The 72,089-nt window shown below is 43.7% G+C and overlaps 2 long non-coding RNA genes across 2 annotated transcripts; both read right to left on the bottom strand.

The window, feature by feature from the left end:
* Positions 1-41,286: 41,286 nt before the first annotated feature.
* On the bottom strand, positions 41,287-42,974 carry LOC119295922. The gene is made up of 2 exons (XR_005144502.1): positions 42,546-42,974; positions 41,287-41,728 (listed from the first exon to the last, which is right to left on the bottom strand). It is a non-coding gene; the product is annotated as an uncharacterized LOC119295922 (long non-coding RNA).
* Positions 42,975-66,437: 23,463 nt separating this feature from the next.
* On the bottom strand, positions 66,438-68,236 carry LOC119295921. The gene is made up of 2 exons (XR_005144501.1): positions 67,768-68,236; positions 66,438-66,941 (listed from the first exon to the last, which is right to left on the bottom strand). It is a non-coding gene; the product is annotated as an uncharacterized LOC119295921 (long non-coding RNA).
* Between the last annotated feature and the right edge of the window lie 3,853 nt (positions 68,237-72,089).

Genomic DNA, 72,089 nt, shown 5'->3' with positions numbered 1-72,089 from the left:
TTTTACCACAATTTCTTAGGAAACTGAGTGCAATAATTGAGTAGTTTTGCAAACTACCAGTACTACACCTGAAACGGTTCAAAACATATACTCCCTTGCCAGCGCGCGCTTCCCGCATGAAACGGTCAGCGTCGCCCTGGTGCGTCAGTGCCGCATTAATGCCCGACCAGAGTGGAGGCGACCTCTCACTGGCGTCGACTTTGAAGTGGCGCGACGGCCGAGAGAGCGCCGCTTCCCGGTGCACGCGACTACTCCGCGTCGAGACTGGCCATATGCCCTGTTTGGATCCATGGGTTAGAGTTAGTTTGAGCTAGTTGGAGCTCAAATAGCCCTAAAGTATCCAAGCATGAGGGTTTAAATTGGAGCAAGTTGCACCGAACCCACAAAAAAAACTATCCCACCCAAGAGGTGCTAACTGGAGATAGTTCTCATTGGGACCACTGAAAAATCAATTTTCTCTCTCTATCAAGTGCATTTATTGTCAATCTAACCCTGTCACCCAAAAACCTCTTTGGCTACAGTTAGTTCAGGGTTAGTCATGAGTTAGTCTAACCTCTAGCTAAGTTAGAGTATCAAACAGGAGCAGTATAGGACATGCAAGTTGCTCAAAGCATACAGTCAAATTCGTACGTGAAAGGATTTTTTCTTTTTGAAAACAGAACGTGAAAGGAATTTTTTTAGAATGCTCTTGGCATGTCGCTAATATGTGATGAGTTAACCGACCTCAATAGACGGCAAAAACGCCAGCCCACCGCACTTTGATAGAGACGAGGAGGGAGAAGCGATACAAGCTACTAGATTACTAGACATAGGTATCGCACGAAAGCCAAGAAATATGGTGATAGCGTGGGTTAGCCATGTACTAGTATGATGTAACTACACTGGGCTGCCGTGTTTCGTACTCTTCCAGTCCACTGTGGAGATGATTGGTTTATTTTATATCGCTGAATAATATTAAATATTATGAGTGCAGCGCGTCACCACGAGGTTCCTTGCTCCTTCTCGGTCGTCGGGAATCTATGTTCTTCCACTCTATTTTTTTATGTGAGCTTTGTTTATCCTTTTGCCAACACGCGAGACATCTAGCATCAAGGTGCACGTGTTATGCAAGGATCGTTCCATCTATATGAAGAACACGTGGGAATGAAACTACGAGACGGACATGTACCTAGGAGTGGACGTACGAACCTGAGTTATGTAGCGCAGTAAGTGAAGTAGAAAGGCACAGATGGTATGAACATGCGTGGCATATAGGGTGTGTTTGGTTGCGGTCTCATCTCAGCATAGTTTTTCCCTCTTCATGCATGCTTCTAGTGTATTTGTGCTAAACAAGTTTGGACTCATGCACCCTCCATACACTCTACCAAACACCCAAAAGTAGGTCGAGAAGGGAACTCTTGGGCGGCATTTGTCTCTTACTACGTACTGCCACTAAATGTTGTACGTGCAATGCACGGTGATGTTATGGAGTACGTGCCTAAGTACTCTACTGCTACTATATTAGTTGGAGGTACATATTAAATTTTATATTTGTTTACGTGTATGCCCCGAGACCTTCCAACTAGACGTGTCTTTCTCTCCAGGTCGCACTTTGTATCGTTCATACCACTAAGTACTACTACGTGTGGTCCCCGACCCAGAACTGGAAGAAGTGGAGAAGCTCTACCATGCTGTTTTTTTACGCTGGGCTCTACCACGATGTTCATGTCCCACTCCTTTCGCTGACGTGTGGGACATCCAGCACGTGCCATGTTTGACACTCTTTGTCATAAGAGTTGAAATGCTAGCATTCATCAGAAATAAAAAATAATTATAAATCAGCAGTGATACTATTTTTTTGAGAACCAATCAGCAGTGATACTATACCACGTGGTTTCCTTGCTCCTCGATATCGGAAAGAATACTTCCGTTTGCCAACATGTGGGACGTCGACCATCCTGGTCCACTTGCCATGCACGCAAAACTCCAAGGGAGAGTCACCCCGGTCATCACGTCGCAGTAACAATGACTAATGAGCCGTAAAATCACATGCCCACTTCCCACTTTGAAGTTGCTCGAATGAAGGAACCATCATGACTTCATTGAATTCCGCTTCTTGAAGAAAACTACTGTACCAGCAGTACTGCTAGCTACAATAGTTACTCCAACAGAGGCCTCCTTTTGTTCATAGGATAGGAATTTATAGGAATATGAAAATCATAGGAAGTGAGATGACATGCATCTCAATTCCTATAGAGAAAGAGATGCCATTTGATGCATAGGTTAGGAATTTTTTCCATTTAGTCTAGGCTAATGTACTGGTAATTTGCTTTAAAAACTACAGCAGTAACTAGTAGTACTGGTACATGCTCGTACTCAGACACAGACACACACACTAACTACTAGTACTACTACTTCTCACATGCTGGCCAGACGTCGTCGTTCTCCTTCCCGGCTTTCTCGGTGACACCCCACCATGCTTGGATCTTCGCCGACCTCTCTGCAGCAGCGCGTGCGACCTTTTCTTTCTTGCGACGGCGGGCCTCTCTTTTCTTGAGTGCTTTCTGACTTTTCTGCTCCCTCTGTGCGGCTTTGGCCGCCTCTTGTTCTACCACCCATTCGGCCTTGGCATATTCAAATTCCTCCCACATAGTTGTGAGGTCGCGAGCGGCGATGAACTCGGCACGGCGGGATGCCATCGCTTCCCTACCATTTTGTGTGCGGTCGTGGGCGGTGAGGAACTCGGCGTGGCGGGATGCCATCGCTGCCTTACCGATTAGTGTGCGGTGCGGTGGCATGAACGACGCTTGGTGAGAGCTCTGGGGTGGAGTGGCCGGACAATCGTATAGTGCATTGGTTTGTCAAGAGCTCAAGGACAGAAGACAAAGGAAATTTGGATTCCCCTTCAATCCTGGTCATTTATTACCGAGTAAAATGCATTGGTGGTTATCGAACTTGTCTTGATAGCTCACTTTGATCATTGTATACGAGATATGGTGATTATACGGTCACTGGCTCAGCGTATAGCTCCGTATTTGTCTGGTTGACCAGTCAAACATTCCGCATGCGCCTCATCAGCTCGTGTTCTTTATCTATCTACGTGGGCCTACCTGTCAATGGAGAAAGAAATACTATAAAAACCAAAATTATGCGTATGTGGGGAATCAAACCACGGACTCGTCGCTGCAACGCACCCTCGTCAGCCAAATGAAAATGAAATACTTCACGTCAGACACTCACCTCATGCTGTCAAAGCATGCTAATGCATGCACGTCGCCCTCTAAATCAAAGTCCTGCTCATGGCGCAACGCAAATGGCGAGCCCATCACCTGCGCGCCCCGGCGGTGCCTGACATTACCGTTTAGACGTTTGATGGAGGCCTACGCGAACGCCGAGCATGTATTCACCTGGCTCAACACCAACGGTCATACTCGGAGCGCCTTGCTCATGTATATCGTCCATCACAACGACAATCTATAAAACAGCCTAGCTAGAGAGGGTACTATGGTAGTATGGTACGGAGTATGTACTATCGTGAGCGACCAATGTTAGTGCCACTGCACACTGAAACCCCTTCCATCGCTAGCGCGTGCTTCCCACCTGAAACTGTCACCGTCTCTCCAGAACGTCAATGCCGCATTCGTCGGGCTTAACTGCAGTTGCAATTGGTGTGTCACTGACATGCGGGCCAGATGCCCGTTGGGCCCACATGTCAGTAACCCAATGCATCTGCAGTTAATTCACTGAAGCACTGTTCGCATTCACGCCCGACGAACCTACTCCGGCGCCAGTTGTCCATCTGTCTGCCGCAGCTCATTGCCATTCGCTCGCTATAATAAGTTGAGCCCCAGCTCCCAGCCATAGCCAAAGACCCACACGTATTCTCTTCCGGTCCCTTCCTTCCGTCGGCACCACTCCAACCATGGCCTCCTGGCGCTCCGAAGCTCTCTTGGACGTACTATCGCAGGAGCAGATGAGGGACATCGGTGGCTCTGCTCCGGGCGCGCTCCAAAGCTCTCTTCGACGTACTGTCGCAGGAGCAAACGAAGGAGATCACCGACACCCCCCCAGCCACCCTCCGCCGCCACGACAACGAAGCCGGCGCACGTGCACGGGTGCAGCCGGCGGCGAGGAAGATTAGTACACGGTAGGTCGCCGCCGCTCTGGTCCCAGGAAGGCCACAACTACTACATTCAATCAAGGCCAAGCTTCGTGGGGTAAACATTGGCGACCGATTAGGCACTTGACGGCGACATGGAGGCGGAAATCTTCAGAACCTTGTGCTCCGGAGAGGAGGTTATCGAGGCGGATAAAGGGGGAGGCAAAGGCAATGGCCGGCTTTCTCGGGTTCATGGCCAGACATGGTGGTCGGGCACCGGTGATCGTTTAGATTAGGTTTACAGTAGGTTTTAGTACAGTTTGTACGAAATATGTAATGAATTTCATCCATTTTGTAGGAAAAGTTTTCAAAATGTAATTAATTTCATCCGGTTAATTTGAAATTTGCTTTGTTTGCACGAATTTCGTCCGGTTAGTTCATATAGTTGTCGAAAGGTATGCGGGCAGCATCAGATGTCATCCATCAGTGTCCTCGGACAGATGTCGGTGTAAATTTGTGGGCCAGCACTGGAGATGCCCTAACTATCATGCTATAATCGCTAACAGTCCTCCATTATTTGTCAGGGAACAGTTATCCCTCGATCAAAATCAGATCCGTGGTGTTTCGCACTCCTCCCGCGTAAGAGTGTAAACTCTTGCTTACATAAAAATGGAGCAAGTGGACGGCACTGTAGCACGTCATATCACTGGAATTAGCCCGCCTAATGAGCGGGAAAGCACTGCCCTCGTCATTTTGTTCTGGATTTCTATCGATCGATCGCGCGAAAATGTTATGCCTCGCAAGTTCTAAAGGAAAAGGCGTCACACTTACGACTCGTACGTGTCGCACCCCCGACAGTCCGGCTCGCACGCTGCTCACCAGAGGGGACACGCTTTGTCTTGCAATTTCACTGACATGTGGGACTATTATTGAATAAACTGTCGATAGCCAAAATCTAATCGCTCGGCGGGCGTCGGCTGAGAAGAGAGAAACAGGGGAGGGAGAAGAGATCGCCCGCCCGCCGCACACGAACTCCAAGAAATATATGGTGATAATGTGAGGTGGGCCATGCTGGAGTCCGGACCGCTTCCGGAGCCCGCTCTGACCGCCCTGGCCCCTCAAGATGCCAGCTGCCCGCCGCATGCATGCATAGCAAGTACTAAAAAACTAGGCTATAAGGCCTTGTACAATGGGAGACGCTTAGGGAAGATGCTTAGAGAAATAAACCAGGCTTTTGTTAAGCATTGGTGCTTACTTGTACAAGATAGACGCTTAACTAAGCATCTATCCTGTAGAAATAGGCACCGGTGCTTAAGAGAAGCCTGGTTTATTTTTCTAAACATCTCCCATTGTACAAGGCCTAAGCCAGCTTATGTGGAGGAGAGAGAGGCATTAACAAAGTCAAGGAGTGGGCTCTGCAAGAGCCCGTCTCTACACGTGCTCCTAGGTATAAAAAATAATTCTAAAAAAGGCATAAAAAATTGTGTCTAAAAAAACAAAGGTAAAAAACATTTGAGAGGAAATAGATAGAGAGAAAGTGAGAAAAAGTTGTAACCATATAGCCAACCTTATAGTCAACAGTATGGTAGACTTACATGAGGAAGCAGGGAGTGGTGCACATGCCAAGTTCACTGGGCTGCCGTGTTTCACACTCCTCCGTCGTAACAGTGGAGACAATAGTTTTCATCAAAAATAAACAATGAATACTCATTGCTCTTCCTCTATATCGGAAACAATACTTTCATTCGCCGACATATGGGACGTCGACCATCCTGGTCCACCTGCCATGCACAAAATTATCCTGGTCTACCCCGGTCTTATCGCAGGCCCAACCTTTCCCACTGTAAGTTGTTCGGATGAAGGAACCATCATGATTTCGTTGAATTCTGCTTCTTCAAGAAAACTTACTATACCCGCAATACTGCTACCACACGCGAAGACTATAAGGCACTGTACCACGTCATATCACTGAAACCCACTAGGCCAAACTAGCCCGCCTAGGTCATCTATTTTGGAACAGAGGGAGTACGACTCTGCACTATGATTTTGTGTTGTACGTCTCTGTACTTTTGCTACGATTTTCCTACCCTATAAACCAAATGAGGCCTGAATGTATTCGTGTCGACTATTGTCTGATCGATCGCTAAGCCTACAATTTTAGGAGCTAGGGCTATTGGTCAACCGATAACGGATAAGTATAAGCATACCACGATCTCATCAGCCCCAACGTTTCTCTTCGGTGAGTGTTTTGCAAGTACTATAGCTCGCACAGTAGCTAGCCTACTAACACCAAGAATCATCAAACAAGCCCTGCTGATATGATAAATAGTTCAAACTTAAATCTAAGCATGCCATATATTACATCAAAATTTGGTGAGGATACATCTGTTTCCATAACTCGGAGAGGGTTCGCATGATTCACTATCAAACAAAAGTAGCAAGTACCGCCCACACAAGATAGTGCACTAGCCCTAAGATGGTTTGATAACACGCATCATTCTGGTTATTAAACACAGGGCAATGCAAACTACCCTGAAGGATTAGCGCGACCAACTAATTCTTGTCATCGATCTCTCGGGCAATGACCACAGCACGAACAGTGGCATGGGAATCGATCTCTGGGGCGATGTCCACGGGACTGACCGCGACATCGGAATCGATCTCTGGGGCGATGTCCACTGGATGGACAGTGGCATCGGAATCGATCTCCGGGGCGATCCCAACAGGACGGGCCGCGACATCGGAATCATCAAGGACGTCCACCGGCACCTGCACAACCCTAACATATTAGAAAGCACATTGCAAATAATCAAAAACCACAACTATGGTAATAAGCCATTATTTTTTACCTTGTGCAGCTCACCGGGGGATCTCATCCCTCCGGGGGCCATCTCCTCGTCCTCGATGGGGGCCATCACCTTGCCAGGGGAATACTGCTTCTCAACGGCGACTATCTCCTCAAACTCGGCCGTGAGCCTCGCATAGGTGGCCATCAGAGTTCCTGGGGTAGGCACGGTGGGGCCCTTGCTGTTCTTCCAACTTTCTTTGAGGAGTTCGTCCGCCAACGTCGTCAACTCTTTGGCCAATGCTTGTTTCTTGGAGTTCTTCGTCTCCATGGGTTGGCCCTCCAACATGGTCAACTCGTTGGTCAGTGCTCGCTTCCTGGAGATCGCTATCTCCAGGGGGTTGCCCACCGGCAACTCTTTGCCTAGTGCTCCAGGATCCATCAATGAACTGACAAACAAAAAGCAATCGAAAGGAAACCACAATCGCAATGAAAACGGGAAAAGAACAGGATGTGAGAATTGGTCGGTGCTTCGCAAAAATAAGATTCTTGGAATGAAAATATAGCAGCATAACTGATTTGCCCACCTTTCCTTTGTCGGTACAGAAGAAAAATGGCATAAGTGAGTAGCCTGGAGCGAGGTTTTCTTCAAGAAAGGGAAGAAAGGGCTTCAACGAGCGTTCCAGTGAAATGATCGTTGCTTCGTCCAGTACAACTTGGAGGCCACCTTACCACTACTGGTAAAGGTGTGGGTTTTGTGATATGACGGGTCATGATGGCCACACCGGGGTGACAGGTGAGTCTCAACTGTAGCACCTCGCTGTCATTTGGTGGATGGCACGCAGGCCCGGATGCTTTGAAATGTATTGCATGTAGATAGAGCGGCTAGTCATATAGGAGTGCTCAATATTGTGCACCACGACCAAGGCGGAGAGGAAAACGAGAGAACTACGTAATTAATGCATGAGTTTAATTAGGGTAGTTTTGTAAAGTACGAGATACATTCCTCCAATCGCAAAATGCCGTGGTTCATGAGATTTGAGATTTGAGCCCTATAAACCGGAAGGGAGGGAGTACTGCACGCGGTGTAGTCTAGTCACTTGTTGAAATCTCTAGAAAGGCAAATACTCCTTTCCAGTTTACAGGGCTATACTACTCCCTCCGTCTAGGTGTGTAAGTCATTTTACGAAAACGAAATAGTCCCAAAACACTTAGGCGCGGTGCATTAACTTCTACCTTGTTTCTTGTTTCTTGACATATCAACCAATAAGATTTGAGAGGTGTGCATGCTTTTAATGACTTCCAGTGGCTAGTTCATTGCATGCAATGCTATTAATTAGAAAATAAACATTGGTGACCCCAGGAGGAAACAGTGCTAAGCGCGTGGACCTATGCAGAATGAGTATCAACCAATGGATGATGGAGTTTAATTGTTAAACAATTCAATGAAGGAAGCTTAGCTACAAATTCAACGACTTACTCACCTAGACGGAGAGAGTAGCAAGTACTAGTACTACAATAGTGGGCTCAAATAGCAATTTTGCCTCATGCAAGAGCCTGGCTACTACTCATATATGCGAGCTCCAAGGCGCCGCACCACACGAGCGTTCGCAACTACCACGTTCGGGTTGCGCTTGGCTCTTTGCCTCTTCGAGAAGACGAACAATGATGTTACTCCTACTTCTACAGTATCGAATCCACTGTTGCATGTCCGTCCACCTCGTGCGGGAGGGAGAGCGTGTAGCGAAAGCTTCTACTTACTGCTCCTGTCTTTGCGTCTATGACAGGTGGGCCCAACAGGTGGTTGGCCCTCCTGTCATGCAGCCAAAGGCAGGTGCAGTTAAGGCACCGGAGCTCAGTCCGCGAGGGAGAGGGCGTTGTAATAATCAAATTTCTCGGTCTTGTACGAGTTGACGCGACACTTCAAAGCACTGCACTCGATATAAGTCTTTTTACACAATTCAAATGGACTACAACATACGGATGTATGTAGACATATTCTGCTTCGTATGTAGTCACTTGTTGCAATCTCTAAAAAGATTTATATTTGGAAACGGAGGGAGTACAACGCATGCATGCATGCCATGACTTTCCTTTTGATACTTGCATGTGTTGATTTGATGCACCTTGCCAAATTTTGACTATAAATTTAACTAACCAAATTTTCATGCATGTCACAAAAAATTACGGGGCTGTTTGGATTGTGACTATGTTTGTCTTATGTTGCCACATTATTTTTCCCACACTTGCCACACTTGCCTAACTTGAGTTGCTCAAATTGTTAGACACACTTTGGCTTGCCTAAGGGAATCTTGCCACAATTTTTGTGTCTATGACATGTGGGGTTTACTACTAATAAAAAAATTATCGTCTTAGGTGTGGCTAATAAAAAAGACTTATATTTAGGAATGGAGGGAGTAGAAAATATAAATAATAATGCATGTTGGGGCAACCCACGTTTCCGCTAATTTTAGCCGCGGGCTTGTTCACAATTTTTACGAGGGGGTGGTTGTTCATTTAATGGAGGGACTTGTAGTACCAGACTTGAACGATACAAAGTGCGACCTGGCACACCGTAACACCACTTGGAACAAGCGGGTAGCTATCTCAAAAAACAATCAACAAATAAAAAACCGCGACCTGGCATGTAGTAGTACACAATTTTAAACGATTGTTTTGATGGAGTGAAAAATGAAAACTACCCCACTATGTATATATAGGCCGGAGCCTCCGCGCTTGCTTGCTAGGGTTGCTCTATTCACACACTCTCATCCTCTCCGGATCTAAACAAGATAGGGGTAGTAACACTGTCTTTATCCCTTCAAAAAACACTGTCTTTCTATCCTCACCGCTGGTTACAGATCCGGACGTATCCCCCTCCGCCAGTGAAGGGGAGGAGGGGCAACATTTAGGCCATCGTCGACAGCGAGGGAGGAGACCCACTGCCGGCCGCACCATTATCTCTGGCCGAGTGCCAGTGTGGGGGGTCCTCGTATCCCTTCGTCGTTGCCTGTGGGCGGATCCGGCCTCCCGCCGCCCACCTATCCACATCCCGACGACCTTCAGGTATATCTTCATTCAAAACCGCCTTAGCTCTACTTCCCCAACTCGCTATGTCGCTGCATGTGCATCATTTTCTACCTCTTAGCCCCTCTCGGTCGGATGGTCCAACGTCACCTATTTTTTTTCTAGTGTTAGAGGTAAAGCTACTTCATGGAGTCGAATCTTGTACTCCCTCCGTCCGAAAATACTTGTCATTGAAATGGATGTATCTAGATGTATTTTAGTTCTAGACACAGCCATTTTGATGACAAGTAATTCCGGACGGAGGGAGTACTTGGTTCAAACAATAAATAAAGTGGGGGTGGCGGAATTTAGTATGTACATCGGACTTGGTACAAACAGGAAGGAAAGGGGGTGAAAGTAGTACAGACTAGTCATCCAACCGGTCTCTTGGTCGAAAAGGGAAATATAGGGGTAACGCTGTACATAGTGGTATGACCAGGACTAGATTGGCTATCCACACATAGGAGTAGGTGGCTAGAATGAACAAAAATGGGACCAACCCAGATATGTTTCTTGGATGTTTGTTTCTCGGGGCAACAAACTATGAATCACCACTTTATGCCCCTGTTTATGTACATGGTGCTGGACTGCTGGTGCACCCACTTTCCCATGCCCTTATACCAAATATTTAGTTGTTCTTAATCAAATGTCCCTAGTAAAAATGAAGCCATGCCACTGTTATAAGCAATGACAAGTTTAGCCAAATGTTTTTGCCTGTAATTGTTTGAGACTCTGACTATTTCCTCTGTACCTTTTTGTGCAAACAGGGATATCCAATTCACCTGGGTGCTGTTGTGACCTTTTGGTGCACTGCACAAAACTCTTCTTAAAAGAAGTGACTTTTGTGCTGTTTAACTGGAATGTCAGAATGGAATAGTTGGTTCATTTCGGTGGAACTGCACAAAGGGAGATCTGTGTTCCAATCCTCATCATCCATATTGGCGCCATAACCTTCCTTTAGGTAAGAATGATATTTAATGCATGTGTTCATCTCTATTTTCCGACTGCCATGAGAAAATATTGCAATTTTTTACTAGTACTCCCTCACTGACAAAACCAATTTTGAATTAGAAGGCCAATCATGTACTTGGTTTCACCAACTGGTGAGGAGAAAGAGAAACAGAGCATGAAGAGGAGGAAGAAGAAGAATAAACAGTGCCAAGCCGATCTTGCTGAAGCCAAAGGCCTCAGTCGAGGCCATTCAAGGGCTCCGACAACGACTACCTTACATGTGAGACGATCCTCCAGGGAGCCCTTCCACTTCTATTGTCTCACTTAATTAATTAGGAGTACTTAAGTACCACTAATTTATTGCTGCCTAATTTTCTATCGGAGTTAAACAAATCTTTAGTAGGACCCTATGCTAAATCATGTACATGTGTATGTTTGTCTATGGAGGTGAATCATGTGGTGGAGCAGGGAGGGAATATTATTAGTGTCATGACATAATAGTGCTATTATTTTGCATGTCAATTTATTACCATTGGTTCAATGAGGCAATGTTTTGCATATTGTCCATCATGAATTCGATGCTACTGTTTGAGTAATATGCTAATGTCTTCCTATCCTTTCTCACTAAGCTAATGAAGGTTTGACCATGTTCCTACTTGTGCAAACAGGGATCATGTTGTGCCAATCATACATTTTAGTGGAACTACACAGGACAATAAAATGAACTGTATCCCAGCCAGTGCTTTAACTCTGCTGGAAGTTCTTGATAATCTTTCGATATAATCTCAGCACTGATAAACAAGAGTGATTTCAACCATACATTTGAAGTGCACAAAAATATATACTATTTTGTGATTCCAGTATGTGCTTTGTCATCTCTTATGGGACTACATGAATAAGATTTTTTTCTCAGGTTGGTACGGGCCTAAGGCCTTCATCCATATTAGTTTGTTTTCATCTCTATTTGTATTGTGCTACTATCATGAGAAACTCCTTTATCTTTGCACGTTAAAGTTTTTCAACCTATTATAAATGGCAATGCTTTGAGTGTTGAGCTAATTGGCACTGATTAAATAAACTAATACCTCTCTTTAAGCAAGACTACTATGTTGCTAACTATACCAATTAAGATAATGAGGGTGCTTCTATTTGTTATTGTATGTTTCATCAACTAGTCCCACTATTACAGTAATCTCAGTCTCTCAATATATGTGCCAATAGGGATGCTCGATTTTGGTAGAACTGCACAAAAACTTTGGGTGCTTCATTGCCTCGACAACTTCCATCCTTTCCTGTCAGTCGCTAATCTCGGCTTGCTTTCTTCCTTCGCTGTCAGTCGCTTCGCTTATCTCGGCTTCCAGTCAAAGGAAATAATAATTGATATGCTACCTCACACAGGTTGGTACTGGTCTTTATCCTGATTATTGTGCTTGTCATGTATTGGTAATTTGGTATTGTGCTACTGTTTGCCGATTTTATAAAGGAGTAACTTGGAGCTTGAACTCGCAGGCAAATCATTGCATTGGGTGATTTCAGTAGAACTGCACAAAATGATCAGATGGCAGATACTTACGTTGCTGCCATGTACTCCAAAGTTCACTCAGACAAGCATCGATGTTGACAAGACGTGCCTATATTCATTCGAGTATCAACCGGTGTCAACCAGTTGTCAAACTCCCAAGTATTAGCAGAGTGAACGCCAAAAATATTGCTTGGCGCATAGCTCAGAAGAACATAGTCCAGTCTTTGGTCCCAACTTGTGCCTTTTGGTTATCGGTAGATATGGTAGCGAACTGTATGGCATGGAGTCTAAAGATTCCAGACAAGTTGGTTGACGCGTATATTCATCTGGCACTTAATCAGTCTGCACGCCAGGGATGCTCCATTTCAGTTGAACTGCACAAAAAATTTGGGTGGTTCTTTTTCTCAACCGCCTCCTTTCTCGTCTGCAATGTAGAATTTTGGTGAGCTACATGACCAAGATGAGCCAGTAAACTAGTTGGATGAAAATAGTGGCCAAGTTGCTCAAACCTCGCTCGGCACGAGGCCACTATTTGAGGATAAACCTACAAGGAAAGTTCAGATTGTTTGTGCTGCCTCTTATGTACTCAAAAGTTTACTCGTACAAGAACTAATTTTAGCAAGAAGTACCTCCGACTGAACACCATTTACCAGTCTATACCCTAGGTAACTAAAGTTCGTCCATGGATCATATTGGCTGTGATCTCAATCATTTGGACGCATAAACATACTGAACATGTGTATATCTGAATCTTTTTGTGAATTATGTATGAATATTGTCGTGTGGTCTATCAATCATTTGGATGCATAGATATGCTGAACTTGTGTATATATGAATCTTTTAAGTTGTTGATAGTGAATGTTGGCTATGAATATGAACGTGTCCTGTGAACCTGAGTTTGATACGAATGTTTACCTTTTCTGTTGTATTTGTGTGTGAACTTGTTAGTATGCCTACTGTGGGGTATGTGACGTGTGGGTGTCAACGGCACACCTTCTTCCCGAGAAGAATTGCACCTGCTTTGTTTGGGTAGCAACGACGCATCAGCTCTTTTTAATCTTTTTATTACTCTGTCTTCCCCTCTCCCCCGCTCAACCCCTACCATAATGTTTTCGGCCTCAAAACAAACATAGTACTGCGTTATTTTTGGGGCTTGATGAAAAATCGAGTGCTAGTTTCTGTAGGTTGGCCCGCCCAGCAAATGGGCTGTTGGTCCACCACAACGGACTGGGAGGCTAAAAATACAAGTTGTATGGTGCAGAGGCAAGTAAAAAAACACTATCGAGAGCCATCCACTGAAGAAAAAAATCGCTCCTGATGTGCTTCTTCAGTCGTGCCGCCGGCCCCCTCTTTAATCCAGTTCGCTCGGGGATCTGGTATCATTTTTTCCAGAGGGCTAACAAGTATCAGCTAGGCCTAGGTTTTGTATTTTAACATCTGTGGCCCACGACATACGGAGACAGTGGTTTCAACTTATTTTTTGTGGTCCATACCAGCCTATGGGCTTTTTCTTAAAGATCGGCAGCCCAATGTATTTTTTAATAAAATGCAGGTCTCTGTTCTATTTATCTATTTATAATCATGTGCCCAATTTATATTTTCCCTTCTAACCACATTATATATATTTATATTATTACTATTATCGTATATTTTATAGAGACTTATATATACATTATAAAAACATCCCACGTGTTATTAAATTATAAGAGTAAATGTTTAACGGAAGTTGGCAAGGAAAATCCTGGTTGTTTTTGTCTCACAGGCAAGGAAAATCCTAGTGATTGCGTACAAAAGCTTGCGAAGATTTTAAGGACCAATTGAATAATAATGCGCTCATTTTTATTTTGAGCAATAACTCGCTAATTTGTTAATTATATATATAAAAAATGTGCCTCTCCGGTTTATTCTTTGATATTAATTGCTCCTTCTAACATAACATTATATATATAACAAGCCCAGCTAATTTGTGTATTTCAAGGAAGTGCAAATGGGCTGGGATTTCTTAGAAAATATAAATGGGCTTGATTGACGCAAAATTATTTGTTCACCCAGCCCAGCAAATGGACTCTACATTCTAGAAAACATTGGTTAAATATATGCCACATTTTTGTAGGCTCACATGTGGGCCAATAGGTCGAAGCCTACACATGGCGTTGTCAACCTGGTCAACAAATGATTGTGACATCCACAACCATTGGATTTATATCCAACGGCCGGCATGCACCTTCAATCTCTCGTCTTCTTCCTCCAGCATCGCCGGGACCGCCTGGTCTAGCCTCCTGCGGCTAGCGGCTCTGCTTAGCACGCATCACAGCAAAGCGCTACCCCACCGCCGACCAGGCTATCCCTCCACCCCTCGACACCTCCTCTTATTCTTCACAGACTGCAGCCCCACGCCGCAACAGAACCACTTATAACCCTTCTCCTCCTCTCAATCTGTGACTCCACTGCCGTGTCTTCCCATCTCTGAGTCGGTCCCGTCCGGGGCCTCGCCGTCGTCCATCGCGTCGCTGCGTTCGGTGCGGCATGGTCAACAAACGAGAGTCATCAGAAGAGGACTGTACTTGGAGAGCCTGACGGTTGGGACCCACGAGGTCCATGGTCGCACGCAAGGAAAGTTCCTCCTTATTAAGCTGAAAAAAATGTTTCCTCCACCTGACAGCTAGAACCCACCGGCTGTATCTTCGCACGGAAGGAAGTGCCTCCTTATTTTGTGAAAACAATTATCCATCCCGTTGATAGCTGGGACCCGTCAGATTTGGTGGCTGACTTGTGGGCCTACTAAGCAGACGTGTACGCACGACTTTGTCAACTTAATCAACAAATGATTCTAGCAGCCGGACCGTTGGATGTTAATCCAACAGCCGTGCTCCTTCTTCAACCTCTGTTCTTGCTCCTGTCTCCCGTGGGCGACACCGCGGCTGTGCTGCTGCGCACCTGTACCAGTAAAATTTCCCACTCCTCTCCATCTGCGACTCCACTGCCCCGTCTTCCCCATCTCCGGGTTGTTCCAGTCGGGAGCCTCACCGTTGTCCACCGGCCTTGGTGTGCTCGACATGGTGTGGTCAACATGGTCAACAACCGAGAGTCATCGAAAGATGACTGTACGTGAGAGGCTGACAGTGGGGATGCACCACGCCCATGGATGCAATGCATGCAACGGAACACGGCGTGGTCAACGTGGTCAAGGAACGACTTCCATCGGAAGTATATTGTATGTGGAGAGGCTGACAGCTGGGTACACGGCCGCAGCAAGGAAGTGCCTCCTTATTACGCGGAAAATAATGATTCCACCACCTGACAACAGGGACCCACTGGACGGGCCACCATATTTTGCGAAAAAAACGTTTCCCCCTGACTACTGGGACCCACCTGACGGGCCACCGTTTTTCACAAAAAAACATTCCCCCCGCTGTCAGCTCGGACCCACCGGAAGTGCCTTCTTATTAAGCAGAAAAAAATGAATACTCCCCCTGCTAGCTGGGACCCACCTTGGTGGGAGGCTGATTTGTGGGCCCACTAAGTTGACGGGGACGGAGGGCTTTGTCAACTTTGTCAATATGAATGATTCTAGCTACAGTGACCGTACGATGTCCATCCAACGACCATCGTGCTTCTTCAACCACTGGTCTCTTGCTACAGCCGCCCAAAGCAGCGCCGGTCGTGCCGTCTGCTCCTACCTCTCATGGATGGCTGTGATGCCGTGGAGACCTCACCGCCCCCTACTACTCCTGCCGCTGGCCAGGCCATCCCTCCACTCACCCACACCCCCTGTTATTCTGCTGCGACGGCAGCCTCACACCATAGCCGAACGAGTGAACCCTCATACTCCTCTACGCATGGGCATCCACTGCCGTGTTTTCCCCGGCTCCACATCGTCCCCTTCCTAGGCCTCGCCGTCGTCCACCGCCGTGGTGCTCTCGGCGCGGCGTGGTCAATGTGGTCAACGACCGACTTCCATCGGAAGAGTACTGTACGTGGAGAGGCTAACAGCTGGGTCCCCGATCGGGAGGGGGTCTGGCGTACCGCAAAACGGAGGAAATGGAACTCCTACGGTCGAAACGGGGGTCCTGTTGATCGGAAGGGGTGTGGCGTACCACAAAATGGACGAAACGGACTCGTGTTGGAGCGCTACATTCGAAACGGTGGTCCTGTTCATTGGGAGGGGTGTGGCGTACCACAAAATGGGACTCCACGGGATACTGTTCATCTCCACCGTCGACCTCCTCCAGCCTCCATGGGCTACCGTCGACCTCCTCCAACCTTCACGGGCTCATGTTCATCCAGTCTCCACCGCACGCTACTCCACCGGCTACTGTTCAACCACCCCTCCACGGGCACCCCTCCATCGTCTACTGTTCATCCAGCCCTCCACACCACGGGGTCCTGTTCATCCAGCCCCAACCGGCTCGATCGATCGAGGTCCTGTTCATCCAGAGGCAACGCCACCGCTCACTGTTCATCCACCCCCACCCACCCCGCAACGCTCACTGTTCATCCCAGAGAGAGCATCGATCGGCTTCAGTTAGCAGCAGTAGCGAAGGAATCACTCGATCGGGTTCAGTTAACAGCCATCGATCGATCGCTCGGGTTCAGTAACGCATAGCCTGCAGTGCAATCGCTCGGGTTCAGTTAGAGGCCAATGCCTCGCTCGGGTTCAGTTAGAGCCAACGCCTCGCACACACGCACGTATGTGCACGAGAGAAACACACATCGCTCAGTCCCCGACCACCCACCGTAACTGGGAACCCCCCGAAATTTTCCTCGCCCTCGCTTCTACCATGGTTTTTTCCATCATGGACGGCCCAAAGAATGTCATGCAGCTGCGTCTCTGGCCTGCCCAGGATGAAAAGCCCATTTTTTGTCATGATTTTTTGTCATAGAAGTAGGATCCCACCACATCTATGATGATACCGGGTTTTGTCACAATTATCATCATAGAAGTGTCATAAGTATGACGAAAAAAATTTGTTCGGCCCAAAATATCATGGATGTGTCTTTTTTTGTAGTGCGTGCCATTGAGAAATATATAACTTTATTTAATACTAATGCATCAACTCAAACTTTATTCCGTCTAGGCGTGGTACCCGACCCTCCTTCGAGTAAACAACCGCTACATGCGTCAAATTATCACATGGGCTGCCTTTTCGTACAGAAACGAACTCCACCGTGTACCCGTGCGGGTGTGGTCGGGAACGAGACGTGAGTACGTGCGTCCTGCGTGCACCTCTTCTTTAGGTGTAGATGCGTATGTGGGTGGGTGTGAGAGAGATGGTTTGTGTGAAACAGAGGCAATGTGTTGATGATATCTCAAACAGAAAAACGTAATTTATGCAATGTGTGTGAAACGGAGTCATGGACATGAGATATCGATAGAACTGAAAACGGGGATGAAGTGTGTGGCTGCGCGATCGATAAAGAGTGCCATCGAATTTGTGTTTTCCCACGTCAAAGATACAGGGCAGTTGGCCTACTGGAATTTGAGAGGGCAGAGGTGCAGTTTTTCTCCGTGGCATGGATACCTACCTACAACGTTCGACTATTGGTGTGTGGGGGGGAGGAGGCATAGACCGATCGACTAGTATATGTGTGGGGAAGGAGAGAGAGATAGCTATGTATTGAGGGATATCGATCGGCATCCATGGATATGTGTAGCAGAGGAATAAGGTTGGGAGAAAGACAAAGGTAGAGCATTGGAGGGTTTGGAGTGGCGTCTCACAAATGATGGGAGAGGCCTGCTAGACAAATGGAGGGTACGAGTGTAATATCAATAAGAGAGGGCGGGGGATGTTTGTCTGTCTATGCACATGTCTGTCTGTCAATGAAAAGAGGGGCGGGAGTGTGCACCTGCGTGTAACCGTATTGGACATAGGGGGGCATGGACGGTGAGAAGAGAAGAGGGGAAGCATATATGTGTTTGTTGTAGGCACACTTGGCTAGAGAGGTATACCGACCGGTGTGTGCCGGAAAGAAGGAGTCAGGGGCCTACACACATCGCAGGTGGACGACCTAAAGAGAAATAACGAACGTGCGCGATGGAGGGGACACTAAGGGTGGGTAAGAGGGGGGCGGGCGTGTGCATGCATGATAGAAAGTTAGTGCTAGCTAGCTACAAATTGAAGAGGATCATGAAGGTGTAAAACATGAACAAAGATCATACTTCATTATAAAAAAGTGGATACGGATACTTGAAGAAGATATCATAATGTAAAACATTGATAATAATTTGGGCTAATGTGTGGCTTTTGCAGCTCAGGTCTAAATACTTGTCATAATGTAGGGGGCGGGGCACTATACTTTGTGTGATAAACACGTTGTACGTATGGAACATGGTTTAGATTATGAATATATAGTTAGTACGTCAAATGTACTATTATTTGGAATCAACATCCAGTGTATTCAAAAAATAGAATTCGAGTTCATGTAGTACACATAGTTCATATCTATCTCTATAGTAATCATGTGGTGTGTTATTAAGGTAATACACGAATGATTGTCGAAGTTGGCAACAATCATGATTGTAGATTCTTATTGAAATACATAAACAAATTCAAATTCAATTTGAATTGTAGCGGAAGTATAGACATTTGGAATGCACTAAAATGTTGGTATGAGTAGGTTACATGCATTATACAACTAGCGAAAAAGTTTAATTGGACATAACATGGATTCATACTCCCTCCTTCCATCTATATAGGGCATAATGCGTTTTTAAGACCGCCTTTGACTATTGACAAGATTAATAGTACATGACATGCACAATGTGAAAATTATATCATTGAAAGCTCCTTTCACACATGAATTTAACGGTGTGCTTTGTGTAAGTTGCATGTCATATATTATTGCTCTAATATTTGGTCAAAGTTAGCATCGAAAAACGTATTAGGCCATATTTAGATGGAAGGAGGGAATAGCTTTGAATAGCATTTGTATAGTAAAACGGAGCAAGACTCTCTCTTTGTGTGGTGTGAATAGTTTTATTTTTTTCATTTTCTTTTTGGTTGATGGAAGTGCGAATTGATTTGGTACGCACGAGTACAATATTACATGTTAGGCACGTCCATAAAATTCAACCCGCGCCTTGTTATATCCCGAAAATTCAGATATCGTGCTCCCAAAACTGGCGCCTTCACAACCCGCGCCTTACTATCCCGAAATTACAACGCACGCGAAAACTCCCTCCAGCTGCCAAATCCTGACACACGAAATCCCCCTTCTAACCCTGAGCCGAAAGGGCCGCTAGTTCAAATCGGTGGGGGGTACTTTTGTAACACACCCTACATTTTGGACAAGCGTGTCCCTAAGTCATGATTCACCCCCTCCTATCGCCTCCTTTTCGCCATTCGAAATCCCAGGCCGCTATAATCTCTCTGCTCCAGCCGCAAAACCCCACCCTTCTCCGTCCGCCACCTCACCACTGCCCAGCCGGAGCCTCTTCCCCGACGACGTCGTCCACCACAACAGCTCGATGTCCCTCGTCCACCTACCCGTATGAGGATCCGTCGTCCATCTCGTCGTCCTGCCAGTTCAGCCGCCCCGTCGTCCACCTCCAAGGAGCTGCTCCGATGATCGCCTCGTCTATCGCGGCTGCTCCATCCCCATAGCGCCACCTTAACCTACTCCACCGGAACCACAACATCCTCACCGACTCGTCGGACGAAGCCGAGGCCTACTCGGTGCCACCAAAGAGGTTGTACACTCATCGCACCGCACCTTCTCCTTAACTCGACCTCCTGACGCTGACAGTGCTCCATCACGCACCCTCACGGAGTGGCTACCTTGAAGCCCGCGCTGCGGGCGACATCTCCATGGCGGCTCTCCCCCAATGCAAGACCCCTTCGGCGATGGCAGCCATACGAGCCAGGATCTACTGCTGCTCCTCCGGCTCTCCTCGATCGCTTGCTTGCCCAGCTACTGCGGCTCCGGCTCTCGCTCGCTCGCTCGCGCTGTTGCTGCTGCTCTCCCCCTCGCTCGTGCTGCTGCTCTGCTCCGATTTAGCTACACTTCAGTTGACTGAATCGACTTTTGGGTCAGTCGATTTTCAGGGGGGGCTCTGTAACACCCCGGATTTGATGCGCCAGGTGTCTGCCATTTATTTGCCGTCGTTGCCATGTCATTTGCTTGCATGTTGCATTTTATCATGTCATCATGTGCATTTCATTTTGCATACGTGTTCGTCTCATGCATTCGAGCATTTTCCCCGTTGTCCGTTTTGCGATCCGGCACTTCTATGCCCTCCGGCGTTCCCCTTTTTGTCTCCTGTTGTGAGCGGGTGTTAAACTTTCTCGGAATGACCCGAGGCTTGCCAAGTGGCCTTGGTATAGCCCCGGATCCGCCTCCCCAGCATCATCCCCGGCAACTCCGCGTGTCCTCCGGCAACTCCGGCGTACCTCGCAAACCGTGCAGATCCGCAGGTTGACCTCGATTTCACCGTCCCCGAATCCCTGACATAATCATGCCATGTTCATCGCACTGTATCTCTGCACCCGTAGCTCAGTTTCGTGCGTGTAATATGTCAAATTGTTTGCCTCAATGAGTACTTCATTTCATTCCATTGCATCATGTTCATTTGAGCTCATCTTGATGCCTGAATCATCGTTGCAAGAGTGCTTCATGATGTTGTCTGCTGTCTGTTAACATAACTTGCTCTTTTGTCATTTTTGCCATGATTGATGTGTGCATCCTATGAGGATGATGTCTACATGTGTTTTGATCTATGCCATGTATTCTTTACAGAGGTGCTTACCATGTATTTTTGTGATCAATGTGGTGACTAGCACAAGCATGCAAACTAGGCTTCGTAATGTTGCTGATTTTAGTCCCTGTTCTGCTGTTATTTTGATGCCATGTAAACTTGATGCTACAGAGAGATCCATGCATATTTTGAGATACTTCACTAAGGGTGTTTTGAACATATGGTTGTTCTCTATCCATTCATGCCTCTGTTTGCAATTATGGGGTAGTCTAGCATATCATTTTCGTGCTCTACTTTTGCTACAAAATTTTTCCTGGCAGATTGTTTACATGTTATTCAATTTTGCCAAGGTTGTTGTAGTTGATCCTTGCATGCTATGAACTTGTTCTTGCCTTGGTTTGTTTCATAAACATGCCTTCTTGCTGATGCTATGCTTATCTTGTCATGCAATGACTTGTGGTGAGTGAATCGAGCTTGTTAAGTAGTTTACTTGCTTTACTGTTTTGCTAGGCTAAATCTGTTATTTCGTGATGCTATGTAAACCTGCTTCTACAAATCATTCTATGCATAATCAGGAGATGTCCATTAAGGGTATTTTGTTATACATGTTATGCTCTATCCACCCATGCCCTTGGTTGCATTTATAACTTGCTGTAGATTGTTGTAATATTGCTCGAAAGTTGCTAAATAATGTTGCTGTCAGCCTGTTAACATTAAGTTCAGTTGTTGCCATGATTGTTGCTAGTGATTCATGTACCCTATGAACTTGCTATTGCCATGCTTAGCTTCACAAACATGTCTTCTTACTGTTGGTTGCCTTGCCATGCAATGTATTGCTCTGTGGTGAGTGGTACAAGCTCATCTACATGCCTACTTATCGTTGTTCCTGCCATGTTTGAATCTGTAATATAACTTGTTATGTTTACATGGGTGCCATCATATTTTCCGACCCTTTTTGGCTCATGGTCAGTAAGGGACTTTTGATCTATGCAATTAGTAGATTCATGCCATGCCTTTGTTTGCCATGATAAGTTCCTGTAACATATTGTTTGATAGCTCTAAATATTGCAACCTGATGTTATTTTCTGCAAAGTCTGAAGTGTTATTATTTGCAACCTTGTCATGTGTGTTTGAGCATGTTCTAGTGATTTCTGGAGTTAGCTCAGTGTTCATGTTTTGTTATGCTTTACCTGTACATCATGCCCATGCCTTTTGTTTTCATATTGTGGTGCTGTAGCATGTTTTTTTGGTGCTTGCAATATGCCTAGTTGCTGTTTTGGACAGATTGTTGCTATAACTTGTATAGTATGTGTGTGTTGAACCGTTGCTCTGTTTTGAGTGTGCTCTATATGAAACTTGCTTGATTTTGCATGTAGCTTCATATTATCAGGTTGCATCCATGTTTTGAGGTGTTTGCTTGATGTTTGGGGTGCATTTTGCACCAATGCCATGTTTAACTTGTTTTGCTCATATCATCTAGGCCGTAGCTCCGAATTAAATGAACTTTATATGTAACTTGACTAGAATCTCGTGTAGATCATCTTGGTGCATATTAACTTGCTGTTTAACAACTTGAACATAAGGTTTATTCAGATCTGGACCAATTTCGTAACTTGCATATGAGGACTTACCGGAATTGTTATATGTTGTTCCCGGCCTCATTTAAACTTGCTTTGATGTGCTGCTCTTGTTTGCATCATCTCTTGTCATGAGTAGTCTTGACATGCATCATGCTTGGTTGTGCATCATGTCTTGTCTATGTGTGATGTGTTTACCTTGTTGTGTGCTTCTTCTCGATAGTTCCTGTTTCGTTGCGATCGTGAGGACTCATTCGTCTACGCTTGGTTCGGCTTCATCCGTTCGTCTTCTTCATAGACCTGTTCTTCTTCCTTGCGGGATTTCAGGCAAGATGACCGCTACCCTGGATCTCACTACTATCATTGCTATGCTAGTTGCTCCGTTCTATTGCTTTGCTGCGTTACCTATCTTTTGCTCATCATGCCTCCCAAATTGCCATGAACCTCTAACCTTTGACACCCTTCCTAGCAAACCATTGCTTGGCTATGTTACCGCCTTGCTCAGCCCCTCTTATAGCATTGCTAGTTGCAAGTGAAGTTGAAGATTGCTCCATGGTGAACAGGATTATGTTGGGATATCACAATATCTCTTATTTAATTAATGCATCTATATACTTGGTAAAGGGTGGAAGACTCGGCCTTATGCCTGGTGTTTTGTTCCACTCTTGCCTCCCTAGTTTTCGTCATACTGGTGTTATGTTCCCGGATTTTGCGTTCCTTACGCTGTTGGGTGATTTATGGGACCCCCTTGACAGTTCGCTTTGAATAAAACTCCTCCAGCAAGGCCCAACATTGGTTTTACCATTTGCCTCACCACCACCTATATTTCCCTTGGGAGTAATTAACGCAAGGGTCATCTTTATTACAGCCCCCGGGCCAATGCTTGTCTAAGTGTTGGTCCAAACTAGAGCACCATGCGGGACCATCCCTTGGCAACTTGGGTTACGTCGGTACCTGTACGCTTAGCTTATCCGGTGTTGCCCTGAGAACGAGATATGTGCAGCTCCTATCGGGAACGTCGGCGCATTGGGAGGTCTTGTTTGTCTTGTTTTACCATTGTCGAAATGTCTTGTAAAACAGGATTCCGAGTCTGATCAGGTCTTCCTGGGAGAAGGTATATCCTTCGTTGATTGCGAGAGCTTATCATGGGCTAAGTTGGGACACCCCTACAGGGTATAATCTTTCGAAAGCCGTGCCTACGGTTATAGGCAGATGGGAATTTGTTAATGTCCGGTTGTAGATAACTTGACACCAGATCCGAATTAAAACGCATCAACCGTGTGTGTAGCCGTGATGGTCTCTTTTCGGCGGAGTCCGGGAAGTGAACACGGTTTTGGGTTATGTTTGACGTAAGTAGGAGTTTAGGATCACTTCTTGATCATTGCTAGCTTCACGACCGTTCCGCTTGCTCTCTTCTCGCTCTTATTTGCGTATGTTAGCCACCATATATGCTTAGTCGCTGCTGCAACCTCACCACTTTACCCCTTCCTTTCCCATTAAGCTTTGCTAGTCTTGATACCCATGGTAATGGGATTGTTGAGTCCTCGTGGCTCACAGATGACTACAACAACAGTTGCAGGTACAGGTTAATCAATGATCATGATGCGAGAGCGATTCTTGCTTGCGTTGGGTTCTTCTTCTGCTTCTTCTTTGATCAGGGGATAGGTTCCAGGTCGGCAGCCTGGGCTAGCAGGGTGGATGTCGTTTGAGCTTCTGTTTGTGCCGTAGTCGGATGATGCTCTTATGTATTGTGATGATGTATTCGTGTGGCATTGTATGCCTTATGTATGTATCTCCATCTATTATGTAATGTTGATGTAATGATATCCACCTTGCAAAAGCGTTTCAATATGCGGGTCTATCCTTGGTGGGACCTTCGAGTTCCTTTTGGATAGGGTCGCATATTGGGCGTGACAAGTTGGTATCAGAGCCTCGACCGACCTTAGGAGCCCCCCTGGATTGATCGTGTAGTTTGGCCGTTGTTGAGTCTAGAAGAAAAACTATTTTCGGAGTCTAGTTATATCGGAGAGTAGGAATTCTTTTTACTCCTCAGCCCCTTCGTCGCTCTGGTGAGGAATCTTGACGTAGGTGTTTGGAATTACTTCTCTTCCCCTTCAAATTTTCTTTAGGATCACGCAATTGGTTTTTTGATCGTTGTTCTTCAGCTTTTTTTATCCGGTGCATTTCTCGTCAAGTTGACTCGAGCCTCTTCATCTTTGAGTTCAATCTTTAGTTGTTTTCTTTCCCACCCGCCCACCCTTCTTCTTCTCGGAACCGGAGTCCATAATCGAGTATCCATCCTAGTCGTGCGAAGTTTTTGCTCTCTCTCCTCAATGATTTCAACCGGTGTTTTCTCTTCAAGATATTCGTCGATTTCCCCTTCCAAGATGATTTTGTTTTTCCGCCCTCCCACCCTTTTTTTCCCGGAGTTTGACTCTCTCTCGACCATTAATTTTCATTCGTGTGGAGCCCCTTCAATCTTTCGTCAATTGTTTCAACTGGTGAATTCTCGTCTCGTTCGTCATTCTTCATCCCTTTCTTTTTCCGGTGGATTCAATTCAAGTTTTTCAGTAGTGATTATATTATTTTCCTCGGCTCAAGTGTTTTTCCTTGCTCGTTCTCCTCTCGCCAGTTTATCCTTCCGGAGTATTCAAGTCATCTCAGGAGATTCGTCTGTGTTCGAATTTATTCGAGGTTGTCACCTCATTCAAATATTTCAATTGTTCGGGTGCATCATCTATCTTTTCAACAATCCTTTTCAACGGTGTTTTCTCGTTAGTGGGCCCTAATCCACAGGTCTTCTCCCAGGATCTTACCTGACTCTTCTAATTCCCCCGGAGTTATTTCAAATCCTTTTCAGAGTTGACGTAAGAATGGATTCCATCAGTCACATGCCTTCTCCAAGATCATTTTCAAATTCTTTTCATTGTTGGCTCAACCTCTTTGCTTTCCATTCTCCCGGAGTATCTCAGTAATTTCGGTGGTGTTTCTCGTCATCTTTCTCAGCTTTGAAGACCGAAGAAGAGTTTTCCTCTAAACCTTGTCCGTTCTCTCGAAGTTTCGTGGTTCTAGCTTCATGTTATTCTCTCGAATTATTCCATTTGTCAGATATTCTTTTCTTAACCATCTGGAGTTTGTCAGGAGTTGATTTATGTTTCTTTTCACCGGAGGCCATCGTTCTAGAAGAATTCTTCGTCCTCATGTTTCAGCTACCGTTATCCAATTATCCCGGTGCTCCGTTCAAGTGTTTTTTAGTCAGCTCATGATCTCCTTGTCCTTTTGCATCTAAATCCCCTCGAGCATATTGGTTCTTATAATTCTTCCCGGTGATTCATTCTCTTTCATCAATCATTTTCTAATTCTTACGGCGGTTCATTCAGATTCTTTTCCTTTGTTATCGTATCAATCCATTCGTTCTTTCAATCCTAACGGTGGTTCATGAAGAGCTTCTCAAGTTTGTGATTTTTCACTTCTCAATCCTTTTCAAGAAGAATAAGTAGTATGCAAAATCCATTGCTTGTCATCGATTTAATTTGATGAAGGATAAGCATACAATAAATCTTATTCTTATTGTGTTCAAGTAAATAACCCCTTTCTTCGGAGATTGTTCATGTTGAATAATTTCTCGATTCCAAGTTGTTCACCTTTTCTTTTCCGGAGTTCAAATTTTCCTCAGCCATTACGTCGGAACCTCTATCTAAATCATCGCAATGCTCATCTTATTATTTTCCTTCTTCTATCTCATCATCCTTTTGTTACCAGAGTTGTTCATGGTGGTTCTTCATGATTTAATCTTTTCTTCAAGAGTTCATCAAGATTTTGTGGGTGGAGTTCAAGTATCTTTTCTTCTTGCGTCTCGAAGTGCAATTAATCCTATGTATTCTTTTGAAGTGGAGTTTTGCATTTCTTCGTTCTTCTAAGTTATCCAATCATTTCCGTTTGCGGCTGGTTATCACCTCATAATTTCTGAGATGTTATCCATAAGTCCACGACAAGCTTATTCTTTTCGTTGTTGAATTTTCTCAACAACTCCATTCAATCTTTTCTTCTAAGGTTGCTTTCTATTTCATTCATGGCACAAGTTGTCATTTTCTTCTCCGTTCTTTTCATTCAACTCTTTCAATTCTTTCCGGAGGTTTTGTGTCATGCCTTCATCAAGTATCATTCCATCCTCTCAAGCTCGTGTTCTATTCTTTCCATGTTCAATCGGAGTTTGCCTAAATCCTTTTAGTCTTATTCATTTCTTATCTCATTCTAACCGGAGTGCTTTCATAATCTATCTGATTCCACGAGCTTTCGATTCTCGTCATTCTCGTTGTTCCTCTCTTCTTCTCAAGTGCTCTCGATTCTTTGCTTCTTCTCTTGAGTTCTTGTTTCCCTCTTCCTTTTTCTCTTCCGTCTCGGTCCTAAGATCTCGGGACGAGATCTCTTGTTAGTGGAGGAGTGTCGTAACGCCCCGGATTCAATGCACCAGGTGTCTGCCAGTTATTTGCCGTCATTGCCATGTCATTTGCTTGCGTGCTGCATTTTATCATGTCATCATGTGCATTTCATTTTGCATACGTGTTCATCTCATGCATCCGAGCATTTTCCCCGTTGTCCGTTTTGCGATCCGACACTTCTATGCCCTCCGGCGTTCCCCTTTTTGTCTCCTGTTGTGAGCGGGTGTTAAACTTTCTCGGAATGACCCGAGGCTTGCCAAGTGGCCTTGGTATAGCCCCGGATCCGCCTCCCCAGCATCGTCCCCGGCAACTCCGGCGTGTTCTCCGGCAACTCCGGCGTACCTCGCAAACCGTGCAGATCCGCAGGTTGACCTCGATTTCACTAAGTCCCCGAATCCCTGACATAATCATGCCATGTTCATCGCACTGTATCTCTGCACCCGTAGCTCAGTTTCATGCGTGTAATATGTCAAATTGTTTGCCTCAACGAGTACTTCATTTCATTCCATTGCATCATGTTCATTTGAGCTCATCTTGATGCCTGAATCATCGTTGCAAAAGTGCTTCATGATGTTGTCTGCTGTCTGTTAACAGAACTTGCTCTTTTGTCATTTTTTTTTGCCATGATTGATGTGTGCATCCTATGAGGTTGATGTCTACATGTGTTTTGATCTATGTCATGTCTTCTTTACAGAGGTGCTTACCATGTATTTTTGTGATCAATGTGGTGACTAGCACAAGCATGAAAACTAGGCTTCGTAATGTTGCTGATTTTAGTCCCTGTTCTGCTGTTATTTTGATGCCATGTAAACCTGATGCTACAGAGAGATCCATGCATATTTTGAGATACTTCACTAAGGGTGTTTTGAATATGTGGTTGTTCTCTATCCATTTATGCCTCTGTTTGCAATTATGGGGTAGTCTAGCATATCAGTTTCGTGCTCTACTTTTGCTACAAAATGTTTCCTGGCAGATTGTTTACATGTTATTCAATTTTGCCAAGGTTGTTGTAGTTGATCCTTGCATGCTATGAACTTGTTCTTGCCTTGGTTTGTTTCATAAACATGCCTTCTTGCTGATGCTATGCTTATCTTGTCATGCAATGACTTGTGGTGAGTGAATCGAGCTTGTTAAGTAGTGTACTTGTTGTACTGTTTTGCTAGGCTGAATCTGTTATTTCGTGATGCTATGTAAACCTGCTTCTACAAATCATTCTATGCATAATCAGGAGATGTCCATTAAGGGTATTTTGTTATACATGTCATGCTCTATCCACCCATGCCCCTGGTTGCATTTATAGCTTGCTGTAGAATGTTGTAATATTGCTCCAAAGTTGCTAAATAATGTTGCTGTCAGCCTGTTAACATTAAGTTCAGTTGTTGCCATGATTGTTGCTAGTGATTCATGTACCCTATGAACTTGCTATTGCCATGCTTAGCTTCACAAACATGTCTTCTTACTGTTGGTTGCCTTGCCATACCATGTATTGCTCTGTGGTGAGTGGTACAAGCTCATCTACATGCCTACTTATCGTTGTTCCTGCCATGTTTGAATCTGTAATATAACGTGCTATGTTTACATGGGTGCCATCATATTTTCTGACCCTTTTTGGCTCATGGTCAGTAAGGGACTTTTGATCTATGCAATTAGTAGATTCATGCCATGCCTTTGTTTGCCATGATAAGTTCCTGTAACATATTGTTTGATAGCTCTAAATATTGCAACCTGATGTTATTTTCTGCAAAGTCTGAACTGTTATTATTTGCAATCTTGCCATGTGTGTTTGAGCATGTTCTAGTGATTTCTGGAGTTAGCTCAGTGTTCATGTTTTGTTATGCTTTACCTGTACATCATGCCCATGCCTTTTGTTTTCATATTGTGGTGCTGTAGCATATTGTTTTGGTGCTTGCAATATGCCTAGTTGCTGTTTTGGACAGATTGTTGCTATAACTTGTATAGTATGTGTGTGTTGAACTGTTGCTCCGTTTTGAGTGTGCTCTATATGAAACTTGCTTGATTTTGCATGTAGCTTCATATTATCAGGTTGCATCCATGTTTTGAGGTGTTTGCTTGATGTTTGGGGTGCATTTTGCACCAATGCCATGTTTAACTTGTTTTGCTCATATCTTCTAGGCCGTAGCTCTGAATTAAATGAACTTTATATGTAACTTGACTAGAATCTCGTGTAGATCATCTTGGTGCATCTTAACTTGCTGTTTAACAACTTGAACATAAGGTTTATTCAGATATGGACCAATTTCGAAACTTGCATATGAGGACTTACCGGAATTGTTATATGTTGTTCCCGGCCTCGTTTAAACTTGCTTTGATGTGCTGCTCTTGTTTGCATCATCTCTTGCCATGAGTAGTCTTGACATGCATCATGCTTGGTTGTGCATCATGTCTTGTCTATGTGTGGTGTGTTTACCTTGTTGTGTGCTTCTTCTCGATAGTTTCTGTTTCGTTGCGATCGTGAGGACTCGTTCGTCTACGCTTGGTTCAACTTCATCCATTCGTCTTCTTCATGGACTCGTTCTTCTTCCTGGCAGGATTTCAGGCAAGATGACCGCTACCCCGGATCTCACTACTATCATTGCTATGCTAGTTGCTCTGTTCTATTGCTTTGCTACGTTACCTATCTTTTGCTCATCATGCCTCCCAAATTGCCATGAACCTCTAACCTTTGACACCCTTCCTAGCAAATTGCTTGGCTATGTTACCGCCTTGCTCAACCCCTCTTATAGCGTTGCTAGTTGCAGGTGAAGTTGAAGATTGCTCCATGGTGAATAGGATTATGTTGGGATATCACAATATCTCTTATTTAATTAATGCATCTATATACTTGGTAAAGGGTGGAAGACTCGGCCTTATGCCTGGTGTTTTGTTCCACTCTTGCCGCCCTAGTTTTCGTCATACCGGTGTTATGTTCCCGGATTTTGCGTTCCTTACGCGGTTGGGTGATTTATGGGACCCCCTTGACAGTTTGCTTTGAATAAAACTCCTCCAGCAAGGCCCAACATTGGTTTTACCATTTGCCTCACCACCACCTATATTTCCCTTGGGAGTAATTAACCCAAGGGTCATCTTTATTACAGCCCCCCCCCCCCCGGGCCAATGCTTGTCTAAGTGTTGGTCCAAACTAGAGCACCGTGCGGGACCATCCCTTGGCAACTTGGGTTACGTCGGTACCTGTACGCTTAGCTTATCTGGTGTTGCCCTAAGAACGAGATATGTGCAGCTCCTATCGGGATTGTCGGCGCATCGGGAGGTCTTGCTGGTCTTGTTTTACCATTGTTGAAATGTCTTGTAAACCGGGATTCCGAGTCTGATCGGGTCTTCCTGGGAGAAGGTATATCCTTCGTTGATCGCGAGAGCTTATCATGGGCTAAGTTGGGGCACCCCTGCAGGGTATAATCTTTCGAAAGCCGTGTCTACGGTTATAGGCAGATGGGAATTTGTTAATGTCCGGTTGTACATAACTTGACACCAAATCCGAATTAAAACGCATCAACCGTGTGTGTAGCCGTGATGGTCTCTTTTTGGCAGAGTCCGGGAAGTGAACACGGTTTTGGGTTATGTTTGATGTAAGTAGGAGTTCAGGATCACTTCTTGATCATTGCTAGCTTCACGACCGTTCTGCTTGCTCTCTTCTCGCTCTTATTTGCGTATGTTAGCCACCATATATGCTTAGTCGCTGCTGCAACCTCACCACTTTACCCCTTCCTTTCCCATTAAGCTTTGCTAGTCTTGATACCCATGGTAATGGGATTGCTGAGTCCTCGTGGCTCACAGATTACTACAACAATAGTTGCAGGTACAAGTTAATCGATGATCATGACGCGAGAGTGATGCTTGCTTGCGTTGAGTTCTTCTTCTGCTTCTTCTTCGATCAGGGGATAGGTTCCAGGTCGGCAGCCTGGGCTAGCAGGGTGGATGTCGTTTGAGCTTCTGTTTGTGTTTCATCCGTAGTCGGATGATGCTCTTATGTATTGTGATGATGTATTCGTGTGGCATTGTATGCCTTATGTATGTATCCCCATCTATTATGTAATGTTGATGTAATGATATCCACCTTGGCATGATGATTCAGAAGCCGCTAAACACCAAATTCATGGATCAAATCCAACAAAATCACACTAAACCAACAAATCACAAAAAAAATTGGGGCTATTTTTGGTGGGGATTTTCGGATTTAGGACAAGAATAACAAAATCAAGCTAGAAAACAAAGAGTGGGGCTCCAATTTCGTGAGAAACCATGGCTCATGATACCATATGATGTAGATTTTTGTGGGGATTTTCGAAATTGGGCAAGAACAAGCAAAATTATGCTAGAAAACTAAGAGGGGGGCTCCAATTTCGTGAGAAACCTGGCTCTTGATACCATATGATGTAGGGTGGAACCCTATAGAGAAGATCTTTCACGAATTGGAGGTGGAATCCCCAAGAACAAGATGAACAAAGGAGGGAAAACAAGAAGAACACTCAAGAACAAGTCAAATCACACATCCACTAGACAATCAAACACATAAGATCCACAAGGTACATGAACAACAAAGGGAAATAAGATACATGGTAGAGTTCATCCCAAATCCTATGAAGGAGATGAGGGCTTGATGATCCTATGATTGGGATCCTTCCCCAAGAAGGAGGTCTTGATGTTTGGTCACTCCAAGAGGAGGTCTTGATCTCCTAGAGGAGTGAATCCATGGAGCAAAGCTCACCAATGTGTATCAACTACTTTGCTTCCCCTAACAAATGGTCTAGGTACGGAATATATAGTCTTGGGGTCGAAGTGAGTGAAGAGGGGCTCGGATTGGGGATCACAGCCGCCCATCCTGATGAGCCCGTGCGCACGGGGTAAGTTGGGCCCATGCGCACGGGGGTCCCGTGGGCACGGTACAGGCCCGTGCGCACGCGGTGCTCCAGCGCCAGCTCCCTGAGTAGCCCGTGCGCACGGGGTCTTCGGGGCCCGTGGGCACGGGGTTGCCTGGGAGGTGCAGATTTGGTCTTGTTGCACTCCTTCTTCCTCCTTGTGGCCTTAGGGTCCTTCTCCTACTCCTTTGGGGTGTTCCTCACCAGCTTGTGGTCGTCGGTCTTCATATCTAAGGACACATAGAGCTCTTTGGTGAGGTAGCAAGCAAGTCCAATGGATATTCATGATATTCTCGAAGAAGAGCGGGTTCACCTTAACTCCGGTAGGTCCACTTGGGGCTTGATGTGCTATGAAGGTGTACATGGAGATGACCGTAGGATGCTCCGCATCACCCCTCTTCTAGAAACATGGGCTTCTCCTTGCAAAAAACAAAAACAAATGGGCTTTAAGACGGATAGGCTTTTGTATCGGCCCAGTCGGCTGCCCGTTTTCGTACTAGAGGGCCTTGTGCTAGAGGCCGCCCGAGACACTCTCCAGCTTATTGCCCATTCGAAAGAAAAAAAGAGACGCCTCTAGCTTATGGCTACTCATCGGTAACCTTCTTCAACTTGGCATCCACCAAATTAGAGGATGCGGTATGCATACTAACATTCAGAAGAACAAAAGTTCAGCATGTTTATGCATCTCAATGATACACCATACTATAACCAATACAAAGCTGTGAGAAGGTGTGGAAATAAAGAAAATCGATCGATGCTTCTCTGAGCAAAGGGCCTCCCTGCGCACACATTAATTTCCTGGGCATGCTTGTTTCTTCTCAATGTTGCGAGCACTTTGAGCATGTTGGCAACTCCACAGCTAGCTAGCTGCCTCATCTTGCAATTGATGCTGACACATTTGCAGCAAACACATGAGGCAATAGAGATGACCCAACATGAGTCCATATTATGCAGTTCCCCTGAAATCATCTTCATTGTCCTGAATCTGAAAAGATAGGAAAACAGTAGCTATACTTAAACAGTGTTGCAAAACACTAGCATATATCAATAGCTCGGCATGACAAAACACGATCATCTGGATGAAGGGGATACTGACCTGCCTGAGGAAGATTATATATAATTTCATAAGTCCTTGGTTGATTTCCACCTTCGACTACACTGCTTATTTGCTCCTCCACACATGATAGGATCGTTCCGCACTGCATTTAGCAAGTCAACATACGAATAAGCTAATTTCATCTTGCGGTGGTCATTGTACCTAGTTACGAATGTAGGAATACCTGGAGCACCATGAGGTTAGCTGGCAGCAGGTAGATGCAGCCATATAAATTTTGTGCGGTGCTACCAAAATTGAGGTTTGTATCCCTTCCTATTATGAGAATTCTTCTTGAAGTTGGTAGAATGTGACAGCTTGTTTTTTGCATCAAACTTGCCTTTCCCCTTAGATTTGTTCTTGTTGTTTTGGGGCTGGTTGGGCTGGAAGTTGTTCTCGTGTACCAGGTGGGCACTAGAAGCTCCCTCAGTGACCCGAGCATGTGTGTCTTTTTCTCTCGCCTTCTCCTCAAAATCAAGAGTGCTAATGAGATCCAAAACAGAAAACTCATGTCTCTTGTTTTTCAGAGAAGTAGCAAAATCGTTCCACGAAGGTGGAAGCTTGGCAATGATGGTCCCAGCAACAAATTTGTCCGACAACACACACTTAAAGTACTCAAGTTCCTTAGGGAGTGACTGTATCTCAAGAGTCTGCTGAACAACAGAGTGCTCATCAGTCATCTTGTAGTCACAAAATTGCTCCATGACGTACAACTCATTGCCAGCGCCCGAGGGCCCAAACGTGGCCTCGAGCGCAACCCACATGTCTTTGCCGCTGTCAAACGACATATATGAATCCACAATGGAATCGTTAAGACCACTCTGCAGGGCGGCTTTGAAGAGGGTATCCATGTTCTCAAAAGCTTCCTGCTGTGTAGGATTAATATCGCCCTTATGCTTACCCTTAGTGGCGTCATAGTAGTACATGATCTGAAACCAATATACTGCTCTTGTGTGCCACCTTTTATATTGCACCCCCATAAAAGTAGGCGGCTTTAAAAGTGCAGCAAAACCACTCGGAGTAAATTGCCTATAATCAGGTTTTTGGATTGGATTGTTGAATTATATGAGCAATTTACTATGAGAATTAATCTGAATCAGCAGTAAATAGATCATGACGACAATTGCAAACATCAAAGTAATGACGCGGACTAAACCAGGAGGACAGAATCACATACTGTACAGTGGGAGCAGAACCGATGTGGTTGATGTTGTCACTCATGCCGCTGATGAAGAGGTTACCGAGGTCGGGGAAGAAGGCTGTCATTAAGGAAGTCGTCGCTGGCAGCAGTCACAGGAGTGTGCTACCCAAAAACCTGATCGCCCCTCTCCCGTACAGGATCACGAAAGGCGGGGTTCGGAGGACTGTTGTCCCTTCTCGCGGTGCACGCCAGAAGGAGGGCTGGAGAATAATTATGTGGAGACGCTAAGATCTGGAACGGTGCGAAACCATATGATACAGCGGCGGCTAGGGTAGAGCATGTCAGGTCGATCGTGCGAGTAAGACCAAGTATAATAGTAGGCCTTTGGCCCCCAAACCCCACGTCCAAGTCAATAATAGCTCCACCAAGGTTTGTTTGAAAAAAACCGGAGTAATTAAGGTGTCCGTTAGTCCCTTTATTATAAATACTATATCATTAATAATGGCCCCACCTTTTGTCTCACAAAGTATGTTGGGGCTCCTGCTACAACCGGTTACAAGTTTACAATCTACTTCTCTTCTCTCTCCTCTTCTCTCTCCTTCAACTAAGCACAAATACTATATTTAAATCCTTATAGCTTGCTTATGTCATCTAATTGCAGTACTTGCTCTAAAGTTACTCTCCACTGTGTAGTCTGAAATGTCGGACGTGCAGTGGGTGGTGCCCTCGGTCGGCGTGCCGCTTCAATGGAGGAAGCAGTGAGAGGTTGCGTCGCCCTGACTTGCCATCAATGTGGAGTGGCGGGCTCAGCTGGCGCCGGGCGGGAAGCGCGCGCGGGAGGGGGAGGGGTTTTTGTTGGGCCAAGAAGGTGAGAAGCCAACTTGGGCTGTCCGGATGTGGAAATATCATGTTCTCCCATACTCTGCATATGACACTAGTCTATGTTTCTACTCCCTCCTTTCCGGTTTATAGAGATGTTTAGAGTAACATAGTAATATGTTACAGTATAAGTTACTCCCCACTATGACTAGCCTTGGCCTCTCCCAGTGCTCCACCATGTATAGTTGCTAAGCCTGCCACGGAGGCATAAAATATGATGTGGCAAGTTAACTAAAAAGAGAGATACTAGTTTGGTGACCGCGGGAAGAAACGGGAAAGACATTTTTGAGTCTATAGCTAATTAAATGAAGCAAGCTTAGCAACAATAAACTAAGCACCTATGCAATGAAGAATTGAGTTACTAAGCCATTTAATGCACTTAGCACCTCATCTAAGCACATCTAAGCACTTAGCATTTAGCACCCCTTGACCGTGGACCTTGACGGTGTACGTCACCTTGTGTCTCATAATTTTTCTCGTCATCATATGAGTCCTAGAAGATCTCATCCACATCATCATTAGGCATGCAGCCGCCTTGATAGACAACGTGCGCCAAAGGAGTAGAGGCGACTGGGGATGCACCACATCATGGGCACTTCGTACATGCTCGTGTGCATGCAGCGTGCGTGTTTTTCCATCAGTGCTAGCTCTAAGGCCTAGGCTGCGGTCGTCTTCGTCTCTGACTAGTCGTAGAGCAACGACGGCAAAGAGGTGCTGCAAGAGATGTGTAGGCACCGTTGTGTTTGAGCTTCTCCTTAGCACGACAAACTGGACATCGCCACAGATGGCGCACGCCTCCATGCAGCCGAGTGTGTACACATGCATGTGTTATTCACGTGCATTCTGCGGCCGAGTGTGTGTGCATGCACGTGTTGTGTACGTGCATTGTGTGCTCCATACTATGCGCGTATGTGCATGAGTTGGATCGGATGGAGTTAGTGCGTTGGCGTGTGTACATGCGTGGCTGCATGCGTCCTATACATGTGTGGCTGGTTGCGTGGTTATCAATATAAAATATAAAACATCTTCAACTTAGCATCCTGATCTATCATTTCTAGTGGTTAGCGAAGAGTTCATGTTCTTTTATTTGTTTATAGGTGGGAAGGCGGCAAAAAACAGGGGAAAACATGCAAGGTTCCTTGCAGACGCTCCACCGCGAGGTTCCTTGCTCCTTCTCGGTCGTCTGGAATCTATGTTCTTCAACTCTTTTCTTTTACGTGAGCTTTGTTCATCCGTTTCCCGACACGCGAGACATCTAGCATCAAGGTGCACATGTCATGCAAGAAAATGGAGATAATCAGATAAGCAATGCGTAAGTGAGTCATGCACTTTGATGACACCTACTACACAATATTATTTCTCCTCGATGGCATGTGAATAGTGCACGTACTCAACGACAGAGCACGGGATGGTAGCCATGACATGGTCAACCCTTTTTTTTGGAGAGAGTACATACTAAATAACTTTGATGTGTCTCGTCAAGTCGCAGAACGACGAGAAGCTTGATTACGCCTTCTCCCTCGCCAACGCGTGTGCGGTGGCTCGCAGCACGAGGAGAAACTTTTACTTACAAGCGGTGGACGTGCAGCAGTTCATTTGGTGTCAGATTGCCAGAAGTACTACTGTAGAACGTTCGACTTCTGGAAGAGGCGAAGAGCCAAGCGCAAGGTCACCTACTAACCTTAGGCTAGGCGTAGTGGAAGTAACATAAATAGGAGTACCTTCTTTTTTTATTCTAGAAACAACCACACACAAATATCGAGGTGCTGGTTATGTAGAACAAATTTTCTAGAGTCTGTGCTCAGCCCTCCTCTATCTTTCTTCTCAGCCAGCCAGCAGACGTGCGGAGCCCATCGTCTGTTTGCTCATATGCGGTCCCACATGTCAGTGAAAACGCAAGAGGATCCACTGAACCTGCACATCTTTCACCTCGATGTGCTGGTGATGAAAAACAAATCCAATAAAGATCTTCGGTTGTCGCTTTTGGAGTTACTCAAGAGTAGTAAGATTCTATTTACATTTTAACCCAAATGCACATCACGTGGCTTCAACTACCACTTTATTTTCTTGCATGACACGACCTGGATGCTGGATGTCCCACGTGTCGGCAAAAGGAGGAAGAACTCGACCAAATCCTCGGTTGTGCTCTCGGATTAGACTAGTTGTGCTAACTTAAAATTTTGTTGTGTAGAATGGATGCAAGTTTTGGTATTGGGAAGAAGAGTACATCAATATATTGATAGAGCGCAATTTAGTAGATGTTCTAGCAATTTTAGCTAGCATAGAGGCTAGAGATGAGACTAGTGCACTTGTTGATAGAATAGAGGCTAGACATGAGACTAGATGCGAGGAAGCAATGTCTACTTCTTTACACTCAAAGAAGAAAGCAGGATGCAAGATCGAGCCTCTGTAGATCAACAATGAATGCATTGAGAAGGCACTAATCCAACTTACAGGAGCAGTTATGGAAGTTGGATATCTTCTAAAATGTATTCTTGTGGCTCTTGTTTTCTTTGGTCTTGCTTTTCTAGTCAAAATTTTGGTGATGTATTTCCATGTACCAAAAAATCAATGATGAAAAAAGATATGTGTTTGCCAAGAAAAATGTACGCGGCCGGGATGCGTCCGCGCGTTCGGCGCGTGGCAACCACATCCTAAAAATGGCCCGAACACAAACCCATTGCCCTACCCAAACGGTCAGAATCCGAGCAAAACGGAAGTCCGCTTGGGGTCGTGCGTTGGAGTTGGCCTTACAAGTGGGATAGCAGTTGAGAAAACTGACTATCGGCAAACCCCCACCTCGCCTGACGCGCGATGGCTGAGTTAGAGAAACGACGAGGTTGAAGAGATTGTTGTGGCACGGACTCCAAGAAATATGGTGTCAGATGGAAGTCGTGCTGGTGGCGTGTGTCATACTCCTGGACGTGAATGCTTGTTCTGGCCCATGTCACCCTACTACTCCTACTACTTATATAGTAGTAGTATCGATGATTCGAGGTGCTGGTTACGTACAGCGAACACATTAACATATGGCCCACCTCACACTATGGCCAAATTTCCTGGAGTCTGTGCTAGGTTAAAAAGTGTTCTTTGTGCGGGTGGGTGGCTGGTCTCAAGTTTAAAACTTGTTGTAATACGTGTACGTAGACGTAGAGATAGTGCAGCAGTTCTGAAAGTTTGAACCCAAACATCAGAATGCAATTTCTACTGGACTCATCCGAGGACCTAGGATGATGGGATTCGGAGCTATAGTAGAACCACCCACTTGGTGCGCAAAGCATGTGAAGCTAGTACAAATAGTGTACTACTATTATTGATTGGCCTCATCCGATAACCTATTGCAATGCACGTACAACTATGTATTTGGAAAATATTTTTTGCCTCGTCGCAGCACTCACTCAGAGAAGCGACTCAAAAGCCATTCATAAATTTAGTAAGTTTATCACAGGCATATCATTTTATTACATACAGAAGGTCATCAACCCACAACGACAATGAGGATACATTATAAATACTAAAGTTTTCATCACACAATAAATAACAAGCAATGAAATGAACTTCAACTCAACCAATCCTCGCGTTGGAAACACTTGCTTTGAACCACAAGTGATTCTCTAAGACGGGCCATCTATTGTCAATCTCGAGACCAACGCAGGAGTGATCATCCAGGCTGAAGCGGCCTACTATATCAGTACCAGGGTAGGGAACCACCCAAATGTCCGAGGTATAGATACAATTGCTTCTCATAAATGGTAGTAACATTTTGTCAACGACAGTTGGATCGCCTTTCACCATCATCGGATAGTTTTGTCCAAGGAAGAGCAAGTTTTCTCCAAGACTATCAATATTGTATCAGGGAGAAGGTGTTGGCGCTAGCACACTAGTATCCATCCTGAATACCATGCAACGAGTGTTGGAATAGGTCTGGAGAGTGCGACCATGGGAGACAACACATGCTCCCTCAGTAGTAACAAACTCAGTGCGCTGTATACAGACAAGAAGAGGTGATCCATCAGAATTAGTTGCTAGGCACCACTAAGTATATAAGTTCTGCTCATCCTCATGCTCGTGATCATCACCATCGTCATCTCCCCCTTGGTTATAAAAATTTTCAAGTATAGGTGGTGGAATGTTCACAGGACCTTGGAAACACAAGAAGAAGGTTAATTAGCAAAGGGAGACTTGCAAACCTGCATGCATGTGGATGAAACAATTATAATTACGGCGGAAGAAAAACGTATCGAAACTACGAGTATCCCATGCAAGAACACAGGACCCTCGTATTGAATTGCATCACAGTACACATCCTTGTATAGAAACTGATTTTTGAGCAATATCCATTGAGTCGAACCACAAAGGATGGCAACAAGCTTGTCGAAGATAACAACAAGTTCATAGTTCTTGTAATTCCAAGAGCGGTTGGGAACTCGATGAATTGCTATCTTCCGTAGAAGACAGTCACCATGATCGTATTTGAACGTGCGTAGAATACCGATGTGCTCAACCTTTGGGAAGTCTGCTGAGATTTTTCAAAGTGGAACTCGGTGACGAGTGTACACATTCACAAGTTCCCACTCGCAGTTGTACCCAATATAAACAACCCAATCTCTATTTGCGCCTGCCCAATCCTTGCCCTCAAGCGATGGCATCTTAACATCATACGTATCATTATCAAGCGGCATCAACTTACACAAGGTGAGGCCTCCGTCGTCCCGCGCCAGTCATCAGGGTCACAGCGAAGAAGATAGGGGAGATCAAACCGCTCCTGGACCCTAGGGTTCCTTTTAATGATGTTATTAGTTGAGTCGAGAATGGTTTTGAACGAACCTGCCATGCTAGCCGAGGTGATGACGTCACACCAATCAATGAGTTCCTCCACCATGTCATCTTTCAGATCGAGGCAAGAATAACGGGGTCGTTTCGGCCCTGTTCTCTCCATGGAGAAGACGATCAAACAATGGCAGAAGGAAGGGTCAATGCAAATGGAGGAGGTAGGAAGAGCGTGCGACAGCAGTTCCAAATCGAGAGGGAAAGGCGAAGAGTCGGTGGACGGTTGCCAGTTTGCCACGGTACACTAAGAGGCGCCCCGGCCTACACGTCTGTTTGGAAATACTAGTAGAAAAGGACTTGCCATCGTCTCACTGACATGTTGGAACAGGACCACATGTCAACGAAACATGGTGCGTAATTTCTCGTGCAAAATGCGATATGGCCGCGTTGGCCCGAGGTGCTGCATTAGTTATCGACCTTTATTTTTTAACATACGATCTGAATGGATAGCTCATGTGGTCATCACACGTCAGCGGATATATAGGTGGGCAGGCAGTTGAGTAGGCGGCAACAATCTGAGTGCTAAAAGAGTTGATCCAATGCTTGGTTTTGTTTGGATTTTCCAACTATGACCATTGGATAGAGTGAATCAATGGCTTACGTTCAAAGTTATTCTCATACTATAGAATTTTTTATTCAGTTGTCGTGCTGCTACCGTCCAATATTCGCTTGTGGTTGTTTCTAGAGTAAAAAAAGGAGGTACTAGTACTTACTGAGGGAAAGGTGAAGTGATTGTTGATTCGCCCGAGCAACTTATTACTGTGGGAATATGAGAGTACCAGTGGATTCAAGGAACAGAGAAATGATGGTTGCTTCGTCCGAGCAACTTACTATGGCGAAGGTGGGGCTCTATGATTTGACTGCTCACTAGTCATTACTACTGCGGCGCAACGACCGGGGTGAATCTTTCCCTGCAGTTGTGTTGTGCACTCAATATTGCTGCATGGCAGGTGAAGCCGATTGAAGGATGTCCAACATGTCGGCGAAACGAAGTTGAATTGTTTCTGGCATTACTATCAATCCTTCAGGATTTGTTTATATGTACGCATAATTTTAATGAAGTTGTATTGTGAAGCTATGAAGTTTTCAACTTTGGTTCCTGCAGGAAAAAAAAAGGTTTCAACTTATGATTCATGTGTCTTGCCTCAAAATTATCTCGTTACAACATTCCATCAAATATAAATGAAACTATCATGGCTACTGTAAAAACCCTTAAAATTAGATAACGATATTTTTGACAGCGCTATGTTACACCAGTGTCAGAAGGCATAGTTAGTTGAATAATTATAATTAACCACAACACTAATATCAAAAATTTATTGCAACAAAAAAGTTAGTATTTAGCCATGTACATTAGTTCTTCTCCAACTCCCTTATAATTTGCAGATTTACAATTAGGCCCTTGTCTCATTCCTTACACACAAAGTATATGGCAACTCGTGTCCAACCATGCACTATACACTTGTCCGTTGTACAACTCACATGATTACATGTGGAGGCTTGCATGCTCATGCAACCAGGCATGTCAGCCACATCTCTCTTTTACCAAACCGACCTAGCACCCTACACTACTATAAATAGCAGCCTCCTCCTTTCACCTTTAACTTCCTCTACTGCACACAACACGCACAAGAGAGAACCAAGCTCTCCCCACCATCCCCATCCACTCTTTTGGTCGGATGCTGAGTTGCCATCAGGTACTATTCAAGTGCCTTGCTTTTGCAGCTTTGTTTGCTTGATCCATCTTCACCTTTGCTTAGAACATGAACACCTGCTCTTTTGGACTCTAGTTACTCTGTAAAAAGAAGAATGATGGTTAGAAAAAGAAAGCACATATATTAGATGAAGACAAATTAGTACATGGTGGTTAAGTGATGCATGTGTACTGTGCATGTCCATCTCTGTCTTGTACTAGATCTATGTATATAATAGACATGTCATGCTGAGAATTAAATCCCAAATATTAACTTGCTAAGATTTACATGTACAGCTAATAGCTCAAGCTTCCTGTGTATGCTACTCATCTTAATGATCCCTTCCTAGTTGTATTGAACACTGTTTGGCTAATGTTTGCCTTGTCTCATTTGCACATGCATCATTCTGAAAAAAAAAAAAACATACTTTGTGCAAATCTTGTACAAATAAATTCCTGACATCCTCTTATTTTCCCTTTCATGATCCCCTTTCTAAGAATGTTTTGAGTGATCAATGTCGATGTTCACTTGACTGTTGTAGGGTGCAGAAATGAGTGCACGCGCACACATAGTAGAAGCAACATTTAGATTTAGTTTGTGGCAGCACCTAACCATCACAAGAAATTAACTTGTCGCTTTTTAATCAAGTCGGTGACAGTAGGAATTCACTGGTTAATTCCTAGTTATGAGCTTAATTAAAAAAGAATCATAGTAGTGCGAGGATAGTGTAGTAGAGCTAAAAATTGAATAAACAATATAGAATAAATCTGGAGACCACGTCCACACCATAGAGTAAAGCTTGATTAATTCCTTGGTCTTGAGATTAACAAGAAGCATGGCAGTAAGGGGAGTCATAGCACAAACACTTGCAGCAGAGGTAAGAACACTGCACAGAGAGAAATTTGGACTGGCACTTACCCTAGTAGCAGTAGACAAAGGCGAGCCGGGCGTCTGTAGCGGCCATGTTGCCAGAGCCGCACCGGTTAAGATGGTCACGCCTGACGGCCATAGTTGCACGCCTCGTGCGTGCAGCTCTGCAGGAGGAGTTTGTAGGTAGGGAGATGCCATTGCTGCTGCGGCCCGTGGTGAACCCATCGGACCCGATGCAGACGGCGCTGGGGTTTGAGGGTGGCGGCGATTTTGGCGGCGGCGGATCAAATAAATGGGGGTATATGGTAGAGGGAGTTGAGGGGATTCTGTGGGTGTCCGCGGTGTCGCCGGAGATGGCCGGAAGTGGCAGATCGAGCCGGCGGCGGCCTGCTCTGTAGTTAGGGAGAGAGAGATGGAGTTGGTTATGTTCGTGGCTGAGCATACCAGTGACAGTGAGAGAGAGGAAGAGAGCTGGGTAAGATGACTAGTTGGAGAAAAAAGAAATGATATTTCTGCCGGGGTTGGGTTCGACCAGCTAAACACATTTTTCCTTTTGAGCTTGCTTGCTTGCTCTTTGTGATGTGCATGTGCGTACTACTTCTTGATGTGTTGTATGCATTTTGCTTCTAATTACACACTAGCATGTATCATTGCCTCTTTAATTAAAATGGATTGCGCCGTATGGAATTGTTTCTTGATGCTTGGATCTTGATTAGGGAAAATATAAACTTCTTTGTGAAATAATTATCAGGAGTCGATCTCAGACCCATAGGACCCCCATCTGGTGGTTTCGAGTTGGTCGGGGCGCTACCCGGCAAGTCGTCATCTCCTTGATCATGTCTTCATAAATGTTTTCCGGGCTATGAGTCATTTCCAAAATTTTGCATAAGAATTAAAAATAAATACTTTTCATAAATAAAATGATATTTGGATCAGGTGGATCCACTGATTTGGCAATTGGACCAGATCAGGTGAAGTATCTGTATTAAGTAGTCGTGACCCGGGCAGGGTTACATTATAACTAAAAATTTGGTGGGTATGGGAGCTCATGTTGGTGAAGACGACCCATGTAGGGTTGGCTTGGATGGCAGACTCCTCTACATAGGGTATCACATTAGGACACAACCAACTGGCGCTTACGTCAAAAGCGGCGCAAACCGTACTGACCATAGGCCTGGAATGGGACGGGCTGAACCGACTACCGATGCCAAGTAGTTGCCTCTGCATGGGTGAGAAGGTGGCTGTAGCCGGGTAGGTACAGTCACCCTAGGGCGGGACCGCCGGTCAGGGGTCTCGGCCCGCGGGCCTATAGTAAGGCAAGGTGGAAAAGCAGAGGTAGTCTACGAGCTGGTTAAAGGTTCTGGTTCCTTGGTCTAGTCGTGCGCACGGGTAGCGCATGGACGACTTGGACCAAGTGATGCTATGGGCAAAGCAGTACACCTCTGATCAGAATAAATGTGATATCACTCCCAGCTTCCGGGTTTGGAAGTGCGTCGTGTGGGTTTTCCTCTAACACAGGATGTAAGATCCCACATCGCTCTGTCGCCAGTAGATTTTATAAATAAAATTTGATTTTCAACAAAATGGGTTAAGGGAAAATAATTTTTTTTACCTACAAAGTATTTTGAGCTAATGGCTCGGTGGTGGTAGCCGTGGCCGATAAAGTTTTTCCTCTTAAAAATACTCATGCATCCACTTTTCCCGGCGACTTGCGGAGTACGTATTTTATACGTACTCAGCTGCACTTATGTTGTTTTTCAGAACAAGGGAGTTATGAGAACTCTAAGGCACTAGAGAATGGTACTTATGATGAGTCTGGTCATCTTGACGACTATGGTTATTCTGAAGTGAAGTATGATCATGAGGATGTTGGCAATCAAGTCTATGAAGAGTAGATGTTCTCCATGGTTGGTCTAGAAGGCTCGCACTAGAAGCGGGTGACGATCTATCATCATGGTCGCTTAGGTTTAGTCGACACTTGAGGTGTCTATGTAATAAAAGTTTGCCTACTCATGGCAGTTGCTCCGTCTTGTACATGATACTGTTTTCCTTAACTGATCCTGGCGCAACTCTGAAGTGACGGCTTCCATTACGCCTGACTCTGTTGGACGTAACAGGGCGTCACAGAAGAGGTGGTATCAGAGCATCGTTAAGGAAAGAGTCATGTACTTAGTTAGAGTCTATTAAGCCTTAGGAAAGACAGGTTCCCTCCTTACCTAAAGAAAATAGAAGTTTCTCAAAAAAATCCATCTCTTGTCATCTCAAGTTCTACGTCTCCTATATATACTCTTTGAAAAAAAGTGACTCAAGTCAAGAGTAGATTAAATAAATTAAACCTCATACTTAGAATTATGCAAGTAAAATGTGTTCAGAATATACGTACTTATTTTGTCCTAGATCAGTACTAAATTCTTAATTTCTTAATGTAGGATGTTGAGTGGTAGATTGTGTCGTACGGATGCCGAGTACTGTGGTTTTGCTCTATTCTTGATTGTGCTTCTTCGTATTCTTGTTGTGTTGCTTGCACCGTTCTACAAAGTGTTTCATGACCCGTGTTCCATGATGTCTACTGCACAACCTTTTTTTTGTAGACGTTGTTGGGCCTGCAAGTGCACAGGTTTGTAGGACAGTAGAAAATTTCCCTCAAGTGGATGACCTAAGGTTTATCAATCCGTAGGAGGCGTAGGATGAAGAAGGTCTATCTCAAACAAACCTGCAACCAAATAACAAAGAGTCTTTTGTGTCTCAAACACACCCAATACAATGGTAGATTGTATAGGTGCACTAGTTCGGCGAAGAAATGGTGATACAAGTGCAGTATGGATGGTAGATATAGGTATTTATAAACTGAAAATATAAAAACAGCAAGGTAACTAATGATAAAAGTGAGCGTAAACGGTATTGCAATGATAGGAAACAAGGCCTAGGATTCATACTTTCACTAGTGCAAGTTCTCTCAACAATAATAACATAGGTAGATCATATAACAATCCCTCAACATGCAACAAAGAGTCACTTCAAATCCACTAATAACGGAGAACAAACGAAGAGATTATGGTAGGGTATGAAACCACCTCAAAGTTATTCTTTCGGATCAATCTATTCAAGAGTTCGTACTAGAATAAAACCTTAAGACACAAATCAACCAAAACCCTAATGTCACCTAGATACTCCATTGTCACCTCAAGTATCCGTGGGCATGATTATACGATATGCATCACACAATCTCATATTCATCAATTCAACCAACACAAAGTACTTCAAAGAGTGCCCCAAAGTTTCTACCGGAGAGTCAAGAACGTGTGCCAACCCCTATGCATAGGTTCATGGGCGGAACCGCAAGTTGGTCACCAAAACATACATCAAGAGGCACGTGATATCCCATTGTCACCACAGATAAACAGGGAAATACATACATCAAGTGTTCTCAAATAAAAGACTCAATCCGATAAGATAACTTCAAGAGGGAAACTCAATTCATCACAAGAGAGTAGAGGGGGAGAAACATCATAAGATCCAACTACAATAGCAAAGCTCGGGATACATCAAGATCGTGCCATAGAGGGAACACGAGAGAGAACACAAGAGAGAGAGATCAAACACATGGCTACTGGTACATACCCTCAGCCCCGAGGGTGAACTACTCCCTCTTCATCATGGAGAGCGCCGGGATGATGAAGATGGCCACTGGTGATGGATTCCCCCTCCGGCAGGGTGCCGGAACGGGCTCCCGAGAGGTTTTTGCTGGCTATAGAGGCTTGAGGCAGCGGGACTCCCGATCTATCTTGATTTTTGATGGTTTTATGATACGTAGGCTTATATAGGCGAAAGAAGTCGGTCGGGAGGTGCTCGAGGGGCCCACGAGACAGGGGGCCACCACCCTGTAAGGGGGGCGCGGCTTCCTATCTCGTGGCCTCCTCGAGGATCTTCTGACGTGTACTCCAAGTCTCCAGGATCATATTCTTCCAAAAAATCACGCTGCCGAAGGTTTCATTTCGTTTGGACTCCGTTTGATATTCCTTTTCTTCGAAATACTGAAATAGGCAAAAAAAATCTAGCAATATGGGTTGGGCCTCCGGTTAGTAGGTTAGTTCCAAAAATGATATAAATGTGTAAAATAAAGCCCATAAACATCCAAAAGGGGTAATATAATAGCATGGAACAATCAAAATTTATAGATACGTTAGAGACGTATCAAGCATCCCCAAGCTTAATTCCTACTCGTCCTCGAGTAGGTAAATGATAAAAACAGATTTTTTGATGTGGAATGCTACCTAGCATAATTCTCAATGTAATTTTTTTATTGTGGCATGAATGTTCAGATCCAAAAGATACAAAATAAAAGTTCATATTGACATAAGAAATAGTAATACTTCAAGCATACTAATCAAAGTAATCATGTCTTCTCAAAATAACATGGCTAAAGAAAGTTATCCCTACAAAATCATATAGTCTGGCTGTTGCTCTATCTTCATCACACAAAGTATTTAATCATGCACAACCCCGATGACAAGCCAAGGAATTGTTTCACACTTTAATAATCTCAAACTTTTTCAACTTTCACGCAATACATGAGCGTGAGCCATGGACATAGCACTATATGTGAAATAGAATGGTGGTTATGGAGAAGACAAAAAAGGGAGAAGATTGTATCACATCAACTAGGCGTATCAACGGGCTATGGAGATGCCCATTAATAGATATCAATGTGAGTGAGTAGGGATTGCCATGCAACAGATGCACTAGAGCTATAAATGTATGAAAGTTCAACAAAAGAAACTAAGTGGGGTGCATCCAACTAGCTTGCTCACGAAGACCTAGGGCATTTTTGAGGAAGCCCATCATTGAAATATACAAACCAAGTTCTATAATGAAAAATTCCCACTAGTATATGAAAGTGACAACATATGAGACTCTCTAACATGAAGATCATGGTGCTATTTTGAAGCACAAGTGTGGAAAAAGAGATAGTAGCATTGTTCTTTCTCTCTTTTTTTTCTTCTTTTTTTTCTTTTCTTTGGCCTTCTCTTTTTTTTCTTTTTTTCTTTTTGGCCTTTCTCTTTTTTTTTCTTTTTTTTTCTTTTTGTAAAGTCCGAAGTCTCATCCCGACTTGTGGGGGAATCATAGTCTTCATCATCCTTTCCTCACTAGGACAATGCTCTAATAATGAAGATCATCACACTTTTATGGATTTACAACTCAAAGATAGAACAAGATATGACTCTATATGAATGCCTCCGGCGGTGTACCGGGATATGCAATGAATCAAGAGCGACATGTATGAAAATTATGAAGGTGGCCTTGCCACAAATACAATATCAACTACATGATCATGCAAAAAGCAATATGACAAAAGTAATGCGTGTCATATGGACGGAACGGTGGAAAGTTGCATGGCAATATATCTCGAAATGACTATGGAACTGCCATAATAGGTAGGTATGGTAGCTGTTTTGAGGAAGGACTATGATGGGTGTATGGTACCAGCAAAAGTTGCACGGTACAAGAGAGGCTAGCAATGGTGGAAGGATGAAGGAGTGCGTATAATCCATGGACTCAACATTAATCAAAAGAACTCATATACTTGTTGCAAAAATTTAGAAGTCATCAAAAACCAAAGCACTTCGCGCATGCTCCTAGGGGGATAGATTGGTAAGAAAAGGCCATCGCTCGTCCCCGACAGCCACTCATAAGGAAGACAATCAATAAATAAAATTGTGCTCCAACTTCATCACAAAGTGGTTTACCATATGTGCATGCTACGGGAATCACAAACTTCAACACAAGCATTCTTTAAATTCATAATCACCCAACTAGCATGCCTTTAATATCACTTCCTCCACATCTCAAAACAATTATCAAGCATCAAGTTGATCATAGCATCCAATTCACTTTCTATGATAGTTTTTATTATACCCAACTTGGATGCTCATCATTCTAGGACCAACTTTGTAACCATAGCAAATACCATGCTGCTCTAAAAGACTCTCAAAAAGATATAAGTGAAGCATGAGAGACTAACAATTTCTACAAAATATAACCACCTTCGTGCTCTAAATGATACAAGTGATGCACTAGAGCAAATGACAAACTACTCCGAAAGATATAAGTGAAGATCAATGAGTAGTCGAATAATTGTGCAACTATGTGAAGACTTTCTAACATTAAGAAATTTTAGATCTTGATATCTTATTCAAATAGCAAACAAAATAAAATAAAATGACATTGTAAGGATAGCACAACTCATGTGAAGAAGCAAAAACTTAGGCTCAACCGATACTAATCGATAGTTGTTGAAGAAGAAAGGTGGGATGCCTACCGGGGCATCCCCAAGCTTAGATGCTTGAGACTTCTTGAATATTATGTTGGAGTGCCTTGGGCATCCCTAATCTTGAACTTTTGTGTCTCCTCAATTTCTCTCATATCATGAATTCTCTATTTCTCAAAAGCTTCATTCACAACAAACTCAACAAAAACTCGTGAGATAGGTTAGTATAAACCAATGCAAAACCTTATCATATTCTACTGTAACAAATCAATAAAATTATTGTTCAACATTTCATACTAAATGCCTCTGCATATTTAATATTCCTATCCTCAAATAGAATTATTAAACAAGCAAACATATGCAAACAATGCAAACATAACAGCAATCTGCCAAAACAGTACAGTCTGTAAAAAATGCAAGAGTATCCATACTTCCCTAACTCCAAAAATTATGAAATAAAATTCCCACTGTAGTAAATTTATCAGATCTCATCATGCAAAAGGTTTCAACATTATACCATTCTCTTAATTTTCTAGGGAATTTTTGCAACAGCGGTAAACTTTCTGTTTTCAAACAGCAACATGTATACTAGCAAAATAAGCATGGCAAAGGCTATCCTTGACTTTTTTATTGAAACTAAAGATGCAAAACATTATTCTAAATAACAGCAAGAAAATACTAAGAAAATAAAATTACGCTCCAAGCAAAACACATTTCATGTGGTGAATATAAAATATAGCTCCAAGTAAAGTTACCGATGAACGAAGACGAAAGAGGGGATGCCTTCTGGGGAATCCCCAAGCTTAGAATTTTGGCTATTCTCGAATATTAACTTGGGGTGCCTTGGGCATCCCCAAGCTTAGGCTCTTGCCACTCCTTATTCCATAGTCCATCGAATCTTTACCCAAAACTTGAAAACTCCACAACACAAAACTCAACAGAAAACTCGTAAGCTCCTTTAGTATAAGAAACTAAAACCACCGCTTAGGTACTGTAATGAACTCATTCTAAATTCATATTGGTGTAATATCTACTGTACTACAACTTATCTATGGTTCATATCCTACGATACTACTCCTAGATAATCAAAATAAGCAAACAACACATAGAAAATAGAATCTGTCAAAAATAGAACAGTCTGTAGTAATCTGTATCAAACCTATACTTCTGGAACTCCAAAAATCCTACAACATTAGGAAGTTCTAAAAAATTTGTGTACCAATCCAGAGAAAAAAGAATCAGACCAGAAGAACGTTTCTGTGAATTAAAAAAACTAAATTACTGGGTGAAAAAGTTTCTGATTTTCAGCAGGATCAACACAACTATCACCATAAGCTATCCTAAAGGTCTTACTTGACACTTTATTGAAACAAAAGCTATAAAACATGATTACTACAGTAGCATAATCATGTGGACACACAAAAACAGTAAGGATAAATATTGGGTTGTCTCCCAACAAGCGCTTTTCTTTAATGCTTTTCTAGCTAGGCATGATGATGACAATGATGCTCACAAAAAGATAAGAATTGAAACATAATGGAAGCATCATGAAGCATATGACTAGCACATTTAAGCCTAACCCACTTCCTATGCATAGGGATTTTGTGAGCAAACAACTTATGGGAACAATAATCAACTACCATAGGAAGGTAAAACAAGCATAGCTTCAAAAAGTAAGCACATAGAGAGGAAACTTGACGTTATTGCAATTCCTACAAGCATATGTTCCTCCCTCATAATAATTTTCAGTAGCATCATGAATGAATTCAACAATATAACCAGCATCTAAAGCATTCTTTTCATGATCTACAAGCATATAAAATTTACTACCCTCCACATAAGCAAATTTCTTCTCACGAATAATAGTGGGAGCAAACTCAACAAAATAATTATCATGTGAGGCATAATCCAATTCAAAACTAAAATCATGATGACAAGTTTCATGGTTATCATTATTCCTAATAGCATACAAGTCATCACAATAATCATCATAGATAGCAACTTTGTTCTCATAATCAATTGGAACCTCTTCCGAAATAGTGGATTCATCACTAAATAAAGTTTACACTCTTCCAAATCCACTTTCATGTTCATCATAATAAGATTCAACATCCTCCAAAATAGTGGGATCACTACTTCCTAAAGTTGACACTCTTCCAAACCCACTTTCATCAATATAATCATCATAAATAGGAGGCATGATATCATCAAAATAAATTTGCTCATCAAAGCTTGGGGGACAAAATATATCATATTCATCAAACACATCTTCCCCAAGCTTGTGGCTTTGCATATCATTAGCATCATGGATATTCAAGGAATTCATACTAACAACATTGCAATCATGCTCATCATTCAAAGATTTACTACCAAGCATTTTAATGCATTCTTCTTCTAGCACTTGAGCACAATTTTCATTTCCATCATGCTCACGAAAGATATTAAAAAGATAATATGAGACAAACTTAACTCCATTTTTTTATAGTTTTCTTTTATAAACTAAACTAGTGATAAAACAAGAAACAAAAAGATTCGATTGCAAGATCTAAAGATATACCTTCAAGCGCTAACCTCCCTGGCAATGGCGCCAGAAAAGAGCTTGATGTCTACTACACAACCTTCTTCTTGTAGACGTTGTTGGGCCTGCAAGTGCACAGGTTTGTAGGACAGTAGAAAATTTCCCTCAAGTGGATGACCTAAGGTTTATCAATCCGTAGGAGGCGTAGGATGAATATGGTCTCTTTCAAACAACTCTGCAACCAAATAATAAAGAGTCTCTTGTGTCCCCAACACACCCAATACAATGGTAGATTGTATAGGTGCACTAGTTCGGCGAAGAGATGGTGATACAAGTGCAATATGGATGGTAGATATAGGTATTTCTAATCTGAAAATATAAAAACAGCAAGGTAACTAATGATAAAAGTGAGTGTAAACGGTATTGCAATGATAGAAAACAAGGCCTAGGGTTCATACTTTCACTAGTGCAAGTTCTCTCAACAATAATTCCATAGATAGATCATATAAAAATCCCTCAACATGCAACAAAGAGTCACTCCAAAGCCACTAATAGCACAGAACAAACGAAGAGATTATGGTAGGGTACGTAACCACCTCAAAGTTATTCTTTCAGATCAATCTATTCAAGAGTTCGTACTAGAATAACACCTTAAGACACAAATCAACCAAAACCCTAGTGTCACCTAGATACTCCATTGTCACCTCAAGTATCCGTGGGCATGATTATACGATATGCATCACACAATCTCAGATTCATCAATTCAACCAACACAAAGTACTTCAAAGAGTGCCCCAAAGTTTCTACCGGAGAGTCAAGAACGTGTGCCAACCCCTATGCATAGGTTCATGGGCGGAACCCGCAAGTTGGTCACCAAAACATACATCAAGAGGCACGTGATATCTCATTGCCATCACAGATAAACAGGGCAATACATACATCAAGTGTTCTCAAATAAATGACTCAATCCGATAAGATAACTTCAAGAGGAAAACTCAATTCATCACAAGAGAGTAGAGGGGGAGAAACATCATAAGATCCAACTACAATAGCAAAGCTCGGGATACATCAAGATCGTGCCATAGAGGGAACACGAGAGAGAGAGAGAGATCAAACACATAGCTACTGGTACATACCCTCAGCCCCGAGGGTGAACTACTCCCTCCTCGTCATGGAGAGCGCTGGGATGTTGAAGATGGCCACCGGTGATGGATTCCCCCTCCGGCAGGGTGCCGGAACAGGCTCCCGAGAGGTTTTTGGTGGCTACAGAGGCTTGCGGCGGCGGAACTCCCAATCTATCTTGATTTTTGATGGTTTTAGGGTACGTAGGCTTATATAGGCGAAAGAAGTCGGTCGGGAGGTGCTCGAGGGGCCCACGAGACAGGAGGCCACCACCCTGTAAGGGGGGCGCGACCTCCTATCTCGTGGCCCCCTCGAGGATCTTCTGACATGGACTCGAAGTCTCCAGGATCATATTCTTCCGAAAAATCATGTTGCCGAAGGTTTCATTCCGTTTGGACTCCATTTGATATTCCTTTTCTTCGAAATACTGAAATAGGCAAAAAACAGCAATATGGGCTGGGCCTCCGGTTAGTAGGTTAGTCCCAAAAAATGATATAAATGTGTAAAATAAAGCCCATAAACATCCAAAAGGGGTAATGTAATAGCATGGAACAATCGAAAATTATAGATACTTTAGAGACGTATCATTCCACGGGGTACTTAGTCACAGTGCACATACCCGAGGGCTTAGATGTCCCATCTAGGCATAGTGTCGCACAATACAACTTTGCTTCAGCACTTTAGGGTGCGGCATGGAATGCCACTTTACATATTTTCCATGCCTGCCACCTTCTCCTTGTTTGCGTGGTAGAGGCAATTGGCTCATCAATAAGAGTAATCAGGGAATTCGTTAGCACCTGCACCCACTGTCGCTCCTTCACCTTTTTGCGTCCACTTTTGCTTTCCTTCCACTTCCACCATGTCCTCCTGTTTTACCTCTCACGTTTTTACCACCACTAACTCTGATTGCCGCTCTTCCTCATTTGTACCCAGCAGTTCCACCCACTCGTGCAGACTGCCCAACTCCTAGAGTTTTTAGGGGTTCCCCCGCTCGAGCAGTGTCTCGTCCCTCTACACCGTACGGGTGTCCACCTACACCTCAGCTTGTTCAGGACCTGTTAGACCAAGTAGGCACTCTTCAGAGGCACCGCACCCAGTCAGTCTATACCTTCACCGACTTCTGTCCTCAACCCCGACTTGCTCCTCACCATTTCACCTAGTCTTCTCATCAGGGAGGATTGACTTCGTACTATTAGTAGTAGTAGTTAGTTTTCTAGCAAGGTTGTGGCATCATGCTAGATAGTTACTCCTCGCAGAGTTAGTTCCACCACTTATTAGATGTTTAGGCAGATGCATGGAGGCTGTCCTTTTGGATTTTGTACATAATTAGAAAGGTCTTGTAGACATAGCTACCCTTCTAGAGTTTACACGGCCATATTTACCCAGATTGGTCCCGACAGGCAGATAGGGAGACATATATACTTTTTTTCTAGGTACATATATAGATAGTCATGGTAACCTGATGGTACGACAAATAGTCATGTGTGGTGTTGCGATTATGTTATGTGATGTATTCATGTGGACCGGTGGACTTATGGATGTACTGATATTCTACTACTAGGTGATCTCATGTGACGCATATGCCATGTCATTTTAAATTCTGGTTCTTTTTATGCTCCTTGCTCTGTATGATGGAATATTGTATGTGATGTTGTTGCCACGTTGTTGCCAATGCTTCATAATGGCGTCTGATGTATGGTAGATTTTTTCGGGTGATCTCTTCATTCAAGTCCATGCCTTGGTACATCACGTGTTGGGCTAGTATATATATTATGTGCTGATGCTGCTACATTTTTCCTATCACTTCATGAGTTCAATTGATGTATGTCACGCACTTGATGATTGAATGCTTTTAATCCGGTACATGAAGAACTTGTGTGTGCATGTGCATGTGCAAGCGGCTCTATTTTTGAATTGTGATTAATCTCTTGCCTCTGTCATGATAAAAAGAATCACTTTGTTTGACTGCTTTTATTCTTCGGCCAACAACAAGTAAAAAAATGTTTCGCAAAATTTTCTAGTATGTCGCTGTTAAGTGCACTGTTTAAATAGATGCTCCAAAAAAGGAAGCGTGAAGTGTACTGTGTGGGCTAAAATCTCACCTCTAATCAAATAAATAAAATATTTTCACATGTAGTAGCTATCGTTATAACCTATGCCTTGCCCACCAGATCGGTAGCGATGGCATCTGGTAGTCAGTCATTCGAAGACAATGGGAACCCATCAGATTTAGCACCCGAGTGGCTAAGGAACATGGCAGATTTGCTGTCTAGAGTGACGTTACCTCCACCTCCACCATTACCCCATCATGCCCCTGGATCCGATCAACTTGCTCTAATGTATCAGTGGATGGAGCAGTCTCATCGAGACTCTCTAGAACACCAGAATAAGTTCATGGAGCAGATGTTCAGTATGACGAGAGGCCAACTGACTAAAAACCCAGAACAAGGTGTCACGATTGGAGACTTTCAAAAGACTAGACCACCAACCTTTTCAACCGCCACAATCCATTAGCCGCAGAGGATTGGTTGATGGACATAGAGCTGAAACTTAACACTGTGGGATGCACGGATCAAGAAAAAGTTCGGTATGCATCCCATCGGTTAATTGGTCCTGCTGCCACATGGTGGAGAAATGTCCAAATTATCATACCCGAAAACCACATAGTTACTTGGGAGGAATTTAAGAGGAGATTCCGAGATAACTATGTCCCGCAAAGTGCGATGGAACTAAAAAGTAAGGAATTCCTAAGCCTTAAACAAGGGTCTAAAACCATCGCAGAGTACCTAGGTGAGTTTAACTCACTATCCCGCTATGCATCAGAAGACACAAACACTGAGACCAAAAGGGTGTACCGGTTCATAGAAGGATTGAAGCCATCCATACAACTGATCATAGCCCCTATAAATATAACTAAGTTTCGGGAGCTAGTAGATTGAGTCATTATTATTGAGAATCGGCAATTAGCCATAGAGGAAGAATGGAGAAAGAAATCTAGAATGGACCAGAGGTTCCTCATGAGGAGTGGATACAACTCTGTTGGCCTAGTCCGCCCACCAATGGTCGGACCCATCTGTCCTCCTCTCCCTCAAGCCCCTAGACCACCCTTTATGCCTCCTAAAGCCCCTATCAAGTGTCATGTGTGCGGTGGACCACACACCGCTCGAGATTGCCCAAAGGCGAGTGTTGTCTGTTTTGGTTGTGGACAAAAGGGTCACTACAAAACAAATGCCTGAGTAAGAGTCAACCACAACCTAGCACGAGTGGAACTGTCCCACCTCAAAACAAGCGTCAGGCTAATTCAGCACAAGTACGTGCGAATGCGCCTGTGGCTAGCCGCGGACGTGGTCCTAGTGGTCTAGCACGTGTACCATACCACCTGAAACACATGGATGCGACACAAGTGAATGCAGCTTCGGACGTGGTCACGGGTAACTGATACGTCCATTTTGCATCATGCTTTTATATCAATATTTATTGCATTATGCGCTATTATTACATATTATATCTCAATACTTATGGCTATTCTCTCTTATTTTACAAGGTTTACCATGAAGAGGGGGAATGCCGACAGTTGGAATTCTGGCTGGAAAAGGAGCAAACATTGGAAACCTATTCTGCACAGCTGCAAAAGTCCTGAAACTCCACGAAACAACTTTTTGGAATTAATAAGAATTTCTGAGCGAAAGAAATATGCCAGGGGGGCCACACCCTGTCCAGGAGACAGGGGGCGCCCCCCTATAGGGCGCACCCCCTGTCTCCTGGGCCCCCTATTGGGCCTCCGGCGTCTATCTTCTGCTATATCATCAATTTTACCCTGGAAAAAATCATGGGCAATCTTACGGGACAAAACTCCACCGCCACGAGGCGGAACCTTGGCGGAATCAATCTAGGGCTCTGGTAGAGCTGTTCTGCCGGGGACACTTCCCTCCGGGAGGGGGAAATCATCACCAACGTCATCACCAACGATCCTCTCATCGGGAGGGAGTCAATCTCCATCAACATCTTCACCAGCACCATCTCCTCCCAAAACCCTAGTTCATCTCTTATATCCAATCTTGTATCAAAACCACAAATTGGTACCTGTGGGTTGCTAGTAGTGTTGATTACTCCTTGTAGTTGATGCTAATTGGTTTACTTGGTGGAAGATCATATGTTCAGATCCTTTATGCATATTATTACTCCTCTGATTATGAACATGAATATGCTTTGTGAGTAGTTACATTTGTTCCTGAGGACATGGGTGAAGTCTTGCTATTAGTAGTCATGTGAATTTGGTATTCGTTCGATATTTTGATGAGATGTATGTTGTCTTTTCCTCTAGTGGTGTTATGTGAACGTCGACTGCATGACAGTTCGGCATTATTTGGGCCTAGAGGAAGGCATGGGGAAGTAATAAGTAGATGATGGGTTGCTAGAGTGACAGAAGCTTAAACCCTAGTTTATGTGTTGCTTCGTTAGGGGTTTATATGGATCCATATGTTTAATGTTGTGGTTATGTTTACCTTAATACTTCTTTTGTAGTTGCAGATGCTTGCAATAGGGGTTAATCATAAGTGGGATGCTTGTCCAAGTTAGGGCAGTACCCAAGTACCGGTCCACCCACATATCAAATTATCAAAGTACCGAACGCGAATCATATGAACGTGATGAAAACTAGCTTGGCGATAATTTCCAATGTGTCATCGGGAGCTCCTTTATCACTATTAGAAATTTTCCAAGCTTATCCTTTGCTACATAAAGGATTGGGCCACATTGCTGCACTTTATTTACTTTATTTACTTGTTACTCGTTACTATTTATCTTATCACAAAACTATCTATCACCTACAGTTTCAGTGCTTGCAGAGAAAACCTTACTGAAAACCGCTTATCATTTCCTTCTGCTCCTTGTTGGGTTCGACACTCTTACTTATCGAAAGAAATACGATAGATCCCCTACACTTGTGGGTCATCAAGACTCTTTTCTGGCGCCGTTGCCGGGGAGTGTAGCGCTTTTGGTGAGTGGAACTTGGTAAAGAAACATTTATATAGTGTGCTGAGATTTTCTGTTACTTGTCACTATGGAAACTAATCCTTTGAGGGGCTTGTTTGGGGTATCTTCACCCCAACCAGAAGAGCAAAGAGTTGCTTCTCAACCTACTGAACTTTACGAAAATATTTACTTTGAGATTCCTTCGGGTATGATAGAAAACTGCTAGCTAATCCATTTGCAGGAGACGGAACATTGCATCCCGATTTACACCTTATCTTTGTGGATGAAGTTTGTGGATTATTTAAGCTTGCAGGTATTCCCGATGATGTTGTCAAAAGAAAGGTCTTCCCTTTATCTTTGAAGGGAGATGCATTGACATGGTATAGGCTATGTGATGATATGGGATCTTGGCATTATAAGCGATTGAAGTTGGAATTTCACCAAAAGTTCTATCCTATGCATCTTGTTCATCGTGATCGTAATTACATATATAATTTCTTGCCTCGCGAAGGAGAAAGCATCGCTAAAGCTTGGGGGAGGCTTAAGTCAATGTTATATTCATGCCCCAATCATGAGCTCTCTCGGGAAATGATTATTCAGAACCTTTATGCTCGGCTTTCTCTTGATAATCGCAACCTGCTCGATACTTCCTGTGCTAGTTCTTATATGCTGAAGACTACTGATTTCAAATGGGACTTATTGGAAAGAATTAAACGCAACTCTGAAGATTGGGGTTCCGACGATGGTAAGGAGTCAGGTATGACACCTAAGTTCGATTGTGTTAAATCTTTTATGGATACCGATGCTTTCCGTGGATTTAGCGCTAAGTATGGACTTGACTCTGAGATAGTAGCTACTTTCTGTGAATCTTTTGCTACTCACGTTGATCTCCCTAAAGAGAAGTGGTTTAAATATAATCCTCCTGTTGAAGTGAAAGTAGTTGCACCTATTACAGTCGAAGAAAAGACTATTACCTATAGTGATCCTATTGTTCCTACCGCTTATGTTGAAAAACCTCCTTTTCCTGTTAGGATAAAAGATCATGCTAATGCTTCGACTGTTGTTCATAAGAGTAATACTAGGACTTATACACCTCCTGAGCAAATTAATGTTGAACCTAGTATTGCTATGGTTAAAGATCTCTTGGATGAGGATTTAGATGGGCATGTTATTTCTTTCTTGGGTGAGACTGCCAATATTGCTAGACCTGATACTAAGACACGTAGACCTGTCGTAGGCATGCCTGTTATTTCTGTTAAAATAGGAGACCATTGTTATCATGGCTTATGTGATATGGGTGCTAGTGCTAGTGCGATACCTTATGATTTATATAAAGAAATTATGCATGACATTGCACCTGTTGAATTAGAAGACATTGATGTTACTATTAAGCTTGCTAATAGGGATACCATTAAACCTATTGGGATTGTTAGAGATGTTGAAGTTTTGTGTGGGAAGGTTAAATACCCTGCTGGTTTTCTTGTTCTTGGTTCCCCACAAGATGATTTTTGTCCCATTATTTTTGGTAGACCTTCTTGAATACTGCTAGTGCTAAGATCAATTGTGAAAAGAATATTGTCACTGTTGGCATTGATGGTATGTCTCATGAGTTTAATTTCGCTAAGTTTAGTAGACAACCTCGTGAAAGGGAACCACCTAGTAAGGATGAAATTATTGGTCTTGCTTCCATTGCTGTTCCTCCAACCGATCCTTTAGAACAATATTTGCTAGACCATGAAAACGATATGTTTATGAAGGAAAGGGAGGAAATAGATGAAGTGTTCCTTAAACAGGAACCTATGATGAAACATAACCTTCCCGTTGAAATTCTTGGGGATCCCCCTCCACCCAAGGGTGATCCCGTGTTTGAACTTAAACCCTTACTTGATAATCTTAAGTATGCTTATCTTGATGAAAAAGAAATATATCCTGTTATTATTAGTGCTAACATTTCAGAGAAAGAAGAAGAAAGATTATTGAAAACTCTGAAGAAGCACCGAGCAACTATTGAATATACTCTGGATGATCTTAAGGGCATTAGTCCCACATTATGTCAACACAAAATTTCAGTGGAGAAAGATGCCAAACCAGTTAGAGATCCTCAAAGACGATTAAATCCCAAGATGAAAGAAGTGGTAAGAAAGGAGATACTAAAACTCCTTGAGGCAGGTATTATTTATCCCGTTGCTAATACTGAATGGGTAAGCCCTGTTCATTGTGTTCCTAAAAATGGAGGTATTACCGTTGTTCCTAATGATAAAGATGAATTGATCCCGCAAAGAATTATTACAGGTTATAGGATGGTAATTGATTTCCGTAAGTTAAATAAAGCTACTAAGAAAGATCATTATGCTTTACCTTTTATTGATCAAATGCTAGAAAGACTATCCAAACACGCACATTTTTGCTTTCTAGATGGTTATTCTGGTTTCTCTCAGATACCTGTATCAGCGAAGGATCAATCTAAAACTACTTTTACTTGCCCTTTTGGTACTTTTGCTTATAGACATATGCCTTTTGGTTTATATAATACACCTGCAACCTTTCAAAGAGGCATGATGGCTATATTCTCTGATTTTTGTGAAAAGATTTGTGAGGTATTCATGGATGACTTCTCAGTCTATGGATCCTCTTTTGATGATTGTTTGAGCAATCTTGATCGAGTTTTGCAGAGATGCGAAGACACTAGTCTCGTCTTGAATTGGGAAAAGTGTCACTTTATGGTTAATGAAGGCATTGTCTTGGGGCACAAGATCTCTGAGAGAAGTATTGAAGTTGATAAGGCCAATGATGCTATTGAAAAGATGCCATGTCCCAAGGACATAAAAGGTATAAGAAGTTTCCTTGGTCACGCCGGTTTTTATAGGAGGTTCATTCATGACTTTTCTAAAATCTCTAGGCCTCTGGCTAATTTATTGCAAAAAGATATTCCTTTTCTTTGATGATGATTGTGTAGAAGAATTTGAAGTACTTAAGAAAGCTTTGATCACTGCACCTATTGTTCAGCTGCCTGATTGGAATTTACCTTTTGAAATTATGTGCGATGCTAGTGATTATGCTGTAGGTGTTGTTTTAGGGCAAAGAGTCGATAAGAAATTGAATGCTATCCAGTATGCTAGTAAGACTCTTGATACTTCCCAGAGAAATTATGCTACTACTGAAAAAGAGTTCTTAGCAGTTGTGTTTGCATGTGATAAGTTTAGACCTTATATTGTTGATTCCAAAGTTACTATTCACACTGATCATGCTGCTATTAAATATCTTATGGAAAATAAAGATGCTAAGCCTAGACTCATTAGATGTGTTCTCTTGTTCCAAGAATTTGACTTGCATATTATCGATAGAAAGGGAGCTGAGAACCCCGTTGCAGACAACTTGTCTAGGTTAGAGAATGTTCTTGATGACCCACTACTTATTAATGATAGCTTTCCTGATGAACAATTAGCAGTCGTCAATGCTTCTCGTACTGCTCCTTGGTATGCTGATTATGCTAATTACATTGTTGCTAAATATATACCGCCTAGTTTCACATACCAGCAAAAGAAAAAGTTCTTCTATGATTTAAGACATTACTTCTGGGATGATCCACACCTTTATAAAGGAGTAGATGGTGTTATTAGACGTTGGGTGCCTGAGCATGAACAGGAACAGATTCTACGCAAGTGTCACTCTGAATCTTATGGGGGACACCACGCTGGAGATAGAACTGCACACGAGGTACTACAATTTGGTTTTTATTGGCCTACTCTCTTTAAAGATGCTCGTAAGTTTGTCTTATCTTGTGATGAATGTCAAAGAATAGGTAACATTAGTAGACGTCAAGAAATGCCTAAGAATTATTCTCTTGTTATTGAACTGTTTGATGTTTGGGGCTTTGATTATATGGGACCTTTTCCTGCCTCTAATGGTTATACACATATTTTAGTTGTTGTTGATTACGTTACTAAGTGGGTAGAAGTTATTCCAACTAGTAGTGTTGATCATAACACTTCTATTAAAATGCTTAAAGAAGTTATTTTTCCGAGGTTTGGAGTCCCTAGATATCTTATGACTGATGGTGGTTCACATTTTATTCATGGTGCTTTCCGTAAGATGCTTGCTAAGTATGATGTCAATCATAGAATAGCATCTCCTTATCATCCGCAGTCTAGTGGTCATGTAGAGTTGAGCAATAGAGAGCTCAAATTAATTTTACAAAAGACTGTGAATAGATCTAGAAAGAATTGGTCCAAAAAACTTGATGATGCATTATGGGCCTATAGAACTGCATACAAAAATTCTATGGGTATGTCTCCATATAAGATGGTTTATGGAAAAGCGTGTCATTTACCTCTTGAACTTGAACATAAGGCATATTGGGCTATCAAAGAGCTCAATTATGACTTCAAACTTGCCGGTGAGAAGAGGTTGTTTGATATTAGCTCACTTGATGAATGGAGAACCCAAGCATATGAGAATGCCAAGCTATTCAAAGAAAAAGTCAAACGCTGGCATGATAAGAGGATACAAAAGCGTGAGTTTAATGTAGGAGATTATGTGTTATTATTCAACTCTCGTTTAATTTTTTTTGCAGGAAAACTTCTCTCAAAATGGGAAGGTCCCTACGTTATCGAGGAGGTCTATCGTTCTGGTGCTATAAAAATCAACAACTTCGAAGGCACAAATCCGAGGGTGGTAAACGGTCAAAGAAATAAACATTATATTTCAGGTAATCCTATCAATGTTGAAACTAATATTATTGAAACAGTAACCCCCGAGGAATACATAAGGGACACTTTCCAAAACGTTCCAGACTCCGAAAAGGTATCGGTATGTGGTACGGTAAGTAAACCGACTCCAAAACAACTCTAATGGCAATTTTTATCAGTTTTGGATTATTTAAGAATTTTAGGAAGAAAGAAGTAGTCAGAAAGGGACACGAGGCCCCCACGAGAGTGGAGGGCACCCCCCCTTGTAGGGCGCGCCCCCTGTCTCGTGGGCACCTCGTGTGCCTCCCGGACTCCGTTTTCTTGCACGTTATGTATTTTGGTCGATAAAAATTCATTATATATACTCCCGAAGGTTTTGACCACCGTATCACGCAAATATCCACTGTTTTCGTTTCGAGTTGTTACTGTTTCAGATCTAGAGCATCATGGCGTCTCCAAGCGCTCCCAAGGACAAGTTTTTCGAGAGGGTTATCAACCCCTATCTCGCAGAGGTGCTGCATCATCCTCAAACCATTGAGATGCGTGAGGGGGTGCTGCACATCCGCGATGTGGAGGGACCAAGGCATACCGGGAGCGTGGAGACAAAGCTCGAAGCCATGGAACAGGAAGTTTTCAAGTGCCAAGGGATGGTGGAGCGTGGACTCAACGCCAACTAGATGATGATCACGGAGTTCACCAACAACCACAAGCTAGATGCTAAAGTCATTTGGGAGACCATCTTCAAGCTTCAAGAGAAAATCGAGCACCTCCAAGCCCAGATCTATGACCTACAAAACTAGAACTGTGAGTATGAATATAGATTCAAGCGAATGAGTTTGGCTGCAGATTTAAGGATCCCGGAGACTCGTTCATCCTTTTATGATGGAGAGCCTATGCCTTGGAAGACGGACGACAAGCCTACATCATCAACAACTCCTACTTCACCACCTCCGAGGACATAATCACATGGATATGGGCACTCCCCTTGGCAACTGCCAAGCTTGGGGGAGGTGCCCCGGTATCGTATCACCATCACACTCCTATCTTTACCGTTTTATTTAGTTCGATCCTTTTAGTAGTATCTTGATCTAGTAGATTGAAATTTAGGTATCAAGTAGTTTCGAGTTTTGCTTTGTGATCTCTTTTTGTAATCGAGTCCGTGAGTTATCTATAATAAAGATTAGTGTCGAGTCAAGGGCCTTGCTATGTTGCTATGATCTTGAGAAAGTAGAAAGAATAATGGAGTTCATATTGATCTTATGGATAGTGATAACTTCACACATAGAACGTATGAGGCATAAAAATTGTTGAGAGTTGATGAACGTAGCCTTGGTCATCGTTGCAATTAATCTGAAGTGATAAGGAAAGAGGGGTTCACATATAAATATATTATCTTGGACATCTTTTATGATTGTGAAGCACTCATTAAGTATGACATGCTAAAATAGTTGATGTTGGACAAGGAAGACAACGTAATGGTCTATGTTTTCCGACATCTCAGTTAAAGTATATTGTCATTGACCTTCCGAACATATTGAGCTTGCCTTTCCCCCTCATGCTAGCCAAATTCCTTGCACCAAGTAGAGATACTACTTGTGCTTCCAAATACCCTTAAACCCAGTTTTGCCATGAGAGTCCACCATACCTACCTATGGATTGAGTAAGATCCTTCAAGTAAGTTGTCATGTTGCAAGCGAGAAAATTGCTACCTAAATATGTATGACTTATTAGTGCAGAGAAAATAAGCTTTGTACGAACTTGTTGTGGAAGTAATAAAAGCGACGGACTGCATAATAAAGGTCCACATACAAGGGGCAATATAAAGTGACGTTCTTTTGCATTAAGATTTTGTGCATCAACCCTAAACGCACATGACAACCTCTGCTTCCCTCTGCGAAGGGCCTATCTTTTACTTTATGTTTTTACTTTATGCTTGAGTCAAGGTGATCCTCACCTGTCCCTTTTTCATTTTATCCTTTGGCAAGCTCCTCGTGTTTGAAAGATCATGATATATATATCCAATTGGATGTAAGTTAGCATGGGCTATTATTGTTGACATCACCTAAAGGTGAATACGTTGGGAGGCAACACAATAAGCCCCTATCTTTCTCAGTGTCCGGCTGAAACTCTATAACCACAAGTACTGTGTGAGTGTTAGCAATTGTAGAAGACTAAGAGATAGTTGAGTATGTGAGCTTGCTGAAAAGCTCCATTATTGACTCTTTCTGATGTTACGATAAATTGCAATTGCTTCAATGACTGAGATCATAGTTTGTTAGTTCCTAATGAAGTTTTTGAACCATACTTGACATTATGAATTGCTTGTAGCTTGAGCATAGAGAATCATATGACAAAATTTATGTATGTAGTTGTTATTAGAATGATCATGATGCCCTCATGTCCGTATTTTATTTTTATCGACACCTCTATCTCTAAACATGTGGACATATTTTTCGATTTCGGCTTCCGCTTGAGGACAAGCGAGGTCTAAGCTTGGGGGAGTTGATACGTCCATTTTGCATCATGCTTTTATATCAATATTTATTGCATCATGGGCTGTTATTACACATTATATCTCAATACTTATGGCTATTCTCTCTTATTTTACAAGGTTTACCATGAAGAGGGGGAATGCCGGCAGCTGAAATTCTGGCTAGAAAAGGAGCAAACATTGGAAACCTATTCTGCACAGCTCCAAAAGTCCTGAAATATGCCAGGGGGCCCACACCCTGTCCAGGAGACAGGGGGCGTGCCCCCTATCTCCTGGGCCCCCTGGTGGGCCTCCGACGTCCATCTTCTGCCATATCATCACTTTTACCCTGGAAAAAATTGTGGGCAAGCTTACGGGACGAAACTCCGCCGCCACGAGGTGGAATCTTGGCGGAATCAATCTAGGGCTCTGGCAGAGCTATTCTGCCGGGGACACTTCCCTCCGGGAGGGGGAAATCATCACCAACGTCATCACCAATGATCCTCTCATCGGGAGGGGGTCAATCTCCATCAACATCTTCACCAGCACCATCTCCTCCCAAAACCCTAGTTTATCTCTTGTATCCAATCTTGTATCAAAACCACAAATTGGTACCTGTGGGTTGCTAGTAGTGTTGATTACTCCTTGTAGTTGATGCTAATTGGTTTATTTGGTGGAAGATCATATGTTCAAATCCTTTATGCATATTATTACTCCTCTGATTATGAACATGAATATGCTTTGTGAGTAGTTACGTTTGTTTTTGAGGACATGGGTGAAGTCTTGCTATTAGTAGTCACGTGAATTTGGTATTCATTCGATATTTTGATGAGACGTATGTTGTCTTTTCCTCTAGTGGTGTTATGTGAACGTCGACTATGTGACACTTCACCATTATTTGGGCCTAGAGGAAGGCATGGGGAAGTAATAAGTAGATGATGGGTTGCTAGAGTGACAGAAGATTAAACCGTAGTTTATGCGTTGCTTCGTTAGGGGCTTATATGGATCCATATGTTTAATGTTGTGGTTAGGTTTACCTTAATACTTCTTCTGTAGTTGCGGATGCTTGCAATAGGGGTTAATCATAAGTGGGATGCTGGTCCAAGTTAGGGCAGTAACCAAGTACCGGTCCACCCACGTATCAAGTTATCAAAGTACCGAACGCGAATCATATGAACGTGATGAAAACTAGCTTGACGATAATTCCCAATGTTTCTCGGGAGCTCCTTTATCACTCTTAGAAATTGTCCAGGCTTATCCTTTGCTACATAAAGGATTGGGCCACCTTGCTGCACTTTATTTAGTTTATATACTTGTTACTCGTTACTATTTATCTTATCACAAAACTATCTATCACCTATAGTTTCAGTGCTTGCAAAGAAAACCTTACTGAAAACCGCTTATCATTTCCTTCTGCTCCTCATTGGATTCGACACTCTTACTTATCGAAAGGACTACGATAGATTCCCTACACTTGTGGGTCATCAGTAACCTACAAATCCCTCTTACAGTAGTCTTAGTATTATTATTATTTATTTTATTACATCAAGGGCAACATAACCTTTCATATCCCGACACTTTGCTGAGACATGTAGTTTGGACCGAACCTCCCTAGCCAAACTCATAGAAGTAGACTCACTCGGAGGCCCAATAATTGTTGAGCATGTCTTTCACAACAATCCCATATGCATTGAGTGTATAATCTTTAATGCTAGCCTATACATGATTAGACTGAGAGGGTTAGACTTGGGCCAGCCTATACGAGTCACAACTCAAATTTTGAGGACGAAATTTTTCAAAGGGGGAAGGGATGTAAAAACCCTCAAAATTAGATAACAATATTTTTGACGGCGCTATGTTACACCAGTGTCACAAGGCATAGTTAGTTGAATAATTATAATTGACCACAACACTAATATCAAAAATTTATTGCAACCAAAAAAGTTAGTATTTAGCCATGTACAATGGTTCTTCTCCAACTCCCTTATTGTTTGCAGATTTATAATTAGGCCCTTGTCTCATTCCTTACACACAAATTATATGCCATCTCGTGTCGAACCATGCACTATACACTTGTCCGTTGTACAACTCACATGATTACATGTGGAGGCTTGCATGCTCATGCAACCATGCATGTCAGCCACATCTCTCTTTTACCAAACCGACCTAGCACCCTACACTACTATAAATAGCAGCCTCCTCCTTTCACCTTTGACTTCCTCTACTGCACATAACACGCACAAGAGAGAACCAAGCTCTCCCCACCATCCCCATCCACTCTTTTGGTCGGATGCTGAGTTGCCATCAGGTACTATTCAAGTGCCTTGCTTTTGCAGCTTTGTTTGCTTGATCCATCTTCACCTTTGCTTAGAACATGAACACCTGATCTTTTGGACTCTAGTTACTTTGTAAAAAGAAGAATAATGGTTAGAAAAAGAAAGCACATAAATTAGATGAAGACAAATTGGTACATGGTGGTTTAGTGATGCATGTGTACTATGCATGTCCATCTCTGTCTTGTACTAGATCTATGTATATAATAGACATGTCATGCTGAGAATTAAATCCCAAATATTAACTTGCTAAGATTTACATGTACAGCTAATAGCTCAAGCTTCCTGTGTATGCTACTCATCTTAATGATCCCTTCCTAGTTGTATTGAACACTGTTTGGCTAATGTTTGCCATGTCTCATTTGCACATGCCTCATTCTGAAAACAGAAAAATAAATAAACATACTTTGTGCAAATCTTGTACAAATAAATTCCTGATATCCTTTTATTTTCCCTTTCCTGATCCCCTTTCTAAGTATGTTTTGAGTGATCAATGTCAATGTTCACTTGACTATTGTAGGGTCCAGAAATGAGTGCACGCGCACACACAGTAGAAGCAACATTTAGATTTAGTTTGTGGCAGCACCTAACTATCAGAAGCAATTAACTTGTCGCTTTTTGATCAAGTCGGTAATAGTAGGAATTCACTGGTTAATTCCTAGTTATGAGCTTAATTAAAAAAGAATCATAGTAGTGCGAGGATAGTGTAGTAGAGCTAAAAATTGAATAAACAATATAGAATAAATCTGGAGACCACGTCCACACCATCGAGTAAAGCTTGATTAATTCCTTGGTCTTGATATTAATAAGAAGCATGGCAGTAAGGGGAGTCATAGCACAAACACTAGCAGTAGAGGTAAGAACACTGCACAGAGAGAAATTTGGACTGACACTTACACTAGTAGCAGTAGACAAAGGCGAGCCAGGCGCCGGTAGCGGCCATGTTGCCGGAGCCGCGCCGGTTAAGATGCTCGCTCCCGACGCCGTAGTTGCATGCCTCGTGCGTGCAGCTCTGCTGGAGGAGGTTGTAGGCAGGGATATGCCATTGCTACTGCGGCCCGTGGTGAACCCATCGGACCCGATGCAGACGACGCTGGGGTTTGAGGGTGGCGGCGATTTTGGCGGCGGCGGATCAAATAAATGGGGGGATATGGTAGAGGGAGTCGAGGGGATTCTGTGGGTGTCCACGGTGTCGCCGGAGATGTCCGGAAGTGGCAGATCGAGCCGGCGGCGACCTGCTCTGTAGTTAGGGAGAGAGAGATGGAGTTGGTTCTGTTCGTGGCTGAGCATACCAGTGACAGTGAGAGAGAGAGAGGTAGAGAGCTGGGGAAGATGACTAGTTGGAGAAAAAAGAAATGATATTTCTGCCGGGGTTGGGTTCGACCAGCTAAACACGTTTTTTCCTTTTGAGCTTGCTTGCTTGCTCTTTGTGATGTGCACGTGCGTACTACTCCCTCTGTTCCGAAATAATTGTCTTTCTAGAGATTTCAACAAGTGACTACATACTAAGCAAAATAAGTGAATCTACACTCTAAAACATGTCTACATACATCCGTATGTTGTAGTCCATTTGAGATGGCTAGAAAGACAACTATTTTGGAACGGAGGGAGTACTTCTTGATGTGCTGTATGCATTTTGCTTCTAATTACACACTAGCATGTATCATTACCTCTTTAATTAAAATGGATTGCACCGTATGGAAGTGTTGCTTGATGCTTGGATCTTGATTAGGGAAAAATATAAACTTCTTTGTGAAATAATTATCAGGCATAGGACCCACATCTGGTGGTTCCGAGTTGGTCGGAGCGCTACCCGGCAAGTCGTCATCTCCTTGATCATGTCTTGATAAATGTTTTCCGGGCTATGGGTCATTTTCAAAATTTTGCATAAGAACTAAAAATAAATACTTTTCATAAATAAAATGAAATTTGGATCAGGTGGATCCACTGATTTGGCAATTGGACCAGATCAGGTGAAGTATCTATATTAAGTAGTCGTGACTCGGGCAGGGTTACATTATAAATAAAAATTTGGTGGATAGGGGAGCTCATGTTGGTGAAGGCAATCCGTTTAGGGTTGGCTTGGATGGCAGACTCCTCTACATAGGGTATTACATTAGGACACAACCAACTAGCGCTTACGTCAAAAGCGGCACAAACCATACTGACCATAGACCTGGAATGGGGCGGGCTGAACCGACTACCCATGCCAAGTAGCTACCTCTGCATGAGTGAGAAGGTGGTTGTACCCGGGTAGGTACAGTCACCCTAGGGTGGGACCGCCGGTCAGGGGTCTAGAACCGCGGGCCTATAGTAAGGCAAGGTGGAAAAGCAGAGGTAGTCTACGGGCTGGTTAAAGGTTCTGGTTCCTTGGTCTAGTCGTGCGCACGAGTAGCGCATGAACGACTTGGACCTAGTGATGCTATGGGCAAAGTAGTACACCTCTGATCAGAATAAATGTGATATCACTCCCAGCTTTCGGGGTTGGAAGTGCGTCGTGTGAGTTTTCCTCTAACACAGGATGTAAGATCCCACATCGCTCTGTCGCTAGTAGATTTTATAAATAAAATTAATTTTCAACGTAATAGGTTAAGGGAAAATATTTTTTTTACCTACAAAGTATTTTGTGCTAATGGCTCGGTGGTGGTAGCCATGGCCGATAAAGTTTTTCCTCTTTAAAAAAAACTCATACATCGACTTTTCCCTGCGACTTGCGGATTACGTATTTTATACGTACTCAGCTGCACTTATGTTTTTTTTTCAGAACAAGGGAGTTATGAGAACTCTGAGGCACTAGAGAATGGTACTTATGATGAGTCTGGTGATCTTGACGACTCTGGTTATTCTGAAGTGGAGTATGATTATGAGGATGTTGGCAATCAAGTCTATGAAGAGTAGATGCCCTCCATGGTTGGTCTAGAAGGCTCGCACTAGAAATGGGTGACGATCTATCGTCATGGTCGCTTAGGCTTAGTCGACACGCGAGGTGTCTATGTAATAAAAGCTTGCCTACTGATGGCAGCTCTGCGTCTTGTACATGATACTGTTTTCCTTAACTGATCCTGATGCAACTCTGAAGTGACGGCTTCCGTTACGCCTGACTCTGTTGGACGTAACGGGACGTCACAGCTACCATGGCTAATGCATCTCAATGGTTCGTAGATCAGCGTCAATATTCACATCACAACTGAAGATAAAGTTGTGAGAAGGTGTACAAATAAAAAAAAGAAATTATTCGATGTTGTTCGTAGGCATGGCTCCATTTTCTTGGCACAGCGTTCATTGCTTGGCAGCTTGTTTCACCCAGCTCTGTAGCAAAAAAAGAGGTGTATGGAGGAAACCACAATCCGATCATTTTGTGCAGCTCCACAAAAATCGAGCGGACCATCCCTGTTTGCAAAGATATCCAGTCAGTGTGATTACAATAATAGTGGAACTAGATGATGAAACATAACACACACAAATAGAAGCCGATCACCTCTACGATCTTTCTTTAGGACTAATTTCTTTGTTGGAGAAGATTAGGCACGGAGTTGGATGAGGAGGATAGCAAAACCAATCTCCCTTTCCGCAGTCCCACAGAAATGTAAAAACGTTACCCGTGTGACATTTTGATGGAACTGCACAATACACTCTTAAGAAAAAAGTGATTTGTGCAGTTTACCAAAAGGTCGCAATAGCAAAGAGGTGAAAATGGATAGCCCTGTTTGCAAAAGGAGGTTGACAGGAAACAATTACTGGCCAATAACATGAGTTGAAGACACATACACCGACAAAAAAGAAGCATATTCCATGTAATAAGGAAAAGATATAACATGGTGATTTATCAAAAATGGTTTGAGGACGAGATTGCAAGATGGAAAGTACGCCGGCCGAGATACGATTTAAGCAAACAACTAAAGAAGGAAGGCCGAAATCGATCCCCGAAGCAGCCGTCTCTGGCACGGCGAGGAAGCTCACACACCCCGAGCATTGAGTGGGGAGAAGAAGTGGCGCAGGAGGGCAACAGAAGGAGGAATGCCCACCATTGCCTCGCAAACAAAGGCGAAAACAGCCAGAAGGGTAATGGACTCAGGCCCCAAGTGCATCATGTGAAAGCACTGCATTAAAGAAAGCGGAAAAGGGAGGAACCAGACCCGCCCATAGGGCATCGGCGAAGAACCGGACCTCCGTGACGATCCTATCAAAGGAGGCATGTGACGCAGGCCAGACTGTGGTCCTGCCGCACTCGTAAGATGGAGGCAAGAGCAGAACGGACCTTGTCCAAGGCTTCAGGGTTGAGTATGATTGACCGATCAACGGCTGGGGCCGCCGCCGGAGACGAGCGCGGTGAAGGCGCGGGCTTCTTCCCCATTTCCTTCTTCGTTGGCGCCATGACGATGGGAAGGGGGGAGAGTTCGAGTTGGATTGGAGGCGGGGGTTGGAGCTCGAGGAAGGAGGAAGGGCAGGAAGCGCGCTAATGGCGAAAGGGGAATAGCTGTATGCAACCACGGGTCCGCCTAGCTGGGCGCGTAATGAGGCATCATGGGGAAGCGGAGATGCCCATGTCCAATCAATCGCCACACGGCGCCCAAGGCCGCAGGCTATTGGGGCCCGCGGCGCTTCGGACCCTTCGCTTCTCTGCTAAGCCAAGTCCGGGCGCACCTTGGGCCCCGGGGCTACTGTCGGCATTCTGGGAACGGGGGTCCCCAGACTTGCCTACCTACGGCCTGCGACGTGGCTCAAGCGGAGGCACAGTGCAGCCGAGCTTCATCAGCTCAAGCGGAAGACCCTCGCGAGGGGCCAAAACTCGCGGGGCGGACGACAGGAAGCTTCCTCAGGAGCACCCTCATCAGGCGGGCTCACGAGGAGGCGGAGAGATCAAGGCAGAGTACCTCGCGAGGTGCTCGTGATGCAAGCCATGACGATCGAGACCAGGAGGGCGCCAGGCGGGCGCCGGCTTGTGCAGTGTCCTTGTTTCCCCTTTGGTGCAAAGGGGGGAAGCACAGGCCAAGGCATCAGACAAAGGTTACTGTTTCGGTGCAACAAGACCAAGACCAGTGGGACGGCAGGATGGAGGTCACCGTGGAGCCCAGAACGACGTCACCGTCAGAGTCTTTGGCAGTCGAAGACCAACTTTAGTCAGGATAAGTGTACTAGATGTTTCCCTTCAAAATGGCCAATTGTTGACGCCCTTTCTGCTTATTATTTGGGAAGAGGCCCAGGGCCTCCCTCTATAA

This window comes from Triticum dicoccoides, chromosome 4B (assembly GCF_002162155.2).
Source record: "Triticum dicoccoides isolate Atlit2015 ecotype Zavitan chromosome 4B, WEW_v2.0, whole genome shotgun sequence".
Lineage (NCBI taxonomy): Eukaryota > Viridiplantae > Streptophyta > Magnoliopsida > Poales > Poaceae > Triticum > Triticum dicoccoides.
The sequence above is the reverse complement of the archived record's forward strand: the minus strand, read 5'-3'. Positions and strand labels throughout refer to the sequence as shown.